Below are 72,089 nucleotides of genomic sequence, written 5' to 3'. Positions count from 1 at the left end.
CATCCATCTGCTCACTAAAAATCCAGAGTGTTGCATAATTCCTATTACAGAGAGGTTCCAGAGAAAACTTTATCCACCAGGTTTCATTAATAAACCCATGTCTGGAAATGTACAAAGTCCCTTCTACAACCCTTACACACCTGTAATAGGAATTCTGACATGCCCTTGGTACAGCAAGAGAAAACTGTAGTAATTTTACACCAGATTGCATAGTTTACATTAAATGTATGTAATACCAATGAAAATATCACAAGAGCATATGGTATTTATGACTACATAAATAAATGACCAAAATAGTGACTTTATCATTTCTTTTATCCATGTAATTCTGAAATCATGGTAGTATCTGGGAAACTGTTTGCTGAGGAGGTACTCTTTTGTGAGGAGGTACAGCAGTACCTCATATACTTTCAACAATGCTCAACCACAAAGTCCTGTCCTCATTTTCATTTCAGTCTTCTCCGAACATCTGGCACCTCCAAATTACATTTCTGTCCATCAGGAATATCCAGCCTTTTGCACAATTTAACAGAAATTGAATAATGTTCCTCCACAGCATGGTCATCACTCCATTCTGATACAAGCATTGCTAAAGGTTTCTCTAGACACATTGTGGAGATGCAAAATAGTATCACAACTACTTCCTCCAAAGGTCCCAAGTTAGAGTCTCGGTCCGGCACACAGTTTTAATTTGCCAGGAAGTTTCAGAGCCTCAAAGTGTTGACAGTTCCTGTTGGATATGGATGTGTGGCAACAGTTATGAACTACCTTACATTACAGGACATGATTTTTTTACAAAATAGGTATCTTGAACCTAGTGCATTGGAGGGATGATTGTTTCAATGCTCGTGGTGAGTTTGCCCAATTGGCATTCTGAAGCTGGACTGTATGTCCTTCTAATGGAAACATTTTATCACCCGTTATTTTGTATGTATTTAAGTATTTAGGTGTGTGTGTGTGTGTGTGTGTGTGTGTGTGTGTGTGTGTGTGTAAGAGGGAGTGAGGGAGGAAAAAAGAAAGAAAGAAAGGAAGGAAGGAAGGAAGGGAAGAAGATCCTCAAACACCGAAGTGGAGGAAGGATAGTGGAAGGGGAATGGGGAAACAAAAAAAGAACGTAAAACAATGGAGAGACTCTCCTGATATCTGCCACGAAATATGCAGAACATTTTTTCCAGAAACATCCCAGACATGTTGCCAAAGGCAGGGGAAGAAGTATGGCAAGAGGATATACATGCAGCATGTAAGGCTTGGGCCTTATGGTAGCCAAGCATGAACTCACCAAAGAGCTGCGATCCCCCTGGATTAACTCTAGGAAGTGACGGTAGTACCCATTACATTTCTATTGAATAAGCATAACGTGTGTATCCAAATGGGAGCAAATGATGTGGAGTCCATCACATCAGTGGGTCACCATCCATCACCGAAGGCATCTGGGTGAGATCCATAAATAAGAGGCCAGATTCACATTGGGAGTGGGAAGATAACACCCCCAGCAGCACTGGAGGCTTTTGTCCTGAGACTCCTCCTCCTCCTCCTCCTCCTCCTCCTCAGGATGAGGATGTCCGGGCACTGAGGTAGAGCAGCATTCTACAAGATCCATAATTGAAAGACAGTGGGAGGACTTTGAGGCACACAGACTGTGTGTCACATGGTCGTGGCGGCAGGCCTCTTGCCTGAGACACACCACAGGGGAAGGGTTCTGGGAGGGAGCCTCGTTACCAGCAGTTGCTGAAGAAGAGGGCCACTACTTCAGCTGGGTTTGGGGAGAGGAGAGAGGAGGGGATGACAAGTGGGGCTAAGGAAGAGGGAGGAGAGGAAAGGATATAACAGAGTCAAAAGTTGATGTCACTGACACAGAATGAAGGTGGTCAAATTTCTATCAAACCTCAGTGTAAGAAACAATCCAGCAACTTATACTCTTATCTCCATTTCTTTCATGTAAGGTGGGTAATTGGGTGGGCATGCAGACTGATGGTCATGATAACATGCGTAGCTGGTGGAACACAGGCTCCCCTCTTGAGGTGGGTGCCCTCAGTCACCAAATGGATTATCTGCTGTACATAGGGGGATTGCCCAGAATGCAAGCATGCAAAGGACTTGAAGGGTGGGGAATGTACGGCTTCATATCACACCAGTAACACACAACTTTGACCTGCTCTGGGAGGGTATCTCCCTCAAATGCCAGAAGAAAGGTGGTTATTGGTGTATTTGTCCTTATGACCTTCCTGCACAAAATGAACGCCCTGTCATTCCAAATTGCCTCCGAGTTCCTTATCAGTCTGAAGGATAATGTCCATATGAGAAACAACTTTCTGTACCATATTCAGAGACTGCGAAGTTGTATTGGACACTGGGGCATCACGAAGATTATCACAAGCAGGAAGAGCTGCAGACTGAGCGGCAGTAGTAGTTTTGATCTACAGGGAACTCAACTGCACTGTATTGAGAAATTTGTTTGCCGATCTTGTCTCCAGTATTTCCTCAAAAGATAATGGCTTTGTGGTGGTGGATGTATCCTTGTCCATCCTAATACAGATCAGGTAGTGGGGAAAGTGTTTCACCACAACTCAGTGAACCTGGCCCCCCTCCAGGGTGTAGCCAGGGAAGTGAATGCCACAGAGTGTTATGAAGCAGTGGTCAATGATCTTTTACCTCTTGAAGAGACAGCCACAGGAGAATGCCCAGAATTTTGGAGCTTGATGTGTTTCATATGGAAATCATCTGCCCTGATACCACCCTCTGATCAGGTGCCCTCCCCATGGGCACCAGCCAGGCACACAGTGGCCTTTGCTGGGAGTTTTGATGCTCCAGAATGACAAGCAACCACTCCTATGCATACATGTAGAGGCAAAAGCTCTGGTGCCAGAAGTATGATCCCTGTGTTGTCAGGAGGCTCAGCCAGATGTGTACATAACAGCCCTACCACACAGACTGGCTGCACATACTGGTGACCTGTGGAGCGGAGATGGGCTGTGACGAGGAAGGAAGTGGAGAAGGAAGGGTGGGGAGGAATTCAGACTATAGACTCAAGGGAGGGAGTTCTTTCCCACATGTTTCACACTACAGACAGAAAATTCAGAATTCAAGGTCGAATTCCCAAAGAGGGACCAAAAATGCCAAAAAGGAACGATGAAAATTAAGGGGCAATTGAAATAAAACAAGGAATACAAGAATCAAGGTGAACAGCCAGATCAACATAAGTAAGAACACAGAGAGAACAGGCAAAGGTGTAGGGGAAGAAGCAAGGACAGGGAGAGAGGGGCACTGTGAAGGAAATGCAGCCCAGGGAGGAGGAAGGGGTAACAACAGCCCAGGGGCCCATGGGCACCATGCACGAACCCACAGAAGAATGTGTGCTCCCTGGAGAGGAGGGAGAAAATGTTTTCATATGATCCCGGCATAAGGAATTTATTTCAGGATCAAGTCGGCTTCAGAAATTTATGATGTGATATTTTTCCATCAGCTTTGCAGATGAAGATGCTAGTTTAATATGCAATGATTCCACTTAGGCCATGACAAAATGGTTGTCTATAATTCATTTTCATCTTTAACACCGATAGTTTGACCAAAACTTCATGTCTAATATGATTAACATGCGATTTATAACATATTTGAAAAATCCATGGAGTAAACAATTTCATTATCGAAATTAACTCAGTGATGGTGCACAATCCATCATTTGTAATGTCCACTTATTGGCCTACACACTGAATTCGATGATTTTATTTGATCTGAATGCTGTAAATGTAACTGCGAAGGTCCACAATTAACTTCAAAACTACACTTACATTTTATTGAAAGTGATTGGTTACACACTTCCTGAAAAACTTTTGCCTCATAATTAATGGAGCAGGAACAAACACTGCACAGTAGTTAACTTTCACCAACATTTTCCACATGCAGGGATTTAACTTTTAAAGCTGTGTTCTCAAGACAGTCACTAAAAATTTTGGCATGTCCCCATCTCAGAAAGTTTATTTTTGAAATGGAACAGAGAATCACGGCAGCAGTTCTGTTACTACATTAAAATTATTATCACAGGAATATTTGACACTACTAACAGTAGCACACTAAATTTAAAAAAATACAAAAAAATTGGGAAGGAACTATCTGAATTTTCAGAACTCCCCCGAGTTAAATTTTACACTATCTTATGACTGTAATAGCGACGAGTTACAGGAGTAATAGATCAACCAATAGGACTACCTGCGTGCAAAAGTTCATACGGTGAGGAATGAAAACCACATCGAGTCTTCAGTAAATCATGCAGTAGACTTCTGTTTATTTATACAATACTGGGGAAATACAATCCATATACAAGGTGTACAAGAGACATATCAAACAGGACTAACAGGAAATGTGAAATGCATACAGAACAGGGTGGCACAAATTGTCACAAGGTTGACTCAAGGGAGAGAATCAAAAAGACACTGAAGAAAGGCAACTGGCAGACACTAAAACATGAACAATCCCAAGAGGGTCCACTAACAAAGTTTCTGTAAGTTACTTCAAACGATGGCTCCAGAAGTGTACTACAACCCTCTTCGTATTGCTGCCGTAGGAATTACAGGGAATGAGCATTGTTTTCGTACTACATATGTGGGTGGAATGGAGAAAAAACCCTAGTAACTGGTACAATGGGACATACCCTCTGCCGTGCAAATCACAAAGCTTTGAAGACTACGGGTGTAGATACATATTTATATATTCCAAAAAGTTAAATGAATATACACTAACACAAACTTGGAAACAAAAGTGAATAGTTTTTTTTCACTCTTTTTGGAAGAACGCAAATTAACAAGTTTGCAAATTTAAAAATATTACAAATGGTGATAATGTTAAAAAAGGCGACAAAGTGAGAAGAGTGGTAAACTTCCCTTTAATTCCAGTACACCACCGCAAGATGAAGTTCCTGAAGTACAGAATAAAGACTTAGGTGCAAACAGTTTACACACTTACTACTGTTATTGATGCTGTCAGTGTCAACATTGTAGGCACATGACACTGGCTTCGATGTCAACATCTCTGTGCTTTTTGATTTCTGCTGTTACGGACATTAGACCCAGGCACTTGTCTTAGACCACACCTAATGTATGTATAACTAAAAATCAAAGGAGAGTGTGTATTTTTCAGCATTGTTATATAATACATCGTCTTGCATTATCTATTGTGGATGGAGTCTTTCAGGTAAACCCACAGTTTACACACAACTCATCAGATTTTTTAAAATTTTTACATTGGCTGGTAAAATTTTTTTCTCAGTTTCACTTTAAAATTGATGGACTATGAAAATGTGATCAGTGGAGTTCAAGAACAAATGGTATTAATGCTGAAAGGGAGCAATTCCCTCAAAATAAGTTTTTTATGAACCACATGCATAAAAAATTAAAAATTTATCCCACTGGTCATGGAATGATTGATGTCTATCCCTATCTCTCAGCACACACAAATTAGGCTGTGTGGTAACAGCTATGTAAGGGATGACAATTTTCCAGGCACTACACCTGCCAGCCACCTTTTCACTAGCCTCTGTCATTTCTGTCCAACAAGGATCCCTTATTACAAAGCAATATTCCAGTACAGAATCGACAAGTGCAGTGTAGGCAGTGTGTTTAGTCAACCTGTTGATTCTTCTCAGTGTTCAGCCAGTGAAACACAGACTGCTTCACCTTCCCACAAAATTTCATGTGTAACAGTTCCAATTGTTAGTAATTGTAATCCCTACGTACCTTTTCTGAACTTTTTCTTATTTCCATGCTGCACACCAACACATTGATTCGATAACAAGTTATCAGAATATACAGTTTGACTGTGATAACTTCATAACCTTCTTTGATCTCCGATGGAAGCACCACTCTACCCAAGGTGAGAAAATGAGTGCATGTGGGCATTAAAGAGACATCTACTTTTCTCGTCACCCAATGGACTGCAATGACACCCTTATCAGAGAAGTGCATTTGGATTTCTGCCTCAGTCAGACCATCAAGCAACCAAGTGTAAATAACTACATGGGAGGAATTCAGTGTTCAATGGGCCTCAACACGAATAGGATAGCCATCAAGCGAAGCTGCAAGCAGTTCGTGTGCTTGAGTATCAGAAGTAGTCTCCAAAAGCAAAGTGCCACTGCATAAATGAGAGCAGCATTTCACAGCACACAACTGCATTAACACCTTTCTGAATAACAATCATATTTAACGTAGCGAAGGACTGACCATCTTCAGTACACGAATACACAAGGAACCATAGTGCAGTTGAGAGGGTCTTTGAAACGTTAGCCAACTTCCATTTATGTTTCATAGCCACTGACTGTGAAGATGATTGGCTCACTGCCAGAAAATCCCCTGCGATTGCCAGCATCTCCGATGGTGCACTCTTCCTATTGGGAGCCCCTTGAGAAGGGGTTCATACCTCAGGTCACACCTCCCAAACACCTCAAAGAGGGACAAATCAGCAATTTGGGAAGGTAGCAGCTCAGGCAGTCACCCCTCCCCAGGCTTGGCCTGTTTCAGGGTTACGTGCGAATCCTACCTGTCGACCTGGGACTGTGAATTACATGTTACCCGATCACCTGTTATGCATCAGATACATGGGCCAGCCTTCAGGAGCACACAGGGAAGAAGAAGAAGAAGAAGAAGAATAAGATCCTCAAACACCAAAGCGGGGGCCGGATAGGTGGTGGTTAACAAAGAAAAACAAAAGAACAAAAAACAGTGCAGAGTATTCTTATTATGACTGCTGAAACTGCAGAATACATTTCCAAAACAGCCCATACATGTTACCCAAGAGACAGAAATAAGAAGTGCTAGACGATTAGACATGATGCATGCAAGGTAAAAGATGCTGCAACAGCTGGGGCCCTGTGGCAGCCAAGCACGAACCCATCAACAAGCGGCCAGCCATCTGGGATGGATAAATGTAAAACGCAGTCAACAGCTCATGTTTCATTTGCTAAAATGGCTGATAACTCAGATGGAAAACATACATTAGAATTGAAGTGGTTAAAAGGAAGCGGATTCGGTTCTAAAATGGCAAACTGTCAATGGTTGATGACAATGAACACAATTTGGTGAGGGTTCTCCAATTAACAAAAAGTGATGGCTAAAAAAGGTGATAGCTAAAATGATCTCTCAGAAAGGGCCAAGAGGAGGTCAGCCAAGCCACTCGGAGAGGTTTTTTTTTTTTTGTGGTTTTAGGGCGCAAAACTTCTATGGTCATTAGCGCCCAGCCCGTGACTTAGGAAACAGTAAAAAACCGAAATTGAAAACCAGCAGCAATGGGAACAAAGTCATAAAATTGAAGAAACTAAAAGCAGAAGGAATGCTTAAAAATCTACTATGGAAAGGGGTTGGTTGTCCCCAAAAAAAGCTTCAAATGACTGACGTCATTTCCCTGTCGCTAATAAACTGGAGAACGCGGTCGGCTGAGCGCGTGTCATCTGCTAAAATCGACGAAAGACCAGGCGATAGCTGTAGACGGGAGCGTAACGGATTAAAGTAGGGGCATTCAATTAAAAGGTGTCTGACCGTCCACAGCTGAGAGCAGTGGGGACAGAGTGGGGGAGGATCGCCACTGAAAAGATGTTGATGGCTAAAAAGACAGTGCCCTATCCGGAGTCTAGCTAAAATTACCTCCTCCCGACGACACGTTCGGGAGGAAGAGGTCCAAGCGCAAGGAAGGGCTTTCACTTCCCGCAATTTATTATGGGGAAGTGTTGACCAATGCGCATGCCATAAATGAGCAACTTTGCGACATAAACCGCTCCGTAAATCGGTGAAGGGAAGCGACTGAATAGCTGGCCGAGGAAGAGAGACTGCAGCCTTGGCCGCTATATCGGCCGCCTCATTTCCACAGATACCAGCGTGTCCCGGGAGCCAGAGGAACGCCACCGAGACGCCCCCCAGGTGTAGCAAGCGCAGACAGTCCTGAATCCAGTGGACCAGAGGGTGCACAGGGTAAAGAGCTTGGAGACTGAGGAGAGAGCTGAGAGAATCTGAGCAGATTACGTACTGTATCCGCTGATGGCGGCGGATGTAGTGGACAGCCTGGAGAACAGCGTAAAGCTCCGCAGTATAAACCGAACACTGGTCGGGAAGCCCAAAGTGATTTGGGGTGTCGCCAACAATATAGGCACTCCCTACACCTAACGATGTTTTCGAGCCGTCTGTGTAAATAAATGTGGCGTCCGTCATTTGTGCACATAGAGCAGCAAATGCCCGACGATAAACAAGTGTAGGGGTACCATCCTTGTAAAATTGACAAAGGTCACGGAGCAAGCAGATCCGGGGACGGAGCCAAGGCGGCGCTGTACCCCAAGTTGTCAAGAAGGTTTTAGGAAAGCGGAAGGAAAGAGAATGGAGCAGTTGACGGAAGTGGACTCCCGGGAGTAGTAGGGAGGAGGAGCGGCCTGCATACCCTACATCAAAGGAGGCGTCGAAAAAAAGGTCATGGGCTGGATTAGCAGGCATGGAAGACAGATGGCTAGCATAACGACTCAGAAGGACTACCCGCCGATTGGACAGCGGAGGTTCAGCAGTCTCGGCATAAAGGCTTTCCACAGGGCTGGTGTAAAAAGCTCCAGATACTAAACGTAATCCATGGTGGTGGATAGAGTCGAGACGCCGAAGAATAGACGGCCGAGCAGAGGAGTAGACTATGCTTCCATAATCCAATTTCGAGCGCACTAAGGCGCGATAGAGGCGGAGAAGGACCACTCGGTCCGCTCCCCAAGAGGTACCATTCAGGACACAGAGGGTGTTAAGGGATCGCAGACAGCGAGCCGAAAGATAGGAAACGTGGGAGGACCAGCACAGTTTTCTGTCAAACATAAGACCCAAGAATTTAGCGACGTCGGAAAACGGAAGGTTGACAGGACCTAGATGTAAGGAGGGCGGAACAAACTCCTTACGTCGCCAAAAATTAACACAAACGGTATTACTGGGTGAGAAACGGAAGCCGGTTTCGATGCTCCACGAGTGGAGGCGATCGAGATATCCTTGAAGACGTCTTTCAAGAAGGCTGGTCCGTTGAGAGCTGTAGTAGATCGCAAAATCGTCCACAAAGAGGGAGCCCAAGACATCAGGAAGTAGACAATCCATAATTGGATTTATGGCGATGGCAAACAGTACAACACTCAGCACGGAGTCCTGGGGTACCTCGTTTTCTTGGGAGAAAGTACGGGAGAGAGTAGTGTTCACCCGCGCCCTAAATGTGCGCTCTGCCATAAATTCGCGAAGAAAAAGGGGCAGCCGGCCTCGAAAGCGCCAAGAGAACGGTGTGCGGAGGATGCCTGTCCTCCAACAGGTATTGTATGCTCTCTCCAGATCAAAAAATATTGCTACCGTTTGGCGTTTCCGGAGAAAATTGTTCATGATATAAGTGAAGAGAGCAACAAGATGGTCAACTGCAGAACGATGCTTTCGGAATCCGCATTGGGCTGGTGTTAAAAGACTGCGGGATTCCAGCCACCAAGCTAAACGGTAATTCACCATACGCTCCAAAACTTTACAGACACTACTTGTGAGAGAAATGGGGCGATAGCTAGAGGGGAGATGTTTATCCTTTCCAGGTTTCGGAACGGGAACGACAATACCTTCCCGCCATCGCCTGGGAAAGGTACTGTCGGTCCAAATTCGATTATAAAGGCGAAGGAGGTAACGCAGGCTATGGGTTGATAAATGCAGCAACATTTGGACATGGATACCATCCGGTCCTGGGGCGGAGGAGCGAGAAGAAGAGAGTGCATGTTGGAGTTCGCGCATGGAGAAAACAGTATTGTAGCTTTCGCGATTTTGAGAGGAGAAAGCAAGATGTCGCACTTCCGCTGCATGTTTCTTCGGGAGAAACGCTGGCGGGTAATTTGAAGAGCTCGAAATCTCAGCAAAGTGCTGACCCAATGAGTTAGAAATTGCGACGGGGTCCACTAAGGTATCATGCGCGACAGTGAGCCCAGAGACCGGGGAGAAACTAGGCGCGCCTGAGAACCGTCGAAGCCGACTCCAAACTGCCGAGGAGGGAGTGAAGGTGTTAAATGAGCTAGTAAAGAGTTTCCAGCTTGCCGTCTTGCTATCGCGGATGACGAGACGGCATCGCGCACGGAGCTGCTTATATCGGATACAGGTGGCCAAAGTTGGATGTTGACGGAAAATGCGAAGAGCACGTCGCCGCTCACGTATTGCGTCACGGCATGCCTCGTTCCACCAAGAAACTGGGGAGCGCCGGGGCAATTCGGAGGTGCGTGGTATTGAACGTTCCGCAGCTGTGAGAATAACGTCGGTAAAATGTGTGACCTCATCGTCGACGCTGGGAAAGCGACGGTCATCGAATGTCGCTAGAGACGAAAAAAGTGTCCAATCGGCTTAGGCAAACTTCCAGCGTCGCGAGCGCATATATGGCAGTTGAGGCTGCAGTCGAAGAACACATGGAAAGTGGTCACTCGAGTGTGTATCATCAAGGGCGAACCATTCGAAGCGCCGAGCTAGCGGAACAGTACCGACCGCAAGGTCCAAATGGGATAAATTTGCCGTGGAGGCAGACAAAAATGTGGGGACCCCAGTGTTGAGGCAGACTAGATCCGCTTGGTGGAAGACGTCTAGCAATAGTGAGCCACGTGGACAAGGATGTGGAGATCCCCAAAGCGGGTGGTGGGCATTGAAGTCCCCAACCAGCAAATAGGGGGGTGGAAGCTGATCAAGAAGATGAAGGAGATCAGCTCGTGCCATTGGTGTAGACGATGGAATGTATACCGTACAAAGAGAGAACGTGTATCCAGAAAGGGAAAGACGGGCGGCGACAGCTTGGAAGGAAGTGTTTAAGGGGATTGGGTGATAATGGAGAGTATCATGGAGCAGTATCATGAGTCCTCCATGGGCTGGAGTGCCTTCAACAGAGGGGAGGTCATATCGGACGGACTGAAAATGAGGGAGAATAAAGCGGTCATGGGGACGCAGCTTTGTTTCCTGAAGACAGAAGATGACCGGCGAGTAGGATCGTAAGAGGATCGACAATTCCTCCCGATTGGCGCGAAGGCCACGGATATTCCAGTGGATAAGGGACATAGGGTGAACAGAAAATGGAGGAACGTCACCAAGGGTGCTGTCAACTCAACGACTGCTCAGAGCTTGCGACCGACAGCATGGAATGGCATTCAGTCGAAGGCAGAAGATCCTGATCCATAGGTTGGTCAGGAGCAGCTCCTGCCACCAACGATCGGCCAGTTGACCGGCCACCAGCAGTGCGCCTCGGCGACACAGAAGATGGCCGAGGGCGATTTCCGCCAGGTGGTGCTGTAGTTGGGACACGCCTTGGCGGAGAAGGAGAGGAACTGTGTTTCTTCATAGCCTTCTTGGAGGTATGTTTAGATGAAGGAGGAACCGATGGTTGTGAAGTTGCAGTACGTAAAAGCTCTTCACGAGAATGCTCTTTTTTGGAAGACTTGGCGTCTGACTTTTGGGCTCGAGATTTAGCAGAACCCGACGAAGGGTGAGCCATAGAGTGGGCAGGCGAAAGAGGTGAGGTTGAACGGGCGATCTTTGCACTGGCCGATCTGACGACCGTGGTACTAAATGTGAGGTCGCAAGTCGGCGTGGCCGCCTCGTTTGTTGGCCGAGGAGAAGCAAGGACAGTGCTGTATTTTCCTTTCTGATGCACGGTGGGCTGTCGACTGGCGAGTAACTTTCGAGCAGCAAAGGTCGACACCTTTTCCTTCACTCTTACTTCCTGGATCAGCTTTTCGTCCTTAAAAACGGGGCAATCTCGAGAGGAAGCAGCGTGGTCACCCATACAGTTGATGCAGCGAGGGGATGGAGGTGGACAAGCACCTTCATGGGCATCCTTGCCACAAGTAACACATTTGGCCGGATTGGAACAGGACTGGCTGGTGTGATTGAACCGCTGACATCGATAGCAACGCGTAGGGTTTGGGACGTAAGGGCGAACGGAAATTATCTCATAGCCTGCTTTGATTTTTGATGGGAGTTGAACTTTGTCAAATGTCAAGAAGACAGTGCGGGTTGGAATGATGTTCGAGTCAACCCTTTTCATAACCCGATGAACAGCCGTGACACCCTGGTCAGACAGATAGTGCTGAATTTCTTCGTCAGACAATCCATCGAGGGAGCGTGTATAAACGACTCCACGCGAGGAATTTAAGGTACGGTGCGGTTCCACCCGGACAGGGAAGGTTTGGAGCAGAGAAGTACGCAGCAATTTTTGTGCCTGGAGGGCACTGTGTGTTTCTAACAACAGGGTGCCATTCCGTAATATGGAACAAGACTTTACAGGACCCGCAATTGCGTCGACACCTTTCTGAATAATGAAAGGGATGACCGTGGAAAAGTCGTGACCTTCGTCAGACCGAGAAACAACAAGGAACAGTGGTAACGATGGAAGAACCGTCAGTGGCTGAGACTCAGTGAACTTACGTTTGTGAGCAGACATAGTGGAAGGTGAGGAAACCATTGCGGAAGAATCCCCCATGATTACCGGCGTCTCCGATGGCGCGCTCCTCCCTTGTGGGGGCCCGCACCGAGGGCACACCCGCCTTAGGTGATTGTTCACACCTCAGGTCACACCTCCCGACAAACGGACGGAGGGACCAATCGGCACTTTCGGAAGGTATCAGCTCGGGTAATCACCCCTCCCTGGGCCTGGCCGTTACCAGGGGGTACGTACGTGTCTTACCTGTCTACCCGGGGCGGGGAATTACTCGTTACCCCGTCACCGGCTACGCATGGAAGTGCGTGGGTCGGCCTTCAGACACGCACAGGGAGGAAAAAAGAGAAATGGAAAGGAAAGAAAAGGGGGTCTCAAACGCCGCAGCGGAGAAAAGGGCAAGGAGAAGAGGGAAGGAAAAGAGAAGGACAGAGGAAGGACGAGGACTTGCAAGTGGAAAAGCAAGGAATTTGGAACAGTTTCGAGCATCCGTCTCCGGACGTAGGCACAAACCATACTCCCAGAGGGGGAGAAAGGGAAGGAAAGAGCCAGAGGTGAGGGGGGGGGGGGGCGAAGATGGGGGACGGGGAGGGATGCGGAAAGGGAAGGGAAGGTATGCAGCCCGGAAAGGAAGGAGGGCCACATTAGCTCGGGGTCCCGTGCTCGCTACACACGTGTCCACAAAAGAGGTGTGGACCCCCTGGGGGGTTTCGTGATTTTGAGAGGAGAAAGCAAGATGTCGCACTTCCGCTGCACGTTTCTTCGGGAGAAACGCTGGCGGGTAATTTGAAGAGCTCGAAATCTCAGCAAAGTGCTGACCCAATGAGTTAGAAATTGCGACGGGGTCCACTAAGGTATCATGCGCGACAGTGAGCCCAGAGACCGGGGAGAAACTAGGCGCGCCTGAGAACCGTCGAAGCCGACTCCAAACTGCCGAGGAGGGAGTGAAGGTGTTAAATGAGCTAATAAAGAATTTCCAGCTTGCCTTCTTGCTATCGAGGATGACACGACGGCATCGCGCACGGAGCTGCTTATATCGGATACAGTTGGCCAAAGTTGGATGCTGATAGAAAATGCGAAGAGCACGTCGCCACTCACGTATTGCGTCACGGCATGCCTCGTTCCACCAAGGAACTGGGGAGCGCCGGGGCAATTCGGAGGTGCGTGGTATTGAACGTTCCGCAGCTGTAAGAATAACGTCGGTAATATGTGTGACCTCATCGTCGACGCTGGGAAAGCGACGGTCATCGAATGTCGCTAGAGACGAAAAAAGTGTCCAATCGGCTTGGGCAAACTTCCAGCATTGCGAGCGCATATATGGCAGTTGAGGCTGCAGTCTAAGGACACATGGAAAGTGGTCACTCGAGTGTGTATCATCAAGGGCGAACCATTCGAAGCGCCGAGCTAGCGGAACAGTACCGATCGCAAGGTCCAAATGAGAAAAATTTGTCGTGGAGGCAGACAAAAATATGGGGACCCCAGTGTTGAGGCAGACTAGATCCGCTTGGTGGAAGACGTCTAGCAATAGTGAGCCACGTGGACAGGGATGTGGAGATCCCCAAAGCGGGTGATGGGCATTGAAGTCCCCAACCAGCAAATAGGGGGGTGGAAGCTGACCAAGAAGATGAAGGAGATCAGCTCGTGCCATTGGTGTGGACGATGGAATGTATACCGTACAAAGAGAGAACGTGTATCCAGAAAGGGAAAGACGGACGGTGACAGCTTGGAAGGAACTGTTTAAGGGGATTGGGTGATAATGGAGAGTATCATGGAGAAGAATCATGAGTCCTCCATGGGCTGGAGTGCCTTCAACAGAGGGGAGGTCATATTGAACGGACTGAAAATGAGGGAGAACAAAGTGGTCATGGGGACGCAGCTTTGTTTCCTGAAGACAGAAGATGACCGGCGAGTAGGATCGTAAGAGGATCGACAATTCATCCCGATTGGCTCGAATGCCGCGGATATTCCAGTGGATAATGGACATAGGGTGAACAGAAAATGGTGGAATGTGACCAAGGTCGCTGTCAACTCAACGACTGCTTAGAGCTTGCGACCGACAGCATGGAATGGCATTCAGTCGAAGGCAGAAGATCGTGATCCATAGGTTGGTCAGGAGCAGCTCCTGCCACCAGCGATCGGCCGGTTGTCCGGCCACCAGCAGTGCGCCTCGGCGACACAGAAGACGGCCGAGGGCGATTTCCGCCAGGTGGTGCTGCAGATGGGACACGCCTTGGCGGAGAAGGAGAGGAACTGTGTTTCTTTGTAGCCTTCTAGGAAGTATGACGTTTCGATGAAGGAGGAACCGATGGTTGTGAAGTTGCGGTACATAAAAACTCTTCACGAGTATGCTCTTTTTTCGAAGACTTGGCGTCTGACTTTTGGGCTCGAGATTTAGCAGAACCCGACGAAGGGTGAGCCATAGAGTGGGCAGGCGAAAGTGGTGAGGTTGAACGGGCGATCTTTGCGCTGGCCGATCTGACGACCGTGGTACTAAAGGTGAGGTCGCAAGTCTGCGTGGCCACCTCCTTTGTTGGCCGAGGAGAAGCAAGGACAGTGCTGTATGTTCCTTTCTGAGGCACGGTGGGCTGTCGACTGGCGAATAATTTTCGAGCAGCAAAGGTCGACACCTTTTCCTTTACTCTGATTTCCTGGATGAGCTTTTCGTCCTTAAAAACGTGACAATCTCGAGAGGAAGCAGCTTGGTCACCCATACAGTTGATGCAGCGAGGGGAAGGAGGTGGACAAGCACCCTCATGGGCATCCTTGCCACACATAACACATTTGGCCGGATTGGAACAGGACTGGCTGGTGTGATTGAACCGCTGACATCGATAGCAACGCGTAGGGTTTGGGACGTAAGGGCGAACGGAAATTATCTCTTAGCCTGCTTCGATTTTCGATGGGAGTTGAACTTTGTCAAACATCAAGAAGACACTGCGGGTTGGAATGATGTTCGTGTCAATCCTTTTCATATCCCTATGAACAGCGGTGACGCCCTGGTCAGACAGGTAGTGCTGAATTTCTTCGTCAGACAATCCATCGAGGGAGCGTGTCAAAACGACTCCACGCGAGGAATTTAAGGAACGGTGCGGTTCCACCCGGACAGGGAAGGTGTGGAGCAGAGAAGTACGCAGCAATTTTCGTGCCTGGAGGGCACTGTGTGTTTCTAACAACAGGGTGCCATTCCGTAATCTGGAACAAGACTTTACAGGACCTGCAATTGCGTCGACACCTTTCTGAATAATGAAAGGGTTGACCGTGGAGAAGTCGTGACCTTTGTCAGACCGAGAAACAACAAGGAATTGTGGCAACGATGGAATAACCGTCTGTGGCTGAGACTCAGTGAACTTACGTTTGTGAGCAGACATAGTGGAAAGTGAGGAAACCATTGCGGAAGAATCCCCCATGATTACCGGCATCTCCGATGGCGCGCTCCTCCCTTGTGGGGGCCCTCACCGAGGGCACACCCGCCTTATGTGATTGTTCACACCTCCCGACAAACGGACGGAGGGACCAATCGGCACTTTCGGAAGGTATCAGCTCGGGTAATCACCCCTCCCTGGGCCTGGCCGTTACCAGGGGGTACGTACGTGTCCTACCTGTCTACCCGGGGCGGGGAATTACGCGTTACCCCGTCACCGGCTATGCATGGAAGTGCGTGGGTCGGCCTTCAGACACGCACAGGGAAGAAAAAAGAGAAAGGGAAAGGAAAGAAGAGGGGGGTCTCAAACGCCGCAGCGGAGAAAAGGGCAAAGAGAGGAGGGAAGGAAAAGAGAAGGACAGAGGAAGGACGAGGACTTGCAAGTGTAGAAAGCAAGGAATTTGGAACAGTTTCAAGCGTCCGTCTCCGGACGTAGGCACAAACCATACTCCCAGAGGGGGAGAAAGGGAAGGAAAGAGCCAGAGGTGAGGGGGGGGGGGGGGGGCGAAGATGGGGGACGGGAAGGATGCGGAAAGGGAAGGGAAGGTAAGGTATGCAGCCCGGAAAGGAAGGAGGGCCACATTAGCTCGGGGTCCCGTGCTCGCTACGCACGTGTCCACAAAAGAGTTGTGGACCCCCTGGGGGGACTGGGAGAGGTTGTTTTCCCTGGACCTTGTTGCCATAATGGGAAGATGAGAGGTGGTGCCAAAGTGACACCACCTGCTGACAGACGGCATCATGGAGATCGTCAGTTTGAAAGAACTAGTGGGCCAAGGTAGGCGTACTGCAGCCTCAACAGCAGCATCAGGAGCCTCGTTTCCAGTCAGATGACGTGACTGAGGATCTACTAATTGTCAGAGTGGCTCCCTTGAGACTGAGGAACTGGAATCTTTCTTGGACCAGTTGCGCTAAAGGCTGAACTGTGTACAACACACACAGACTTGGAAGGGCACAGAGAGAATCTGAACAGATGACAATTGAAAAGCCTGTGTCGCCAGATGTACAGTGTGTCCCAATACAGTGCAAAGAGCTCTGGTGTAAACACTAAGCAGTGCTCTGGAAGTCAATACCAAAAATCTTCAGTGACAATGATGAAGGCACACCTAAACCACAGTCAGACTGAGTGCCATTGTGTACACAAATGTACTCTCACAAAGTTCCCAGTGATGTTCGAGAAACTTACATCAATAGACAGAATTTGGATTAGGTTCTTTAGGAAGCCAATGAGGTCCAAGGTGAACATGGGCTGCCATACGAAGTGAAGGTGGTGAATGGTTCACACCAATGAGGAAAGTGGGGGGTAGCATGAAGTTAAGCTGCCAGAGCAATAGCTGAAAGTTAATTACAGGAGGTAACAGAAGAGAGACACTCCCCAAACTGCCAGTCAAAGGAGTCATTGAAGAAAGCATAGGAAGAGCGGCCGAGCATGGCAGACAAATGGCATGTGTATCTGCTGACTAGAAGATCATGCCAGTATGACAGCAGTAGTTTGGCAGCTTCTGCATAGGTACTTTCAACCAGGCTAGTTTAAAACTTGCCAGCTACTAAACGGATTCCGTGATGGTGGATTATATTTCGATGGTGTAAGGTCACAAGTCTGAATGACCATGTCATTTGTGGTACAAGACATGGCAAGAATGGCACTGTAAGTGCCATATGATAAATCACAGGGCTTTTGACCAGCCAACAACCTGAGAGCAACATGGTAAGGTACTTTTTCCTTCATGTGGATTTCCTGGACAGTCTGCTCATCAAGAGGCGCAGGACATTCTCGTGATGAGGTGTCATGGTCTCCATTACAATTGATACAGTGAGTAACACATTTTACAGTGTTTTTACAGGACATTAGAGTGTGTTTTTAATGTTGACACTAGTAGCAAAGCATCACATTTAAAATGTATGGTCAGACTGTAATAACTTCATAACCTGCTTTGATCTTTGATGGAAGCACAACTTGATCAAAAGTGTATAGGAGTAAGGTGGCATTAACCATTTACATTACTTGATGCACTACAGTGATGACCTGATCAGATAGGTATTATGGATTTCTCCCTCGGTCAGACAATCAAGCATCCAAGTGTAACTAACAACACAAGAAGAATTTTGTGTTTGATGGTCCTCAACATGAACAGTATAGCTATGGTGGGGAAAAGGTTTATGTAGTTGTTGGGCTTTAAAATAATTATTGGTTTCAAAAAACAAAATATCATTATGTAGACAAAATCAAGATTTCACTCGGTCAGCAATTACATCAACACCTTTCTGAATAAGGAGTGGATTAACTGTAGCAAAAGAATGACCATATGTAGTACATGATATCATGAGATACCAAATTGCAACTCTGAGTGCCTGATTCTTCAGCCTCATACCTTTTGCGTTTCGTTGAATGAGACTGAGATGAAGGTAAGTGGCCCATTGTGAAAGAATTGCCAATGACTGCCAGGGTCTCTAATGGCAAGCTCCTTCCAACCAAGTAGAACAAGCCTGTTTGGTTCTGTGCCTGATTTCCACTTTCATGGAAGTTGCAACTAATTAATCTCGTCATTCAGATCTATTTTGCAGCCAGTCTCCTTGTTTGACAAATTTTCTAATAAATTCTGGCCATAGACTGGAAGGCAGTATAGGTAAATTGAGATAAGGGAGTATATGACTCAAATTTAGTCAGAAATGACTCAGTCTGTGCATCCAGTATTAAAAACATTTTAAATGAGCTGTCAGCAAGAGGCAGCTAAGACTCTTAGGAATTTTGATAGTTACCTTAGGCTCTGATTTTGCCTACTTGTGTTCCTACTTCCTTCACACATTATTAAACAGCCCTTAATATTTTCTGAGCCCAGACTCTCACCATTTTATTTTCCATTCACCAAATAGTGCAAAACATCTGTGGGAAAACAGATGTGATTGTAATATTGTTGAAATCAACAAGGCGGGACAGAATGGTTTTAAATAAACCATTTAAAGCTCTTACACGTTAGTACAACCCATCTAAGTCAGCCAGCACTATATGTAAGCCTCATATCCCAAAGTCTATAAATGCACGACCCTCTGGATTACCCTAGACTTTGAGCTCTTTAACTCTCTTGGAAATGCCATCAGGGCCATCCACAGACACCTAACAACTCGTCTTTCCACTTTTACCTTAGACTAGCAGTCACCTGTCTCAAATCCAACATTCTTTCACTGCACTTCTTTGTCCCAAAAAACCCTGAAGTGAGGCAGCTGCTCTGAATCTGGCCCAACACTAATCCAAAAATGTACAAATATATCAAACTCAGTCACTACCATGTCACAGGCGGCAACAGTATCCTACAGTTGTTTGGTTAAAAATGGCTCAGTCTGAACACAATACTGTAATTTACTTTTGGCTTAAAGCTGCATTTCAGAGGCAATGTTACTCTCTGGGAACACAATTGGTAAGAGATAAACAAGCTGCCAATGTTCCAAGAAGACAGGTGGTTCACAGCAGCTAGACACAAATGTATCTCTGCCTCTATCACAGCACCCTTTACACATAATGTAGCATCGTTGGCCATTGGCCAAAGGTTTGTGCAGTAGGTGCTTGATGTGATTGCCTCAGGGTAGGATCTACATAGTTACTAGGACACACCACAACTGTATGATACACTCCCTGCCTGCACAACAGCAGACAAATTAGAAATACTACTTTCCTTTACTAAAATTAGTAATTTCTCACTATCTGCAATTCTTTCTTTCATTTCTTATAGGCCACTTCCATCCCATCCCCTCATTTAGATCTCCCCTTGACAGGGTCTAAAACAGGCAATAAAATTTTCCATATGTGTTTGTAATTGAAAGCGGTTTATTATGCCTAAGACAGCATAACTGAATCATAGCTAACACTTGGTTCAGGAATCACAAAAGAAGGTTACTTACATGGAAGAAACCTGAAGATACTGATAGGTTTCAGATAGATTATATAATGGTAAGACAAATATTTAGGAACCAGGTTTTAAATTGTAAGACATTTCCAGGGGCAGATGTGGACTCTGACCACAATCTGTTGGTTATGAATGGTAGATTAAAATTAAAGAAACTGCAAAAAGGTGGGAATATAAGGAGATGGGACCTGGATAAACTGACTAAACCAGAGGTTGTACAGATTTTCAGGGAGAGCATAAGGGATCAATGGACAGGAATGGGGGAAAGAAATACAGTAGAAGAAGAATGGGTAGCTTTGAGGCATGAAGTAGTGAAGGCAGCAGAGAATGAAGTAGGTAAAAGACAAGGGCTAGTAGAAATCCTTGAGTAACAGAAGAAATATTGAATTTCATCGATGAAAGGAGAAAATATAAAAATGCAGTAAATGAAGCAGGCAAAAAGGAATACAAACGTCTCAAAAATGAGATCAACAGGAAGTGCAAAATGGTTAAGCAGGGATGGCTAGAAGGCAAATTTAAGGATGTAGAGTCTTATCTCAATAGAGGTAAGAGAGATACTGCCTACAGGAAAATTAAAGAGACCTTTGGAGAAAAGAGAACCACTTGTATGAATATCAAGAGCTCAGATGGAAACCCATTTCTGAGCAAAGAAGGGAAAGCAGATAGGTGGAAGGAGTATATAGAGGGTCTATACAAGGGTGATGTACTTGAGTTCAATGTTACAGAAATGGAAGAGGATGTATATGAAGATGAAATGCAAGATATGATACTGTGTGAAGAGTTTGACAGACCATTGAAAGACTTAAGTCGAAACAAAGACCCGGGAGTAGACAACATTCCATTAAAACTACTGACAGCCTTAGGAGAGCCAGTCCTGAAAAAACTCTACCATCTGGTGAGCAAAATGTATGGGACAGGCGAAATACCATCAGACTTCAAGAAGAATATAATAATTCCAATCCCAAAGAAAGCAGGTGTTGACAGATGTGAAAATTACCAAACAATCAGTTTAATAAGTCATGGTTGCAAAATACTAACACAATTTCTTTACAGAAGAATGAAAAAACTGGTAGAAGTTGACCTCAGGGAAGATCAGTTTGGACTCTGTAGAAATATTGGAACACGTGAGGCAAAACTAACCCTACAACTTATCTTAGAAGCTACATTAAGAAAAGGCAAACCTATGTTTCTAGCACTTGTAGACTTGGAGAAAGTTTTTGACAATGTTGACTGGAATACACTTTCAAATTTTGACGGTGGTAGGGGTAAAATACAGGGAGCAAAAGGCTATTTACAATTTGTACAGAAAGCAGATGGCAGTTATAAGAGTTGAGGGGCATGAAAGGGAAGCAGTGGTTGGGAAGGGAGTGAGACAGGATTGCAGCCTCTCCCCGATGTTATTCAATCTGTATATTGAGCAAGGAGTGAAGGAAACAAAAGAAAAATTCGGAGTAGGTATTAAAATCCAGGGAGAAGACATAAAAACTTTGAGGTTCACCGATGACATTGTAATTCTGCCAGAGACAGTGAAGGACCTGTAAGAGCAGCTGAACGGAATGGACAGTGTCTTGAAAGGAGGATATAAGATGAACATCAACAAAAGCAAAACGAGGATAATGGAATGTAGTGGAATTAAATCGGGTGATGCTGAGAGAATTAGATTAGGTAATGAGTCACTTAAAGTACTTAAGTAGTTTTGCAATTTGAGGAGCAAAATAACTGATGATGGTCGAAGTAGAGAAGATATAAAATGTAGACTGGCAATGGCAAGGAAAGTGTTTCTGAAGAAGAGAAATTTGTTAACATCGAGTATAGATTTAAGTGTCAGGGAGTCGTTTCTGAAAGTATTTGTATGGAGTGTAGCCATGTATGAAAGTGAAACATGGGTGATAAATAGTTTGGACAAGAAGAGAATAGAAGCCTTCGTAATGTGGTGCTACGGAATAATGCTGAAGATTAGATGGGTATATCACATAACTAATGAGGCGGTATTGAATAGAATTGGTTGCATTACGTACAAGGCAGATTAGTGTCATACAGTACCAATCTGCAGTGTACGATATGATGCAAATATGTTATTCAGTTAGCAAGAGCATGCCGCTATTTCGAGGCAGCATGACTATTACGAGCCAAAGCAGTTCTACATATACCCTGAAAATAATGTATGTTGTCGAAATAACTAAATACACAAGGTCCTATGTTTTAACACCCCCTTGTATTCAGTGTGTGTACGTCGCAAATTCTCGCAAGTGTACCATATACTGTCGGTCATTCACCGTCTTCCATAGAGCCCACAAAGCAAACATGGGTTATCGGGAACGTCCGACTCCACCCGTCTTGTTTGACCAATAACGTCACCAATATGGCGGAAACGACCATTCACAACTCCCATATCGCGACTATGACGTCGTTACGAAAACATGACAACAAACATAAAAATAGATCGAAAAACAGTCAGACACCATATTACTCCAAAAATATAGTGAAACTAACGGGACAAGCGGGGGAAATTGGGGGTTTTTGGGTGGAGACAAACTAAAAATAAACACACGCCACTAAACCAGACGACAAAAACGATAAAATAAAACGACAACCACCTTCCCGAAATCAACTAAAAACAATATCCACTGGAACATTTCCCTCGAGTTATATAGGTCAACAGAAACTACCGATACCACACTATAAATCTCCGAACTTTCGCCACCACCACACTAATTACTACCATAAAAAAAGAATCAAAATGGAATCGAACACTTCCCTCGACAAGGTATTCTTAAGACATCACCACATATAGCCGTTCCTGGTCCGAGATCCTGGAACATTAGTAAGCCTCATTTCTTCACGACTTCTTCCACAAATCCGAATAGTTTAAGGAACTTTGTTAGAGACAATGCAGTGTCCCCCATCATCGCCAACAACCGAAAACTATTGACGTTGTCAGTCATATCCACATCTATCAAAGACATGAACAATGCAATTTACCAAAATTCACACACGACGAACAGAAAGAAACTACAATAACGTCGACATAACAAAACCAAAACCGTTAACCCGCTGAAAAATATTCCGCTGAAAGCACAGGCACTATCGACACCACACACGTGCAATGATACCGCGCAAATGAACCCCATACGCCACATAACACGCTACCCATAAACACACCACCAGAGAGAACCACCGACCGCAACAACACGCTACCTATAAACACGCCATACAAGCAAACTAAACCAAATACATCACCTGTCACACAACACATAAACACACCACCAGAGAGCACCATAGACCACATCAAAACGACACCTATAAGCACGCCATTCTCACAAACTAAATTCCGCGCCTTCGTGACGTCACACACCACATAAGCCGACGGGTGGAATCGGACGCTTCCGTTGACCCACTTCGTTAACGAAAGCAATCTTTCTAGTCGGCCTATCAATTGCAGAGGTCGTCTTACAAGTCGCGACTTACTGAACCGCCACGGAAACAAGAATAATTCGATTTATGTAAGAGATATCGTAAGAAACGTATACAACACGTAACTGTTACGTCATAGGGAGGTTTACCTTTCTCTGGAAGTCTAAACAGCAACCCGGCTGGATAAATTGGAAGTGAGGAACCCGGAATTGTGCAGATTAGAAGTTTCGAACCGCAATCGCTGGATACAACCCGCTAACTGAGGCGCCACGAACCCGTGGTTCGGGGATGTGACGTCACAAGAGCTGGCCAGCCAATACGGCCGCAGCTCGCAACTTTTCAAAGCGCTCTACACACGTACCAACTGGCCGAGCGACAAACTGGATGCGTTTGGCGTTTAGACGGACCGAGTGATGAATTTCCTTGTCGGGATGTCGTGCAGGTAGGAGTAACCGACGCACGCCCGCCTCCTCCTCCTCCTCCTACCACCCATTCTCTGGAAAAGTGCAAAACATCCCCACCAACACCTGAGGTTTTGTGGACCTCCTACCACGCCGTGCGTCAGCGCCGGCACGGAGACCTGCCTCTGAACTAACAGAGCGCTCCATTGATTCGGGCTGAAACACGCCTCCTCTCTCTAGGACAGGTGCAGGACCCACCCGGGGCAGGCGATGAGTCGCACGGAGGTGAAGGTGTGGATGTTTTACCAAATAGGCGCGTCTCCACTGACGGAACAGTTTCTGTCAACCTGCAGATTATGGGGCCCCTCATCATACAAGATATTTCCAGTCAGCGTTTGGTGTGAGAAAGTCTTCGACACCTAGTATATATGCTAACAGCTCATGTCTAAAACTACATTTGAAAACATTTCTTACATCTTTTTCATAATTTCTTGTAAGACAAAGGAAACGTTAACATTATTTTAATAAGCCATTTTTGCACCAAACTGAAGAAAGTTACTGATTGAATTCTATATATTTTAAGAAAAGTGAGTTGGTTATATTTAGAGCCGGTCTGGACAAATGGCGCTGAGGGGCGAGCGGTGGAGAACAGGAAATGAAAAGCGAGTCAGCAGCCGGACGCCGCTAGAGAGAGCCAGTCGCCTTGTCACATTTTTCCGACAACACCGACTGTGCTAAATTAGATTTACGTTCTGAATGAGGAACATCACTGCGTCTACGCACTTGAAAGAAAAAGTGGAGAAGTCACATCATTCAGTGCTAAATGGAAATTGCTCTTTGAACGCCATGCAAATTGCTTATACACCATCGCACTATCATGAGCTGTGAAAAACGTTCATTGGAACGTCGTTACACCACCAGGCACAAAGACGACTTCATTAGGCAAAGAAGAGTTAAAAGAAAAATAGGGGAGTGACAAAATCTTTTATGGTCGACGTCACCAGTTATTTGATTTCATCAAGTCTCTTAATCCAAGGGGAGGATGATTTACATATATGGCCGACTATATTGATGCTATAAAACAAAAGTTAATCCTGTGGAAAAATCAGCTTCTAGTTCATGACATAGAACATTTCTCACAGCTCAAGGCAGTCATTTCTCGACCAGACATGATTACCTTCGTTTCAGTAATTGAAAAATTTCGTCACCAGTTCTCAGACAAAAGTCAAGACTTTGCACGTCGAAAACTGATTTCGATTTATTTGTCAGTCCGTTCATGGTTGTGACTGCTAATGTACCTCCTCATTACTTCCCACTTGAGCTGATATGACCTCTAATATAGTCCACTACAGGAATTTACAAGAATCTTATACAATATTACCCCAAGAGCCATATCCTCGACTGCACAGACAATTCGGTAAAGTTAGTTCAACGTTTCGATCAACGCAAGTGTGCGAACGGTATTTATTCTGTTGTAAAATTGAGGAAATCCCCTCAACGTTTGGGTTTAGCAGATTTTAATCTCTGCGACCCCACGTGTTTGTGTCACGAACCGTAGTTCCATCTATATCACATACTAGCTTAGCACCCGATACTTTTCACGCGTAGTCTGTATCCTCTGCACAGATTTTTTTTTGTTTTTCTTTAATCAAATTTTTATATTGTTCACAAATTGCAACACCTTCTAAACGTTTCACGCTAATGGAGGCCATATATGCATGATCTTTTCCGAATGTAATTCTGACCAAAAAGCAATTCCAGGAGCTGTAATTCAAGGATTCTGTTACTCTTGCCGTTTGCATTCTTGTGATCATATTTCCATTGAAACACATACTTCTTTATAGCTAACCTAGAAGTGAAATACTCGTACCCATTTCGTAGGCTAAGCTTTACAATTTTTTTAATATAACGAAGTATTTTCCTAACAATTTTACGCCCTAAAGGTTTGAATTTCTGTAAAGAGTAAACAAATACATATTTTTTTAATTTCTAACAGAGAATTCAAATACTAATTTCCAAAGATTTAGCTTTGAAAACGTTTCTATAATGAAATAATTTTATAAAACCTTTTATCCCCTCTTTCACTCCCTTAAGGCACTGAATTTCCAAAAAAGTGAAACTTTTTTTAATTAACATCCATTTTCATAGATTTAGCTTTAAAATAGATTACTTGTTCTGTAATAATGAATATTGTGCAACCTACGACTGTTTTTAAATAGTGATAATGAATTATTTCCAGAAAACGTTCACTATTTTCCCCACTTAGTGGTTGAATTTCCAAAATTGCTGAAACGTGTATTTTTTTACTTCTAACCGAGAAACCAAATACTAATTTTAGTAGTTCTAGCTTCAGAACTGCCTTAATTGCGACATATTTTGAGAAAGCCTTCCGTCCCCTATTTCACCCTCTTTTTTGTCTTCAATTTCGAATGATCCCTACTTAAACGATATCTACAGTATAAGATTCACACCCTCTCCAAATTTCAAGTTTCTATCCATAGCGGTTTCGGCTGGGCGATGATGAGTCAGTGAAACAGTCTGGCCCTGAACCTTCCTGGCAGATTAAAACTCTGTGCCGGACCGAGATTCGATCTCGGCATCTTTGCTTTCGCGGGCAAGTGCTCTACCAACTGAGCTATCCAAGCACGACACACGATCCGTCCCGACAGCCTTAATTCCGCCAATACCTCGTCTCCTTCATTCCGAACTTCACAGAAGCTCTCCTGCGAACCTTGCAGAACTTGTGGAGCACTTGCCCGCGAAAGGTAACGGATTCGAGTATCGGTCCAGCACACAGTTTTAATCTCCCAGGATGTTTCATAGCAGCACACACTCCGCTGCAGAGTGAAAATCTCAGCCTGGCCTTATTTGACCCCCTTAGGGGTTGGTTTTCCAGAAACAGTGAAACACGTTTTTTCTTTCATTTCCAAACAAGACGCCACTTACCAATTTTCATAGATTTAGCTTTAAAAATGCTTTCACAATGAAATATGTGCATAAAACACTTCACCGCCTATTTCACCCAACCTGCTTCCCTTGCAGAACGAGTGGTGAAGTGGGAGAGTCTGCATGAGTGGTAAAAGGCAGTTACTTAGTTGTGTTCATACTTACGCGCGGCGTAAAAGTGCAAACGATGCTTTTAGTGCTCCGTTTGACCCTATTCGTGGTTGTTTTAAAGTTATCAGTAACCCCCCCCCCCCCAAAATCAAACTTCAGATTCGCCACAGGATCGAACTCCCTTATGTATAAGAGCTTGAAACGTCTGATTGCTTTACAAATCAGTTAATATGTTAAGCTAGTTTTTCACCCATCTCAATGTATATGACGTCATACGTCATATCATTTGAACTATGCGTCGTACAACGATATGCTGTTGCAGGTCCGTGTAGTGGTATATGTGTGGATACTGCCTGCAAAATATGTTGCGAATTGAGTCAGTAGTAAATAAATAATGAATTAAAATGTCATAACTGATCATGGCTACAAAATACTAACAGGAATTTTCACAGAAAAATGAAAATCCTGGTAGAAGACCACCTCGGGAAAGATCAGTATCGATTTCAAAGAAATGTAGGTACACATGGGGCAATACTGACCCTATGACGTATTTTAGAATATAATTCAAGGAAAGACAAACCTACATTTATAGCAACTATATACTTAGGGAAAGCTTTTGACAATGACGACTGGAATATTCTCTTCGAAATTCTGAAAGTAGCAGGGATAAAATACAGTCAGTGGAGGGCTATTTACAACTTGTATAGAAACCAGACTGCAGTTTTAATAGTTGAGGGGCATGAAAGGGAAGAGTGGTTGAGAAGGGAGTGAGACAAGATTGTAGCCTTTTGTATGTTCATCCTTTTAGCAGGAGGTCTCTGGGACGACGGCCGTTTACTATCGTGACAAAAAAAAAAAAAACACACACCTACAGCTGTTCTTATGATTTTAACTTATTTTGTACCGCATCAAAGACAGCCTGAAGATGACGCAATGAAGCGTTGAAACTGGTAGCGACAAAATAAATTAAAATCACGAAGACAGCTGTAAACGTTTTTATTTTTTGTCACGAAGATTGTAGCCTGTCCCATATGTTACTCAATCTGTACATTGAGCAAGCAGTGAATGAAACCAAAGAAAAATATGGAGATGGTGTTAAAGTCCAGGGAGACGAAATAAAAACTTCAAGGTTTTCCGATGACATTGTAATTCTGTCAGAGACAGAAAAGGGTTGGAAGATCAGTTGAATCGAATGGATAGTATCTTGAAAGGAAGATATAAGATGAACATTAACGAAAACCAAAAAGAAGGATAATGGAATTTAAATGAAAGGAAAATGGAAATGCCGTGTGAGTAGGACCTCCCGTCGGGTAGACCGTTCGCCTGGTGGAAGTCTTTCGAGGTGACGCCAACTCAGCGACTTACGTGTCGATGGGGATGAAATGATGATGGTAAGGGCAACACAACACCCACTCCATGAGCGGAGAAAAATCTCCGGCCCAGCCGGGAATCGAACCCGGGCCGTTAGGTATGACATTCCGTCGCTCTGACCACTTCTTTTATTTATTTTTGTTTTGTTTTTAATCTAATTTAGTTCGTTTTCGTTCGTTGTATCCGTTCTGGGCGGACGTCGAAAGACACCCGTTTGAGTTCGTTGTTGTTTAATTAACTCAGTTTTTTTTATTACAGAGGGCAACGGGCGGACACTTAGAGGAATTAAATGAGGTGATACTGATGGAATTAGATTAGGAAAACGAGACTGAAAGTAGTGGATCAGTTTTGTTATCTAGACAGCAAAATAACTGATTATGGTCGAAGTAGAGAAGATATAAAATGTATACTGGCAATGGCAAAAAAGCATTAGTGAAGCAGAGAAATTTGCTAACATCGAATATAGACTTAAGTGTTAGGAAGTGTTTCCTGAAGTTATTTGTCTGGAGTGTAACAAAGTATGGATGTGAAACACGGATTATAAACAGTTTAAACAAGAAGAGAATAAAAGCTTTTGAAATGTGGTGCTACGGAAGGATGCTGAAGATTAGATGGGTAGATCACGTAGCTAAAGAGAAGATACCGAACAGAATTGGGGAGAAAAGAAATTTGTGGCATAATTTGACTAAAAGAAGGGATCCATTGATAAGACACTTTCTGGGACATCAAGGGATCACCAATTTAGTACTGGAAGCGAACAGTGGAGGGTAGAAATCGTAGAGGGAGACCAACAGATGAATAAACTAAGCAGATTCAGAAAGATGTAGGTTGCAGTAGTTACTCGGAGATGAAGAAGCTCGCATAGAGGAGAGTAGCATGGAGAGCTGTACCAAACCTGTCTTCGGACAGAAGACTGCAACAACAAAAAACCGGATCCTAAAACTTTAATACATGAGAAACTTTTTTTCCTACTTTATGAAGAGCCATAGTGGGAATAAGTTTAACGTCCGTTTGAAATTATAAGTTTTTTGTTCCCATGTCTGCTACACAAGCTACAACCTTATACGAATTACTGTCTAAGGCGACAATAATTTCATTCAAGAGGGCAGCTGTCATGCGAACATCAAAATCAAAATAAACAGGTTGTTTCGAACTTGCAAATAGTCCACGCACCATAACAACTAAAACATTACTGTGGGGTCCTGACACTCTGTCCTCTTGTTGATCATAGTAAATCCTACTGTCGATGTTCATTTCGTCGAAGGACGAAACACAAACACGTTGCCTGTCAGTGAATGTTTTAGCCTGCATTTTTATCATAATCAAAACATCTTTCAAAATGCCACGACTGCAACTAAAACAGCGGTTTATCCAGGCCCTCAACGTCGACACAGCTGGTAGAGGATACCCGATTTTTTTCCTCGGAAAATTATAACACTTCCGAGATATAGCACGGAGAGTAATTGATTTACAAATGTCTTCGTTACTCCATCTAACCCTTTTTGAGTCACTTAATAAACTTTTTATTTGATTGAGTGAAAATATTTTTCCCAGCACACGTGTAATTTCCTTAGACACAAGAACCTCCTTATTAATTTCTTCCTCGCGCGTAAGTCGTCGCGTTCTAGACAGCTGATTCCGAAGGTATTTATTTCTTGATCGAAGTTGCACACACTTGTCTGTAAGAACAGCATTCCTTCTTTCTAATGCCGCTATAGTATTCATCAAAGTAACTTTATCTGTGTCTGAAAAAAAAACTGTCATCTGTACATGTGTTCTTATTATGATGTTTCTTATTTGGTGACAGCTTTTCCCGAGTTTCCAGAGATCTCTTATGTAGTTCTCGTTTCTTATACCGTTTGGTTCTGTCTTCTGTTGCGGGTGACACATTGACAGTCGCACTACTGCACGGCAAATTGCACGAAGGAACTGCATCTGGCTTGAGCATTCTTTTTCGGTGCAAATTAAGTAATTCAGACTGTAAATGCCTTAAGTAATCTGTTTCTGCGAAATGGTGAGAGCATATTCGTGTATGCGCAACATTTACACTGTCTTTCCTACAACATTTCGACAACCATAGTTTTTGTAATGTTTCATTACGCGGGAACTGTGATACATTACGTCAGTTCCCTATGTGTTCCGGTTGTACGAAAAACAGCCCGTAACAGCACAGCCTGGCTTTGTAAAAATTAATTTTCTCACTCTCTTGTAGATTCTCCAATAAGAATTTCACAGGACGAACAATAAACTACAGAGCTGGCGAACACAATGTTGATCCCGCTGTCCATTATTGCTAACTATTTCAGTTCCGAATGAAATATCAACTAGAGCAAAAACCGTAACACTCCCGAATGTTTCCGCTATTGACTTGAGTACCTCAGAAGGAAGAACTCAATCAACATACACCTTCAAACACAACACAATTCGAACTGTGTACTGTTTAGCACAGCTGCTTCCCCCGTGACGTCATGCGCTCTTCTGAGAAAACATATTGCTTTCTGTGCATCGCTTACTCCTGCTATTTAAAACACATCTCTGCGATATCTAGTTACAAATTATTAGTTACATAGTACAGGCTGTTCTTATTAATCCGCTACACACGTCGTTTCAACTGCGAGTAGAGAACCACTATGTGGTGCACTAACCAAACTGGCTTTCTCCTATGAGTTGAAACGTAAGTTCCTCACAAATCATGTACCTTTAATCACTGTCTTCATAGGCTCAGCAGGGGGAGTTCTTACCCCCTCCTAGAATGTAATGTAGACTTTTTATTATTTTCAGAATTCTCATGAATTTCTAGAAATGACTGTCACTGATTGTAGCGTTGCTGAATCCAAGAGGAAGTAATCTGGCTGGTGCCCGTGCGGTTCTAGGCGCTTCAGTGTGGAACTGCGCGACCGCTACGGTCGCAGGTTTGAATCCTGCCTCGGGCATGGATGTGTGTGATGTCCTTAGGTTAGTTAGGTTTAAGTAGTTCTAAGTTCTAGGGGACTGATGACCACAGATCTTAAGTCCCATAGTGCTCAGAGCCATTTTACTCTGGCTGTAGCAAATCACCGCAGCGTTTGGTTATCACTTTGTTAATGGGAAATTATTCTGTTTTTCGTGCCGTAGATTTATTTTGCAATCTTGGGGCACGTGAAACTCTGCGGAACATTGCCAAAAAACAAAGGACGTACGGATCAGGAAGCGTTGTGAGTGTTATGTAGCTGTTTCGTTTCAGTAACTCGTGGAGGTAAGGTAGATGTGAGGCATCACAATTCTACCAAGAATCATACAAATAGATTCGACATCAAGGTATATGTCTACATTCATGATTAAAGAAGATACCCAGGAAGAATTTCTCGTTGCTGCTGCAGAACTAAAAAACGGCTTATAACGTTGTCAAGCATCAATCCTTCAGCTCTCTCGACTGTACCGCAAAACTGATTTCCGCAATGTATCTTGACTCCAAAGTCGCCGCATAAACAAAACAACAACAAAAAAAAGGTTCAAATGGCTCTGAGCACTATGGGACTTAACTTCTGAGGTCATCAGTCCCCTAGAACTTAGAACTACTTAAACCTAACCAACCTAAGGACATCACACACACCCATGCCCGAGGCAGGATTCTAACCTCCGAACGTAGCGGTCGCGTAATTCCAGACTGTAGCGCCTAGAACCGCTCGGTCAACCCGGCCGGCAGCAGTCTACAGACAGGACCAAAGCTACAGCGATTGTTAACATCCTCTCACCGCACTCTGTGTCCGAATGCATAAAACAACTGAAATAAGTTTCATTCTACGACGCAGGCAGTGACGCATTGAGCCACAACGTTGAAAAGATGTTTCTTCTTTTTCCTTTACTTGTTCAATATTTTACTGAAACTGGTGGAATCCAACAGAAGTTACTGAAGTTTGATTCGCTGAATACGAAACATCGGAGACAAGTGCAAAGTTTTATCCTGACCTTTAAAGACAAATGCCAATTCCATTAGACAAATTAATCCCTATTTGTGGAAGCAGTATCAATACCAACTTCGGAGCGCTTCATTAACATGGTCACCGGAATTCGTTCCTGAAAATTAAGGAACTAGGAAAAAAACAAGGAATTGGATGCTCTGCCCATGTTCTCGACATTACTACTCAGAAGAGCCAAAAATCGGATACACCTACCTAATCTAGTGTAGGATCCCCGCGAGCACGCAGAAGTGTAGGGACATAGCGTGGCATGGACCCGAATAATGTCTGAAGTAGTGCTGGAGGGAACCGACATCGTGAATCCTGCCGGGCTGCCCATAAATCTGTAAGAGTAGGATGGGTTGGAGATCTTTTCTGTACAGCACGTTGTAAGGCATCCCGATATGCTCAATAATATTCAGGTCTGGGGAGTTTAGTGATCAGCGGAAGTGTTTAAACTCATAAGAGTGTTTCTGGAGCCATTCTGTAGGAATTCTGGACGTGTGGGGTGTCACATTGTCCTGCTGGAATTGTCCAAGTCCGTCGGAATTCACAATGAACATATATGGACGTAGGTGATCATACAGGATGCTTAGGTATATGTTACCTGTCAGAGTAGTATCTAGACGTATCAGGGGTCCCATATCATTCCAACTGCACACGTCCCACACCATTACTGAGCCTCCACCAGCTTGAACAGTCCTCTGCTAACATGCAGGGTCCATGGATTCATGAGGTTGTATCCACATCCGTATACATCCATCCGCTCGATACAATTCAAGACGAGACTAATTCGACCAGGCAACATGTTTCCCGTCATCAACAGTCCAATGTCGGTACTGACAGACCCAAGCGAGGCGTAAAGCTTTGTGTCGTGCAGTCATCAAGGGTATACGAGTGGAGCTTTGGCTCCGAAAGCTCATATAGATGATGTTTCGTTGAATGGTTCGCACGATGACACTTGTTGATGGCCCAGCATTGAAATCTTCAGCTGCGGAAGGTTTGCACTTTCGTCACGTTGAACGACTCTCTCCAGTCGTCGTTGGTCCCGTTCTTGCACAATCTTTTTCCGGCGGCAGCGGTGTCGGAAGTTTGATGTTTTACCGGATTCCTGATATTCACGACACATTCGTGAAATGGTCATACGGGAAAATCTCCACTTCATCCCTACCTCGGAGATGCTGTGTCCCATCGCTCGTGCACCGACTATAACACCACGTTCAAACTCACTTAAATCTTTATAACCTGCCATTGTAGCAGCAGTAACCGATCTAACAATTGCGCCAGACACATGTCTTATATAGGCAGCGCAGTATTCTGGCTGTTTACATATCTCTGTATCTGAACACGCATGCCTATGCCAGTTTCTTTCGCGCTTCAGTGTATATCAAGTGTTGCTGCAGACTTAACTGACGGAAATAATCGTCATGAAAATATTTCATAACTTTTCAATATTCACGATTAGGACAGAGAAGTAGAAAGAGTTCTGCTTACACGATGGTGTCAATCATCAGGTTCCTCTGTCTCACTCAAAAGCAAGATGGCTGTCGTTAATGCCCACAACTGAGAGATTCTTAAGCCGTGGATTCCATTAATACAGATTTTGACGGTGAAGACAGGTCACCTATAATAATTTCAAATTTTTTGAGTAGTCCGATCGGTGAAATTAACTTCATGTTTCTGCAGTCAAACTCGGCTCTTTGAAAAAAATATAAAAATCGTGGAGAATGATAAAGCCTCGATAACTGAAATAAGAAATACAATCATTAATCGACACACAAAGATGTCTGAATGAAAGGAAGACTGGAAATGTTATTGGCATGCAAAATCAAGATGACTTAGAACAAATTAAAGAATGGGAACCATAATCAAGAAATAATTAATTTTATTTCGAAGTTTGACGTAGACACAATGGTTCTCTATACCATAGCATTTGATTAGTGTGAGAGATTGGCTTTCTGTTTTAATAAATATCAAGTTTTTGATTGGGCCTGAAACCCCAGATCGGGTGAAGATTGAAAACATTATTATATACCTGACTAAAAATGTGAATACTTCAGGCGACAATTATTTTCAGGAATATGTGTACATGAAGGGCTTTTTAGAAACTAAGCGTGACTGGAAGAAAAGTGTAAATATTTTCTTAAGCAAATCGAAAACCATGAACGCAAATGCCAACGGCTAAAATCATGCGAGTATTTGTTTTCTATTCCCACATTCAACGCCACTGTGGAAAGAGTACTTTCGCTGATGTCGGCCCAGTGGATTGATGAAAGAAACTGACTGCTGCCAAAGACTGTGGAATCAATCCTACACTGCCATTTAACTGCAAACTAACTTGCACGGATTTTTATAAATACTTAAAAGGGAAAAAAAGACTTGCAGGAAAAGGTGAAATCTTCTGGACATTATTGTGTACCAACTACTTCGGTCGCAACAAATTCCACGTATTTCGTTTCTAAATAAAAAGTGATTATATTAAATGAAATTTTTACTTCATTTCTACACCCCCATCTCAGAGCGCCCCGACGAGGCCCCAGATAGATATGACAATCCTAGGCATGAATCAAGTATTTAAGTGTTTAGGTATATACCCATTGTTTCATTACCACATGCTACTAGTGTACATCGTAGAAAACTATCGCAGCATCGGAGTCGAGGGAACCAAGGTCTATGATAAGGATTAGGATGGAAAAAACTGACCGGTTAAAACTGATACCGGTATTTTAGTTCTTCATAACCGGTATTTTTTGGCCTAGGTAATAACAGGTGTTTTTATTTGTCACTAATAGCTGGGAAAAGTACTGAAGTATTAGTTAGCCATAGCAGCAGTGCAAAATTTTTGTTTTTTAATAAAGACGCGTTTATTTTCAGACAGGCACAATTAAAAGCTAGCTCTCGGCCACAGCCTTCATCAGCAAAAACGAAACACACACCACTCACACACACAAGCAAGCACACCTCATGCAAACACGACCGCCAACTCCAGCATCTGCGGTCAGAATGCCTGTCTGCAACTTAACATGTCTTCTTGACGGGAAGTAGCAACCTATCTTTCCTGCATTGTTGGTGTTCCTACTTGGAATTTCCCATGGTTTGTTTTTAAATAGATTTTTTCTTTTTTTTGGAAAAACTGATGTGTCGGCAGCTGGGCCAACACCTTGTAGTTCGAGATGGCTGAAAATGCACGCTAGACTAACGCAGACGGGCGTGAAGTACTGGAACAGGCTACGTAATTAATGCTGTGAAGAAAAATACGTAGCTGGATTAATACTTATCTTTAATCAATCATTGTGGTACATCGCTCTTGACTATACACAGGAGACTTTAATTACAATCACTGTAAGGCTAGTGGCGTCTTGCTAGTTCGTAGCCATTAACTAAGCTGAAGGCTATTCTGTCTCTCGGCTAATGAGAGAGAAAGGCTTCGTACATCTAGTCGCTAGCTAGGTCGTCCGTACAACTGGGCCGAGTGCTTGTTCGTGTCACGAGACCTGCCTTGTGGTGGTGCTAGGTCTGCAATCACACAGTGGCGACACGCGGGTCCGACATGTACTAAATGGACCGCGGCCGATTTAAGCTACCACCTAGCAAGTGTGGTGTCTGGCGGTGACACCACATTCCTCCCCCGCAAATCGGCGAACGGTCGTGAGATAAGGCTTCCGCCCGCCGCGGGGAGGACCCCATGTTGACGTATGCGATGAGGTGGGGAGCCTAACAACAGGCGAGGCTGTGCCACCCGCACCCGGCCATTCGGTCCGAGGGGATCTAGGAAACGCCTGAAAACCCAGTCCAGGGTGCACGTCAACATGCGGTGTATGCGCCCGTAATGAAACAGGAGGGGCCGAAGGGTCGACCTCCATTGCGTCGGGGTACCCGACGCGCGATGACGTCATGTGGTCCGGAGCGGGCAAGAGTTCCATGGCGGAGGACAGCTGGTCACGGGAAGCGATCGGCGGCGCGTGACCCAGGGAGGCGCTTGGCGGCTGCAGCGAAGCGTCGAATGCGGGCGGCGCCGGCCGGAGTACCGGCGGCTGCGGCGGCGGCGGCGGCGGCGGCGGCTGCTGCGGCGGCGCGTCGCCATGGGGCAAAATGGAAGGCATCGTCGGTAACACCTGGGGATGAGGCGAGCCAGTAGATGGGTCCCCAGGGCGCTGACCGGACGGCACCGTCGCTGAAAGCAGACGGGGAGCGGCAGAACCCGTGCGACGACAGAGGCGCAGCTGATTGAGATGCCGACGCACCTCACCAGAGGCCCCCAAAACCAAATACATCGCGCGGCCGAGGCAGCGAAGAATGCGCCCTGCGAGCCAACGCCGTGAACCGCGATAGTTGCAATAGAATACAACGTCGCCTGGAGCAAAAGCAGGAGTCTGCCGCTGCACAGGAACCTGATGCGGCGGATGCAGCAAAGACATCAAGGTGCGATGAGGACGACCATGGAGCAACTCATCCGGCGAGCGACCATCTCGGGGCTGAGAGCGATACGAAGACAAAAAGAGCAACAACGCGTCCTCCCGAGAATGCGACTCTTTCAATTTCAACATCTGTGCCTTGAAAGTCCGGACCAATCGTTCAGCGGCACCGTTTGACTGTGGCGAAAACGGCGCGGATGTCACATGTTGAATACCATTGGCCTGGCAGAATGACTGAAATTCTACGGACATGAATTGTGGGCCATTGTCGGAAACAATAGTCTGCGGAAGACCTTCAATACAAAAGATAGCAGACAATGATTGGATGGTGGCGGAGGACGTCGTGGAAGACATCCGGACAACAAAAGGAAAATTACTGAAGGCGTCGACCAGAACCAACCATCGAGCATTCCAGAATAGACCAGCAAAATCAATGTGCAAGCGTTGCCAAGGGGAAGTGGCTTTTGGCCAGGCAAAGACTTTCCGCGGCGGTGCGGATTGTTGTTCGGCACACGCAATGCAAGAAGAACACATATTCGTAATCGCAGCATCGATTCCGAACCAAGTGCAGTGCTGACGAGCAAGTTGTTTCGTTCGCACTATACCCCAATGTCCTTGGTGAAGAAGCCGTAAAACAGAGGACTGTAACGAACGTGGGACCACGACTCGGGACTGATCATTATCAGAACGCAACAACAAAACACCACGTCGAACAAAAAGTCTCTCCCTGTGAGCAAAAAATCGGCGAACCAACGGATCCGCAATCCGAGACTTTGACAAAGGCCATTGCGTAGCAACAAAACGCAAAACAGTAGCAAGGACAGGGTCAGCAGCTGTGGCTGTAGCTACACGACGAAAATCAATCGGAAACGATTCGACCACTTCATCGGTTTCCGAATCAATGAACATGCAAGCAAGTTCGGAAGAATCGAATGCTTTATCCGCAACAACCGGCAAACGGGACAACGCATCGGCGTTTCCGTGCTTAGCAGTGGACCGATACAAGATATCGTAGCGGTACTGCGAGAGGAAAAGAGACCAGCGAATGAATTTCTGCGCTGCACGCGGAGGGACAGGCTTGTTCGGATGAAAAAGCGATGTCAAAGGTTTGTGGTCTGTGATGATGGTGAAGTGACGACCATACAAGAAATCATGGAAATTAGTAACACCAAACACGAGAGCCAAAGCTTCTTTCTCTATCTGGGAATAATTTCTTTGCGCCGATGAGAGCAATTTCGACGCAAAGGCAATAGGGCCATCATGCGATCCAACTTTGTGCGCAAGCACAGCACCGATCCCGAAATCCGATGCATCTACCATCAACAAAAGGGGTTTCTGGGGATCGAAAGGCGTGAGGCAGGTATTAGAAAGCAACGCCGATTTCAACTGGCGAAAGGCGCGTTCACATTCCGTCGTCCAGACGAACGGAACACCTTTACGGCGTAAGCGATGATGCGGAGCTGAAATGGAAGAGGCATTGCGCATATATTTGTTATAATAGTTAATTTTACCCAACACACTCTGTAGCTGTTTCACATTGCGAGGGGAAGGTAAATCTTGTATGGCACGGAGGTGCTCTGGACTCGGATGTATGCCTTGGGCATTGATGACATGGCCCAGGTATGGTAAGTCACGAGCAAAAAACACACATTTGTCCTTCCTCAAGCGAAGACCATTGTGTCGCAAGACCTGAAATAACGTTCGTAGGTTCGCAAGATGATCTTCTTCAGTCTGTCCGGAGATCACTATATCGTCCAGATAGTTTGCTGCAGTAGGGACCGACGCACAAATAGTTTGTAAATACTGCTGAAACAATGCAGGGGCGGATGCACAACCGAACGGCAGTCTTTTGAACCTGTACAATCCAAGATGCGTGTTAACCACCAATACGCGCTGGGATTCGTCGTCCACAGGTATTTGCAAATACGCATCGGCTAGATCCAACTTCGAAAAATATTTTCCCGGGCACAGTTTAGCAAAAAGATCTTCCGGGCGGGGCAAAGGAAAAGTAGCAGTCACTAGTTGTGGATTCACTGTGGCCTTGAAGTCCACGCAAAGTCTCAATTTGCCGTAAGGTTTTGGCAAAATTACTAAGGGTGAGGCCCAGAGAGAAGCTTGCACACGTTCAATTACACCCTGTGATTCTAGATCGTTTAATGTTCTTGCGACCTCATCACGCAATGCGTGGGGAACATTGCGGGCTCTGAAAAATTTCGGTTGCGCGTTGACCTTCAGTTCGAAATGTGCTGCATAGTTTTTAGCGCAACCTAAGCCCGGTGCAAAAATGTCTGCAAATTCGTCACATAAGCGAGAAACACTGTCTGAAGGCACAGTTTGATTCACTGATAGGACCTGATTTACTATAGACATGTTAAACAACTGAAATAAATCTAAACCAAACAAGTTCACTGCAGTAGAAGAACGAAGAACGTAAAATGACACAAGTTTTGTTTGTCCCTTATATGTGGCAAGAAGAGTGCACTGTCCTAACACAGGAATTGTCTGTCCAGAATAACTTTTTAACTGAACATTTGCGGCACGCAACGGAGGTGCGCCCAGTTGTTTGTACGTGTCGTGATTGAGCAATGAAACTGCAGCTCCGGTATCGAGCTGGAATGGTATCACTTTGCCTTCAAAGTCTAAGTCCACAAAAAGTTTATTGTTCTGCTAACGACAAGAGCGACTGTTTTGTGCAATTTGAACAGACACTGGTACAGAATCACTTGCTAATTGACGTGATTTCCGGCGACGTCGACGCACAGTTTTTGTGGGACGAACACAGTCACTGTTAGAAAGAGTGGCACTGGACGGGGTGGAAGTAACGACATGAATGTCCATGGGCAAAGGTCCACGAGCCTGAGTGTCCCTGGTTTGATTCCGGCGCGAAGCAAAGTGCCTGGAATGATTGTGATTGTCTGATCTGAGCTTTTTCTGGCAAACACTTTGAACATGTCCTTTCTTATTGCAGAAAAAGCAAATAGCTTGGCGTGACAGGCAATGTTCACGCGAATGTCTAGTAGCACAACGCGGGCATGATTTCACTACATTTGTGTGCTGGCGCGGCACACCTGGTTTAGCGCGCGGCGGCAGCTGCGTTTGTTTGCGCGAGGGCAGTTGACCGGGCCGCGCAGCTCGAGCGCGCCCGGCGGGCCGGCTAATGTTACACACAGCTGGCGAAGTTTCAAAAGATTCCTGAGCACAGTCAAGTGTGTCTTGTCTATCCAATATGTCTATCACTTGTTGAAGGGAGGGATTAACTAGTTTCAAAATTTGCTCCCGTATGCGAACATCAGAAACGTTCTGTGCAATTGCATCACGCACCATTGTATCTGAATAAGAAAGACCACAGTCACATTCAAAGGCACAGTCCCTAGTAAGTCCTTGCAATGTTGCTACCCACTCCCTATTAGTTTGACCGGCCGCACGTTTTGTACGAAAAAACGTATACCGTTTGGCAACTACATTAACTGTTTCTTTGAAATAGGCATCTAAAGCAGACAAAATTTCCTCGTAGGACAGAGTTGCTACGTCGCGTCGGGGAAACAATTTCACTATCACACGGTAGGTGGACACACCGACACAAGAAAGCAAAATCGGCTGCCGCTCATTACCTTGAATTCTGTAGGCGGCGAGGTGGAAGGCAAACTGGCGGGACCATTCCTGCCAAGTCTCGTGGTTCGGGTCGTAGTGCCTAAAAGGCGGTGCAACGGCAGGTTGTGGCTGCGGTACCGGTGAAGCGGCGGCGGCCGCATCGGTTTGAATGGCACGTTGACCCTGGACAAGCTGTCCAAGGGCATCCCATCCTCGTCGCCATGTGATGTGTCGGCAGCTGGGCCAACACCTTGTAGTTCGAGATGGCTGAAAATGCATGCTAGACTAACGCAGACGGGCGTGAAGTACTGGAACAGGCTACGTAATTAATGCTGTGAAGAAAAGTACGTAGCTGGATTAATACTATCTTTAATCAATCATTGTGGTACATCGCTCTTGACTATACACAGGAGACTTTAATTACAATCACTGTAAGGCTAATGGCGCCTTGCTAGTTCGTAGCCATTAACTAAGCTGAAGGCTATTCTGTCTCTCGGCTAATGAGAGAGAAAGGCTTCGTACATCTAGTCGCTAGCTAGGTCGTCCGTACAACTGGGCCGAGTGCTTGTTCGTATCACGAGACCTGCCTTGTGGTGGCGCTAGGTCTGCAATCACACAGTGGCGACACGCGGGTCCGACATGTACTAAATGGACCGCGGCCGATTTAAGCTACCACCTAGCAAGTGTGGTGTCTGGCGGTGACACCACAAAAACATCAGTTTTATTCAGACATTTTCCATTGTTTTGAAAGACTGCATTATTGTAGAAAAAGAGAAAAGTGATCAGCGCAATTTTAATAATACTGCCGACAGAAACGACCAACAAATACATGGCATAAGAAATGGTACAACATTGCTGTGACAGTTATGTCCCTGTTGCCATGTGTCGTGGCTTTACGTAAACGTGTGTGCGTGCAGTGTAGAAGACTTACCCCCACCTGGTCCATATGGTAGTTTCTCCCTGTCGTCACCGGACATCAATCCCATTGCAGAATGGCACCAATCCTAGAGTCCCATCCACGAGCGATGGCGGTTCGCGCAGGCAAGGACGGGGATTGCATTGTTGCCGGTTACAGGTGGCAGTTGCCGTACTCGCATACACCAGATGAAAGCGTGTATCCTGCAGATTATATCTCTCGCTTGCTAGTGCAGAATTAGTCTCCTACCACCACCATCAACCATGACAACTCGAAACAAATGGAATAAAAATTCGACAAAGAACTCGCTACGATCGCGTATGATGGTCGCATTGCGCTAACAGTCACAGCACAGCTCTCAGAACACTGCTGAAGACTCATTGGCTACCGAAGAACGCGCGACGTAGGTGCACAGAACGAGCCTAAATTCGAAAGCCATTGTTCGTGATTACATCTATAGTCTGGAAACACATTCCATTAGAAGTACTGATAGCCTTGGGAGAGCCAGCGCTGGCAAACCTCTACCATCTGGTGCGCAAGATGTATGAGACAGGTGAAATACCCTCAGACTTCAAGAAGAATTACAATAATTCCAAACCCAAAGAAAGCAGGGGTGGACAGATGTGAAAATTACCGAACTATAAGCCACGGTGCAAAATACTAACACGAATTATTTACAGACGAATGGAAAAACTGGTAGAAGCCAACCTCAGGGAAGACCAGTTTGGATTCCGTAGAAATGTTGGAACACGTGAGGCAATACTGACCCTACGACTTATCTTAGAGAATAGATTAAGGAAAGGCAAACCTACATTTCTAGCATTTGCAGACTTAGAGAAAGATTTTGACAACGTTGACAGGATTAATCTCTTTCAAATTCTGAAGGTGGCAGGGATAAAATACCCTGAAGCGAAAGGCTATTTGCAGTTTGTACAGAAACCAGATGGCAGTTATAAGAGTCGAGGGGCATGAAAGGGAACCAGTGGTTGGGAAGGAAGTGAGACAGGGTTGTAGCATCTCCCCGATGTTATTCAATCTGTATATTGAGCAAGCAGTAAAGGAAGCAAAAGAAATGATCGGAGTAGGAATTAAAATCCATAGAGAAGAAATTAAAACTTTGATGTTCAAATGGTTCAAATGGCTCTGAGCACTATGGGACTCAACTGCTGAGGTCATTAGTCCCCTAGAACTTAGAACTAGTTAAACCTAACTAACCTAAGGACATCACACACATCCATGCCCGAGGCAGGATTCGAACCTGCGACCGTAGCGGTCTCGCGGTTCCAGACTGCAGCGCCAGAACCGCGCGGCCACTTCGGCCGGCAAACTTTGATGTTCGCCGATGATATTGTAATTCTGTCAGAGACAGCAAAGGACCTGGAAGAGCAGCTGAACGGAATGGACACTGTCTTGAAAGGAGGATGTAAGATGAACATCAACAAAAGCAAAACGAAGATAATGTAATGCAGTCGTATTAAATCGGGTGATGCTGTGGGAAGTAGATTAGGAAATGAAACGCTTAAAGTAGTAAATGAGTTTTGCCATTTGGGGAGCAAAATAACTGATGATGGTCGATGTAGAGAGGATATAAAATGTAGACTGTCAATGGCAAGGAAAGCGTTTCTGAAGAAGAGAAATTTGTTAACATCGAGTAAAGATTTAAGTGTCAGGAAGTCTTTTCTGGAGTGTAGCCATGTATGGAAGTGAAACGTGGACAATAAATAGTTTAGACAAAAAGAGAATGGAAGCTTTCGAAATGTGGTGCTACAGAAAAATGCTGGATATTAGACGGGTAGACCACATAACTGATGAGGAGGTATTGAATAGAGCTGGGGAGAAGAGAAATTTGTGGCACAACTTGACTGGAAGAAGAGATCGGTTGATAGGACATATTCTGAGGCGTCAAGGGATCACCAGTTTAGTATTGGAGAGCAGCGCGGATGGTAAAAATCGAAGAGGGAGACCAAGAGATGGATACACTAAACAGATTCAGAAGGCTGTAGGTTGCAGTACGTACTGGGAAATGAAGAAACTTGCACAGGATAGGGTAGCATGGAGAGCTGCATCAAACCAGTCTGCAGACTGAAGACCACAACAACAACATTATGGTAACCGTAATAAATCTTAAGCTTAACAATAATTTGTTCATTGTATACAATAAGAATAGAAAGTAGCTCACCTGCTATCTGTGTCTACATAATATGCGTTTATCCGCTTGTAGCCCTTGAAAAAGGACAAACCACCACGCAAAATACGAGCTCTTCAACCTCAGTTTTCATCCTTTAGCGCTGGCTTTTTATAATGCCCAAATAATGGTGTGATACTCGATTACAACATGATTTTTGAGCTGAGTTTCATAAAATTAGAATCAATAGGATAATACTAGTAATTTTTCGTAGTATTCAACCACTTAACACTTGTCGAGAAAATGAGTGAACAATGGTCGGACTAAGTTTTCTTTTATTGCCTATTCATAATTTTGATTCTATTTATCTTGAAACTGAGGAAGTCAACTTTTTTCTACATTTATTACACGAAATAACAGAAATAAAAACTTAAATCGGTTATTTCAAAATTTGAGCGGTCAGGTGTCCGTGGCACTGACGTTGTAATAAACCGATATAACGGAAAACCAGTTGTTTCAACGATAACCACCATGCGGCAGCAGTGTCTTCTGTTAACATCTGCCCATCCGTAATTTAAGAGAAACGTTATTCATTGTCTCTTAGCTCTTCTCTTTCTCTGCACTCTTGCAGCTCACTTCTGTGGCTAACAATTAAGCATTATTTTCATCGGTATCTCACAAAATAATTTGTTAGTTGTCATGAGTTTAAATGTACGTTTCCAGTTCAAACCGTTTCTTGTGCTGTATGTGCGTTCTGTGTTACGATATAGTGTTCCTCCCGTGTGCTAAAAAATAAAAAATAAAATAAAATAAAAAAGAATAAGGTTATACAATAAAAAGCTTCATCACGAACAATTTTCAACTGCAAAAAGAAAGACGCTTTCGAAAAGGTTCTACGACAAGCATCTTATCTTCACACATTAAAACCAATTTATGCTCAAATGGTGATGTCATTAACACTACCCTCTCATAATGTGGTGCTTTATAAAAAACTGAAAATGTATTGTTATGTGAACCAACTGGTATCCCACATTCAGCTAGGTCTACTGATAGCGACCGTGAAATAATCACAAATCCAGACCCAGGCACTTGACCTAATACGTTAACATCCTCCATGATAAATGAAATTGTACAGAAAGGCTCGATTAAAATTGTATATTTTTATTATTTTTAATACGAGAGGGGAGGAAAATTTTCAATTCATTTTTACGTACCAACTTTACCCAATGGAGAAAAAAGAGATCGAAAATGGATTGTGTATTCGAAATGCACCAAAAACGTTCTTTGTTACTGTTGTAAAATTTTTCGATCTCCTACAAACAAGCTGTCAAGTGACAGACTCTGTGACTGGGTTCATTTAGGAGATCGGCTTACAGGCCATGAACAATTAGTTGCCCACATACACTCTGCAAAAAGATGCATACAGTGTGAGACAGTTGAAACAAAAAAGTGGTAGCTATGGAAGTGAACTACTAGAAAGAGAAAAGGAACACTTGTTTTCGGCTCTAAACAGAATTATACGCGCCACCAGGTATCTGGCTGAGCATAATATGGCCTTCATAGGAGCCAGCTAAAAGGTCTGTCAATATAATTATGGCAATTTTCTTGGTTTAATCGAAATAATTGCAGAATTTGACCCTGTTTTGCAGAAAATTTTAATCGCGGTTAAAAACTTAAGAAATTCTTGACCGTTCTTGTGTACAAAAACATTCAACATTAACTCATAAATTTGCTTGCACTCAAAGTACAAAACGTTAATTTTCTAGAAGAAAGTACATATTTTTCAGTCATCCCTCGTTGTACTCCTGATACAACCAACAATGAACAAATGACATTGCTTGTTAAGTTTGTAAACCTATAAGAACACACAATGACTGTAGACTTTATGGATGTCTCTTCAACAACAGGAGAAAGTTTGCCTAAAACCCGTGCATCGAAAGTAGACCAACTAGGTCTCAATATTCGTGGCTGCGGAGGCCAAAGTCACGAAAATGGTACAAATATAGAAGGTAATTGAAGTGGTGTTCAAACCAGAATCCCGATGTAATCCAAGAACATTTTATTTGACATGTGCTAGCTGGAATATTAATCTTGTGCTATCAGATGCGGCAAAACCTACAGCAAAAGCAGTCACATTTTTTCGTGTAATTCAAAGACTATACTTTGTTTTCGGTGCATCCTCCCAGAGAGCGGAAATCATATTGAACAGAGTACCAAAATTAACAGTGAAGAAGCTTTCAGAACCTCGGTGGGAAAGCTGGGTGGAGAGTGTCGAAACTATGACGTACCAATCAAGAGAAGTCACAGATGCCCTTCTTGGGGTGAGCAATAGCATTGATGAATTGAAAACAAAAAGCGAAGAACACTTACTTGCTGTGAACGAATTAGATAACTTCTAGTTTATTGACGGTGTTGTCATACGGTATGAGCTTCTCTTTGCCCTTATAGCAGCAAGTAAGGCCCTCCAGGCAGAAAACATGAATTTGAAATTAACAACCAAATCGCTCGAAAGTTAAATAAAATTTAAGTGAGAATTTCCGTGAGGAAGATTTTTTTTCACTACGAAAATGATAGCTGAAACTTTACAGATTGGGCAAAATTTGAACAAAAGAGAACTGGCACCAAAAGAAACCAATTTGGTTGTAAAAATGACGATGTGCTTTGCAGAGCACAGCTTCCAGAGGAGAAGACGAAACTGATTTTTTCTACCCTGTCGTTGACACAGTATTAATAAGTTTGCAACAAAAGTTTGGGCAGCTGACTAAGTATTCCGAAATATTCAGTTTTTTTCATCAAAAAACTTGAGACACTTATAGGATAAAGAACTGAAAACGCTATGAAATAAACGTGTCAGAGAGCTAAGTATAAAAGGTAAATGGTGAATAATGAAAAGACATTGTTGCGTCAGAACTTTTGACAGAAATCAAAGTGTTCAGAGAAAAAGTGAACAAGAATATGAGAACTTCAGTGCTAATATTGAAATACTTAAATGAAATTGGAAATCCATGACCCAACAATTACTGCTAACCATGCAAGTGACTGTCGCTTCCAGTGGGAGAAGCTTTTCACATTCGAAGCTGATCAAGAATTACGAGGGGCGTTCAGAAAGAAATGCAAAAACATTTTTCTCTGAAAGGAGGTTGGTTTTATTTTGGGTTTCAGTACACCATATTATACTCCACACTTCTGGCTGCAAGAGACTGATTTAACTGTAGGATCTTGGAGAAACATTTCGTATTGTGTTGATTAAACGGGATTCTTTTTGCCTTGCTTCGTGAAACTTTATTAGGACCTTAAGCCCATTTTCGAATACAGAACTATTTCCGAAGATGGAAACCACGTGCAGGTAAATGCATGTCAACTTCTTAATCTACGAAATCTCGCCTTAAACTATAAATGTTGCCTATTTTGACGTTTATATTTGCATCGAACAACTTTATGACATTTAATAGGACAGTGTTTACTCCAGCTACGAATAAGCGGACTGGTGTAGATCTGTGTGCAGAGGAATGAGTATTTCTGTGATTACTTATTTATGTACGATAGCACAAAGGTTCCCCTTCTAGTTGCAACATTTTCTAAAATCAGTGAATAACTGAAGTAAGTCGAATGCTGGGAAAAAGTGAATTCCAACTGAATGACCGCGAACGATACGTTGTGAAGATTGGCGAAGCGCCGCAACTGACCTCGTACACCCTCCCTGCCTCCCACTGCACGGCCCGTACAATTGTTGGCCAGTTGGTACTCCTGCATTCCTTGTTGAGTATGTTGCAACTGAGACATGCGGAAAAACTTTAGACACACAATAAAAATGTAATAAATCATTACTGGAATCACTGGATAAGATACCTGCTATAAAATAACGACATGAGTAAAAGTCTGTTTGATCTTCTGCACTCCACGATTTTGGAAGGAAAAATACGTCTTCTGACTTCACACTCAGAGTTGTTCCCCTCATTTCCTGGGCCTTCCCGAATCTCTTCTTGGTTATGGCTTATTAGCCCAATGCGTTTTGGCAATCTGTCTTCATTTATCCGGTTAATACCTTCTTTCGATCTTCTTCTGTTACCGTCCACTCTCTAATATTCTAAACGTTAAGATCTGATCTTCCGTGTTCATTACGTATTGGGTCTAATATTTTGTACACCCTCTAACATTTCTTGAAGTCCTCATTTCCGACCTTTCGGTGTTACTGACGTACGTCTGTCTCACTCCCATTCATTAAACCTGGTGATGCCTTTATTTACTTTTATTCTCATGCCCTTTCCTGTCTTGTTACTCACCGTCACCACAAATGTGTTCAAAAACGTTGAAACGTAGTTTCAGTATATCAGCCTTTATTGTCACTTATTTCAGCAGCCAGATAGGAGAAATAAGGGATTTGTTCTGTAGCTTTTGAGTTGATAATAGTCTTTGAACAGAATGGGAATATTCCCTGAAATGCCATTACGCTAGTTTTAGGTAGGGAGAGTGTTGTACCTAGCGGATAGTGTAGCTAGGAACACGTGTTTACTTTTGGTCGTTACTTCAGTCACATGACAAATCTTAGACTCACATGAAGAAATTCTCGTTGGAGACCGCCATAAGCAGTTTACGCCATTTTCTTTAGTTTTTAGCACTGATAGAAGGTTATGTTTCGTGAAGCATTCTTAAATATTTCGCATTGTACACATTTCAATTGGTGTATAATATACAAGGTGACTCAGCTGCCCCTACGGATCTTGTTTTATGCAGCCCGCCGTGTTATAACTGGCCTTCAAAGACCATGCGAGAGATTTTCATTCTCTCGTTCGCCACGCGCAAACTACAAATCCTTGAGAAACAATTAACAGGACATTTTTGTAGGAATAATTTTACACTGGGGTCCGTTTTCGCTAGAGGCCGTAGTTTTCGAGTTACTCAAGAAAAACGTACAAAAGTGACCTTCAAATGCATCCTTACTCCCACACTCAGCCCCTACCAGTCGGGATTTCTAGTACGTTGTTCACGGCACTCGCTCCTACTATTCGACAAAGATTTGTGAGTGCACGAATTATTTCCCACTTTCCTTCACGTGGTTTCCATCTTGGGAAACAGTTCTGTACTCGAAAATGGGCTTACAAGCCTAATAAAGTTTATTCCTATATTCCACCACTGGATTAGTTGAGCACTTAGGAACTGTGTAAATTTTACCTAACAATTTAGTGAATTCTAACAGTACAAAATAAACAAAACTGTTACATCGTTGAATTCGTGTGGCTTTCAGACTACGAATGTACTCTGCTTGCGAGGGTTAAGTTTAAGCGTAACATCTACAAAAGTCGTTTTTCTTTCATTACCCTCGCGGACAGGGTAGTAATGTTAAGGGTATAACCGACTATGCTGGTGGCGTGATACCCCAATCAACGCAGGAAAAGAAAGGTCGAAAATAATTTTCCCAGTGAATTTTTTGCATATTCTATATCTGAATGTGTTCAATAGCATCGTTCATTATCTCCAGGGGCATTCACCACACATTGTGTTCCATAAAGGTCTCGTTTCATGCGTTTTGTCCATCACTTGCAATAATGCTGTTTTATTTTTCGTGTATTCGATTTAGACCTATTACTGTTAATTTTACACCCCATGCAGTCTTCCCGCCTGTCACTGACTTAACAAGTAATTCTTGAACATCTCGGTTAAACTACGGTGTTTCGTGTGTAGCACCGCCTCCCATTACACTTGCTGTTTTCGTACCTAAAGCTTCTCGTGCTGTATCTTGTATACGAAAAAATTGTATTGAGATCTCTACACATTATGTTGAGCTCATCGAATCAGAATGTGAAAGCTTTATCGAAAGACGAGGATGCGAGACAATTCCTCGTTTCCAGACGCGTCTTCGGCCTGCAATCTGACTGACTGGAGTAGCTATCCTGGGCTTACATTGTTATACACAGCGACAACAGCGCCTCAAGCGGTGGAGAAGCTACGCTGCTGAATACGGTATTCATTAAATGTAAACAGTATCGTTTAAATTCATTTTTAAGATGTTTTTTACGAAAGGCAGTGTATGTAGTGCAAGAAATTGCAATAATAATAGGAAGAAGACACCAAATTTGTCATTCTTCAGGTTTCCTAAGGACCCTGAGAGGTATGAAACATCATATTAGAGCGCTCTTTATTTACGATTTTTTTCTAAACTTTATTGAATTACTGAATTTGTTTTTCTTTTTTAGGAGCAAGAAATGGTTAATAAACAGTAGAAGACAGGACCTGCTGCAAAAAGATGCCCTTTATTTGCACAATAACGTGAAGTTTTGTGCGTTACATTTCGAGTCAAACCAGTTCATGAGCACGGAAAAGAAGACATCGATATGCAATGCTGTTCCTACGTTATTTGTCGTGCCGAATAAGCCACAACTAGTGACGATGAAGAGAAAATTGCCATACAAACGTGAAAGTGTTACTGCAAAAACAATAAAACTGTCTCCTGACACAGAAGAAACAACTACCACAAGTGTTACTACACGAGAGACATATAAAATCACTAACAACGGAATCTGCAACACAGACATCTTTTGAAGATGAAATGCTTAGATTACGTGAAATTATTCGCGTGTTGGAAAATCGTGTGAAATGTAAAAACGTGCAGATCATTAGACTTAGTACAAAATTACTACGTGACAATGAAAGTGCCCATTGTAAGAATAAACTGCAACCACGTCACAGGACACAAGTACAAAAGGATAAGCTCATTTTAAAAAGTGTTGGTTCCAAGTACTTGAAAAAAGATGCTCTCGATTTATTGATAAGCCAAATCAGTATACCACTGAATGGAAAACGTGGTGCGAGATGGGAAGATGAAACTAAGTAATTTGCACTTAATTTGTTGTATTGTAGTACTCAGGCATACAGTTTTTTATCACGCTGTTTTAGCCTTCCATCAGTACATACCTTACAAAGGTTGTAAGTAGGCTGTTTATGTTTTCTTATTGGCAACGTTACTTAGCGCTCTGTATGAAAATCGGCAGCTGGATGTGAACAGCGCGTAGCGTTGCGCAGTTGGTGGATGTGGGGAGAGAGATGGCGGAGGTTTGAAATTTGTTAGACTGGATGTCATGAACTGCTATATATATTATGACTATTAAGGTAAATACATTGTTTGTTCTCTACAAAAATCTTACATTTGCTAACTATGCCTATCAGTAGTTAGTGCCTTCCGTAGTTTGAATCTTTTATTTAGCTGGCAGTAGTGGCGCTCGCTATATTGCAGTAGTTCGAGTAATGAAGATTTTTGTGAGGTAAGTGATTTGTGAAACGTATAGGTTAATGTTAGTCAGGGCCATTCTTTTGTAGGGATTTTTGAAAGTCAGATTGCGTTGCGCTAAAAATATTGTGTGTCAGTTTAAGCACAGTCTTGTATAGATTTTTCTAAGGGGACGTTTCAAGGTATGTGGAAGATATACAGTTAAATTGTGGGATAAATAATAACATATTTCATATTTTAAAGCAGAAAGTGCAGCAGTTACCATAAACTGATATAATTGTTAATTTGTCTATGGATGAGATGTCACTAATGGAAAATTTGATATATGACAGCTCTAGGGATCGTGTTATTGGATTTGAAGACATGGGTTTCATACGTACATCTGTGGTTGCCAATACTGCATTAGTTATAATGATTAACGGCATCTTCTCAAATTTTAAACAGCCATTAGTATATTATTTCTCCAAAGGACCAATAGGAGCCACCCATTTGACGCGCATATTTTTTGAAGTTGTCAGAAAACTCACAGAGATTGGTTTGGTTGTAAAAACATGTGTGACAGACCAAGGCTCGAATTTTGTGGAGTGGAGGCACAGACTGGGTATCACACCAGTTAATCCATGCTTAGTACACGAAGGGAGTAAGATTTTTTTTATGACACCTCACACTTGATAAAAAGCATACGTAATAATTTATTCAGGTATAACATTATCCACACAACAGATGAAGGAGGGATTGGCACTGCTTCAAGGAAGGACATTTGTCATTTATACTCAAGTGATTATGAAAGGAAGTACAAGTTGGCCCCCAAGCTCACTAAAAGAGCTGTCCAACTGCTAGCATTTTCAAAAATGAAGGTAAACACTGCAGTTCGTGTGTTGAGTCATACAGTAGCAGCACGCATTGAGACACTTGTTACTTGTGGCACCAATCATCATCTGCTATTGCTACTGCAGATTTTTGCCAAAAAGTAAACGATATTTTTGACATATTTAATGCATATAGTGTCAAAGGGCCTGTATCCTTAAGGAACTGCATTACAAGTGCCTCAAGACATTTGGAAATTTTAAATACACTGAAGCCATAGATGTTGTTGTTGTTTGTTGTTGTGGTCTTCAGTCCCGAGACTGGTTTGATGCAGCTCTCCATGCTACTCTATCCTGTGCAAGCTTCTTCATCTCCCAGTACCTACTGCAACCTACATCCTTCTGAATCTGCTTAGTTTATTCATCTCTTGGTCTCCCCCTACGATTTTTACCCTCCACGCTGCCCTCCAATACTAAATTGGTGATCCCTTGATGCCTCAGAACATGTCCTACCAAACGATCCCTTCTTCTGGTCAAGTTGTGCCACAAACTCCTCTTCTCCCCAATCCTATTCAGTACCTCCTCATTAGTTATGCAATCTACCCATCTAATCTTCAGCATTCTTCTGTAGCACCACATTTCGAAAGCTTCTATTCTCTTCTTGTCCAAACTATTTATCGTGTATGTTTCACTTCCATACATGGCTACACACCATACAAATACTTTCAGAAATGACTTCCTGACACTTAAATCTATACTCGATGTTAACAAATTTCTCTTCTTCAGAAACGCTTTCCTTGCCATTGCCAGTCTACATTTTATATCCTCTCTACTTCGACCATCATCAGTTATTTTGCTCCCCAAATAGCAAAACTCCTTTACTACTTTAAGTGTCTCATTTCCTAATCTAATACCCTCAACATCACCCGACTTATTTCGACTACATTCCATTATCCTCGTTTTGCTTTTGTTGATGTTCATCTTATATCCTCCTTTCAAGACACCATCCATTCCGTTCAACTGCTCTTCCAAGTCCTTTGCTGTCTCTGACAGAATTACAATGTCATCGGCGAACCTCAAAGTTTTTATTTCTTCTCCATGGATTTTAATACCTGCTCCGAATTTTTCTTTTGTTTCCTTTACTGCTTGCTCAATATACAGATCGAATAACATCAGGGAGAGGCTACAACCCTGTCTTACTCCCTTCCCAACCACTGCTTCCCTTTCATCTCCCTCGACACTTATAAGTGCCATCTGCTTTCTGTACAAATTGTAAATAGCCTTTCGGTCCCTGTATTTTACCCCTGCCACCTTCAGAATTTGAAAGAGAGTATTCCAGTCAACATTGGCAAAAGCTTTCTCTAAGTCTACAAATGCTAGAAACGTAGGTTTGCCTTTCCTTAATCTTTCTTCTAAGATAAGTCGTAAGGTCAGTATTGCCTCACGTGTTCCAGTATTTCTACGGAATCCAAACTGATCTTCCCCGAGGTCGGCTTCTACTAGTCTTTCCATTCGTCTGTAAAGAATTCGTGTTAGTATTTTGCAGCTGTGGCTTATTAAACTGATTGTTCGGTAATTTTCGCATCTGTCAACACCTGCTTTCTTTGGGATTGGAATTATTATATTCTTCTTGAAGTCTGAGGGTATTTCGCCTGTTTCATACATCTTGCTAACCAGATGGTAGAGTTTTGTCAGGACTGGCTCTCCCAAGGCCGTCAGTAGTTCCAATGGAATGTTGTCTACTCCAGGGGCCTTGTTTCGACTCAGGTCTTTCAGTGCTCTGTCAAACTCTTCACGCAGTATCGTATCTCCCATTTCATCTTCATCTACATCCTCTTCCATTTCCATAATATTGTCCTCAAGTACATCGCCCTTGTATAGACTCTCTATATACTCCTTCCACCTTTCTGCTTTCCCTTCGTTGTTTAGAACTGGGTTTACATCTGAGCTCTTGATATTCATACAAGTGGTTCTCTTATCTCTAAAGGTCTCTTTAATTTTCCTGTAGGCAGTATCTATCTTACCCCTAGTGAGATGAGCCTCTACATCCTTACATTTGTCCTCTAGCCATCCCTGCTTAGCCATTTTGCACTTCCTGTTGATCTCATTTTTGAGACGTTTGTATTCCTTTTTGCCTGCTTCATTTACTGAATTTTTATATTTTCTCCTTTCATCAATTAAATTCAATATTTCTTCTGATACCAAAGGATTTCTACTAGCCCTCGTCTTTTTACCTACTTGATCCTCTGCTGCCTTCAATACTTCATCCCTCAAAGCTACCCATTCCTCTTCTACTGTATTTCTTTCCCCCATTCCTGTCAATTGTTCCCCTATGCTCTCCCTGAAACTCTGTACAACCTCTGGTTCTTTCAGTTTATCCATGTCCCATCTCCTTAAATTCCCACCTTTTTGCAGTTTCTTCAGTTTTAATCTACAGGTCATAACCAATAGATTGTGGTCGGAGTCCACATCTGCCCCTGGAAATGTCTTACAATTTAAAACCTGGTTCCTAAATCTCTGTCTTACCATTATATAATCTATGTGATACCTTTTAGTATCTCCAGGGTTCTTCCATGTATACAACCTTCTATCATGATTCTTAAACCAAGTGTTAGCTATGATTAAGTTGTGCTCTGTGCAAAATTCTACCAGGCGGCTTCCTCTTTCATTTCTTAGCCCCAATCCATATTCACCTACTACGTTTCCTTCTCTCCCTTTTCCTACACTCGAATTCCAGTCACCCATGACTATTAAATTTTCGTCTCCCTTCACTATCTGAATAATTTCTTTTATTTCATCATATATTTCTTCAATTTCTTTGTCATCTGCAGATCTAGTTGGCATATAAACTTGTACTACTGTAGTAGGTGTGGGCTTCATATCTATCTTGGCCACAATAATGCGTTCACTATGCTGTTTGTAGTAGCTTACCCGCATTCCTATTTTCCTATTCATTATTAAACCTACTCCTGCATTACCCCTATTTGACTTTGTGTTTATAACCCTGTAGTCACCTGACCAGAAGTCTTGTTCCTCCTGCCACCGAACTTCACTAATTCCCACTATATCTAATTTTAAGCTATCCATTTCCCTTTTCAAATTTTCTAACCTACCTGCCCGATTAAGGGATCTGACATTCCACGCTCCGATCCGTAGAACGCCAGTTTTCTTTCTCCTGATAACGACATCCTCTTGAGTAGTCCCCGCCCGGAGATCCGAATGGGGGACTATTTTACCTCCGGAATATTTTACCCAAGAGGACGCCATCATCATTTAATCATACAGTAAAGCTGCATGCCCTCGGGAAAAATTACGGCCGTAGTTTCCCCTTGCTTTCAGCCGTTCGCAGTACCAGCACAGCAAGGCCGTTTTGGTTATTATTACACAGCCAGATCAGTCAATCATCCAGACTGTTGCCCTTGCACTACTGAAAAGGCTGCTGCCCCTCTTCAGGAACCACACGTTTGTCTGGCCTCTCAACAGATACCCCTCCGTTGTGGTTGTACCTACGGTACAGCTATCTGTATCGCTGAGGCACGCAAGCCTCCCCACCAACGGCAAGGTCCATGGTTCATGGGGGGGGGGGGGAAGCCATAGATACAGTCACGGAAATTTGTAGATGCTGATGGGGAAATCTTTTCACCTAGGATTAAGTGTGTTAAAGGACTTCTGGGTAACATAAGCGCTTTGAACATGTTTTTTGATGATGTTGTGGATGGAACCAAGTTATATTTATTAACACGCAAAATTAATCAAGATCCACTGGAAAACTTTTTCTCAGTGATAAGGCATAAAGGCGGTTTTTGTAGTAACCCATCACCACGACAGTTTTGTGCTGCATTCAGTAATTGTGCTTTAAGCAAATTAATGAACACACACAGTGTAGCTACCTCCAACTGTGAGGCGATCAACTGGGTTCAGACAATAGTGGATATGAAAGCAGCGCCCAAATTACTTGTTTCACCACTGTTGGACATCAGTGACACGAGTTCAGTGATCAGACTACCAAATGTGGAAGTTCAAACAGACCTCGGAGAGGTAAACAGCATGAGATACGTGTTTGGTTATGTATTAAAGAAACTGCTTACAATTCATGACTGTTATAAATGTAGGACAGTACTTGTACATGGCAGCCAAGACTTAGACGCAAATGACAAAGTTTATTGTCATTTTAAAAGCTATGAAGGCAACTTTGGAAGCCTATTGATTTGTGCAGAAGATGTCAAAGAATTTGCAACTCATTGTGAGACTAAGATGACTTCTACTTTTGATGAATATGCTCACATAAGTAATTGTGGTGCTTCCTTTGTGAACACCCACCTGGGTGCTGTGCTGAACCAAGCTGGTGTTAATAAGACTGTTTGTGAAAGTGAGGCTCTTTTACATTATTAAATTCATGAATCAAGAACTAGTATGTAGGAGCAAGAAAAGAAATAAAAAAGTGATGAAGCTGGCTCATTTGGGTTGCTAAAGTGTTAGGACTGATTCATTCATTTAATTTTATTTTCGTGAAATGTATCAATGGGATATAATAAAGTTGTAAAATAGTCATGGTTTTTATTGAGATAACGTGATACCATAAAGAATAAGATGGAAATTGTATTTTTGGAACCATGCTTCCTGCGAAGCAGAACGTAATGAAAGGTGATGTGTCGCAACTGCCGTGAGATAACGTGATACCTCTGCCAGGCACTGAAGGTAATTTGCAGAGTATCAATGTTGATGTAGATGTGTTACATACATAGGAAAATCCCAGAATGTATTATCAGTGCTAACATGAAAGAAAAAACAAACAAAAGAGGAAAAATTTAGCGCACAGGAGGGCCTACTTCCTTCAGCCCTTACGCTACACTATAGTTATGTAATTTCGGCCTTTTGTCTTGGGTATCACAGGGACCCGGCAGGTTAGCCGAGAGCACTAATGCGCTGCTTCCTGGACTCGGGTAGGCGCATAGTCCCAGGATCGAATCCGCCCGGCGGATTAACGACGAGGGCCGGTTGCTACTTTCGCGTTCTCGTCAGTACGGAACCAGAACGTTTAAGTTCTACCACCGTAGAGACGGAAGATCCGCGATTCGGAATGTCAGAACTGTGTAGTAAGTAGCGGCCGGAGCACCACCACAAAATTACCCAGCAGTAACACTCCAAACTATCCACTCTCGGATAGAGATTTTAAACGTGTTCAACCCAGTGGTAACGTATCGAACTATTTTTCTCCGAATCATTCAGTTTGGGGGAAAAGCAGTGAGAATAATTACTTTTGGAAACCTTTTATCAGTCAAAGCCTGTTATAACATTAAACTGTTTCGCTTAATAAAACGGCCACCAGCCCAAATCGGGAACAGTGTCCACACAAAAAGATGAAGTCAATTTTCGACACTGAATAAATAACTACTTTCACTTACTACGGTCACTTGGCAGTAAGTACTATTAATCCCACTTTCTGTACGACTAAATTTCATTTCTTTAGGACTATTAATGTTTTACTAACACCAATATTTATCTGGCTTTCTTTGACATGGAGAAGCAACACGAACAATTACTGTTAAGACTGTTGCAGTTAAACATGTATGTTACTTTACTTTGAGAAATACTGTTGAAAACTTATCCTCATGGTCACGCAAAGCGGTGGCTCTTAAACTGATACGTGCAAACTTTAGTATTTAATAATGAGATTCAGAATTCGCTACCAAAACAGTACTATTGCCAGTAATTTACTATTATTCAAGTTTCAATAAGCATCAGGATATTCGGAATAAATTCGTTTAGGTAAGGACCCTACTGAGGTAAATGAAATAGGAAAATTACGGTTAAACACAAAGGTACATTGAACACTTATATTCCACTGATTGAAGAAGGATGGTTCATACTGTGATACACTTCTAAATAAAGTACTTTGCCTGTTACTGATGTCGAAGGTGGCTTGAGGCGGTGCTGCGTAGTAACATTGCGCAGGTACGGCTCTTGATTTACTTATCTCTGTCTTCCTCTTGGTGGCGACGATGAAATTGCAAATTTTTGAGCTATTAATTTATTGCCGTGCTGCGCCAATCATGTAGAACATGTCAGAGGCCAAAACCCAGTCTTGCAGGTAAATTAGGGGCCTCTAGTGCTTGACCAACGTGTTCACCACTTGCATTGCAGCTACCGACTCTATGCTACTCGCGCGCCAATTCTCACTCGCGCGCCCCACCAGGTTTTCCATTCCACCACAGAACGGAGTTCCGTTCTACCTACGATCCCTACACTTCTGCTTACAAAAAACCTACGTATGAACCATCTACAATTCCATGACAGCATATACATACAAAATTAACATAATTAATTACAGTTGTACTTGAAATATTACATAATTATATACAAAATATGTTTTAATACATTTATTCCACCTACGTCAAAGACGTTATTTTAAACAGATAAACTACACTTAACAAGAGCTTACTCTCGTTACAGTATTTTATTCATTTTGCAAAATTATTATGGAACAAAAAAATTTTAAAATATACAGATTAATGGCAGTATTATATTTACATTAGCATTACACGGTGTGCTGGTCAGCCTGGATGTGGCTTTTAGGCCGTTTTCCACATCCCACTAGTTGAATACCGAGCTGGTCCCGCCTCAGTTACACGACCCACAGACATTTGAAACACATTCGCACTATTTCATGATTTACACTAGATGCAGACAGCTGGGGTACACTGATTCTTTCGCCTGTGGTACAGGGTGAGGTCAGCAACCCCTTCAAATTAGCCAGGCCACATCAGATTGTAACCATGCCGACCCTGAGGAAACTGCGGGATGAGACACAAGCGAAAGAAAGACAGAAAGAAGTCTTGGGTATCACAGTGTCTCTTGAAGGCTTATATTGCTGATGACAGGGGTGACGTGTTTGTGACAAATCTTCAATGTGCCGTTACTGTAAGTTGCAGTATAAAACAGATAAGTGTGCCAAAGAAATATGGCGTCTGCCACGTCGAGTCATTTACGTCTGGAGCGAATGCATGTTGAACGTTTAACGTCTTCGCCTTCAAATGACTGTGTGGAACTAAAAGTGGAGTTTCGCGTCACAAATTTATGCAGTTTCCGTACGACACAAGCTCCGTACGGACTTTCAGATTCAAATGGCCGTTATGGCCGCCCTTCCCCTACCATTGTTAGTTACTTTTTTCCTCAGTTATCTGTCTTCTGGCTGGTTTGATGCGGCCCACCATGAATTCCTCTTCGGCGCCAAACTCCTCATATCAGGGTAGCACTTGCTAGCTACGTCGCCAGTCACTTGATGTATTCCAGTCTGCATCTTCCCCTTTAACTTTACCCTTTATATCGAGTGCAATGGACGATAATCCCTTATGTCTTAACACGTGTCCCGCCATCCTGTTCCTTCTTCTTGCTATGTTTTCCACGTATTTCTTTGGTCGCAGATTTCATGCTCTCTACTGGATGTAAAATTAGAGCCTCTTGATAACTTCATTAACTGATTGTATAGACAGTGTGGACTCCTACCGTCTGTTCTGTCTCTTGGTAATTGATTGAGGGAACAAGGAGAACCCAGGATAGCGGGAGAGTTTTCCGTTCCATGAGTCCTGCGTCATCCTACTTGACAGCCCGAGAGAATTACTCAAACGAACCGTACATCTTATCGACATAAATGCTAGGAGTTAACAGAACCTCCACATTACTCGCAGTGCAGCCTTTTTGTGCTGAGGTTATGTTGCCTCGTATCAGATAAATTTTTATAAGCCCACGACAAATTTCTTTCCACCGTATCCAAAGGAAGGCGTCTCTCGACTTCTCCAATACTTCAAACGAAAAGTGTTAAAAATGGCGTATCCGATGTCGGTGCAACGTTAGAGCCTTCACTTGGTACAGAAGGCGCTGCGTTGTACAAGCTTCTCTCCATCGAGCTGACTCTGTACTTGTCGATGCTATCTCCTGTGAACTCTGTCGATTCATAGAAACCTTATGGCTCCATTCTACCTTCGCTCAGGTCACATCATCGACCAACTGGCAGAATACAGGAGAGAAATATGCAGCTCTTATAGCTGTAGATGCTGTTACTTTTCTCCGTAAAGTAGTATTTGAAACAATATCTATCATTATAGCAAAACTGCAATTGTAGCACGTCGTATGTATAGATGCAAATGTGTGATGAAACACAATACATAGCCCCGAATGAAATTTTCACTCTGCAGAGGAATGTGAGCTGATATGAAACTTCCTGGCAGATTAACACTGTGTGCAGGATCGACACTCGAACTGCGGACCTTTGCCGTTTCCGGGCAAGTGCGTCTCCCATTTTTTTTGTTCTGTTTTTCTCTCGTTTCTTTTTCCCACAACAGTTGGTCAGGGCGTATGTCACATTACAGCTGTCCAAGTTGATTGCTGAACACTTCATTTTTTATTACCGCGTGTAGCCTCTGGCGCAACACGCTGAGCTCCCGTGCAGGCAAACCGAGTGAGCTGCCCAAGCACGACTCTCGACTGGTCCTCACAGCTGTACTTACAGCAGTACCTCATATCCTACCTATGAAACTTTTTAATCTACTACGAAGTATCACAATATAGCGTGTTTCAAAAATGATTTCACAAAATCAGGGGACAGGTTCCTCACAGGAAAGCAAGCAAAAAAGATTATATAAATGTGTTTCTGAAAAGCCTTCGTTTTCGAGTTATTAATAAAACCTTACAACAGGCTGTATTCCTATGTTAAAAATATGGTTCGCGTTGTTGTTATTCGGAGTTGTTATAACATTCAAGTCGCATTTACAGTCAATATTCCCACAAAACATCTCTTTTTTATGTAATCAAAGCTTAAAAATAATTAAATATCAAGATTCCGTCACGTGATCGAAAACACACTGTTATTGGCTGACGCTCTAGTGACGTCACGGACCAGAACTAAGACGAAGCTATGGGTGTGTTACAGGAATGTTAGCCGTAGTTGCCCGCTTTTTGCGTACTTTTTCTGCAAATAATTTAGCTATCAAGTGAAGTAAAATGCATTTACAAATTTTAAGTAACAATAGAACGAAATTTCGTGAACGCTGATAGTGCAAAGCTTATGAAAGTTGACGTGTTTATGTTCTACTCGTTTAGAGCGGCGATATGTGCAAGACGGACATTCTTTTGCCTGCTCCCTGCAACGTCATTAAAAATGTTCAAAGCTAAAGAACTGCCGAAATTTTGCTAATGGATCCGTATATTACAAATAGGCTGCGACTATCTGTCATGGAATACGACTCCAAGCACAGTAAAATAATTATTGGCAAATCTTAGTGCTCATTTCCGCTTTGCAAGATACTCAGCAGAGGTATGACAACAAGCATGGGCTCTGTGGCCCAGCGGGTAGCGCATGTAACTCGGGCTAAGAACAACGCAGGTTCCAGTTCAGTTCTCGGAGGGGCATATATTTTTACATCTTCCACTAAGTCTTAGAGGCTGTTCTGGATGAAGTCCCCATAACACCTGTAAGACTTGCTCGGAGAATGTATGATCTATCGGATGGTCACCTACAATTCCAGCTCACATATGAAATTAAACTGATAGTGATGCCTAATCTGTACTGTATCCTCGGTATTGTGAAGGGCCATATGTGTTGGTTGTGTGAAGTTTTTATTGCTTCTCTTCCAAGTGCTGCCTCGTCTTTAATCAAAACTGAAGAGAAATACGACGCATTGGCACTTTGTCCAACAAACTATCGGCACAAGTTCTGTAGCGGATGACCAGAAGGTGTAAGGCTCTGTACACATTGAAGATGATACAGATACACGAGTTCGTGTTCAAGTATCCACCATGCTAAACTTGGAGATGTCACAACATGCCTGGGAGACTTGTCTTGCGCTGGTAGTTCGCTCTTGTTCGACAGCCCGTGGCATGTGCTCTTCTTGGAGTCGCATACGAGCAACATCTGGGTTTCATCGAGTAATGGTCTGCGCTGCTGCGGATCCTCTCTGCACATCGCGACGATCCACAACACAGAGGTTGGATGACTGGGCTGTTCTCGGTCTGCAAACTCCATCTGCTACAGCCGTGCAGTCTCATGTGCACCCCTGCGAAGACAACGCTTTCTAGGATGATGTTGCAATCTTCAGGCCGAAAATTGGTTTGACGCGGCTCCCCGTGCTACTCTATCCCTTGCAAACCTCTTCATCTCTGGTGTAACCTACATACCTCTGAATCTGACTACTGTGTTCATCTCTTGGTAACCCTCTACGATTTTTACCCTGCACGCTTCCCTCCAACACAAAATTGATGCTCCCCTCATATTTCAGAATGTGTCCTCTCACCCGATCCCTTCTTCTAGCTAGGTTTGCCACAAATTTCTTTCGTTCCCAAGTTCTCTTCAGCACTTTCTCATTAGTTACATGATCTGTCCATCCATTCTTCAGCATTATTCAGTAGCAGCACATTTAAAAAGCCTCTATTCTCTTCTTGTGTAAACTATCGTCCATGTTTCACTTCCATGCATGCCTGCACTAAATACAAATACTTTCAGAAAAGACTTCCTAACAGTAAAGATACATTCTTTGTTAATAAATTTCTCTTCTTCAGAAAAGATTTCCTTCCCACTGCCAGTCTACGTTTTATATACTTTCTACTTCAGCGATCATCTGTTATTTTGCCACCCAAGTAACAAAACTCATGTAGTGTCTCGTTTCTTAATGTAATTCCCTCAGTATCACCTCACTTAATTTGTCATTCCATTACACTTGTTTTGCTTTTGTTGATATGCATCTTATATGTTTCTATCAGGACACTGTCAATTCCGTTCAGCTGTTCTTCCAAGTCCTTAGCTGTCTCTGGCAGAATGAAGATCTCATTTGCAAATCTCAAGGTTTTTATTTCTTCCTCCTGAACTTTCATTACTACTCCAAATGTTTCTCTGGTTTCTTTTACTACTGGCTCTATCCATAGGTTGAATAACATCGAGGACAGGCTACAACCCTGTCTCACTCCCTTCTCAACCATTGCTTCCCCTTCATGCCCATTACAACTTGCGTCTGGTTTCTGCACCAGTTGTAAATAGCTTTTCGCTCTCCGTATTTTAGCCTCCTATCTGCAGCATCTATTGATTATGATCTGTAGAATAAAAAAATGCTTCAAATGGCTCTGAGCACTATGGGACTTAACATCTGAACACATCCATGCCCGAGGCAGGATTCGAACCTGCAACCGTAGCAATCGCGTGGTTCCGGACTGTAGCGCCGAGAACCGCTCAACTACCGCGGCCGGCTCTGTAGATTAAAATTGAAGAAACTGCAAAAAGGTGGGAATTTGAGGAGATGGGACCTGAGTAAACTGAAAGAACCAGAGGTTGCAGAGAGCATCAGGGAGAGCATTAGGGAACGATTGACAAGAATGGGGGAAAGAAATACAGTAGAAGAAGAATGGATAGTTTTGAGAGATGAAATAGTGAAGACAGCAGAGGATCACGTAGGTAAAAAGAAGAGGGCTAATAGAAATCCTTGGGTAACAGAAGAGATATTGAATTTAATTGACGAAAGGAGAAAATACAAAAATGCAGTAAATGAAGCAGGCAAAAAGGAATACAAACCTGTCAAAAATGAGATCGACAGGAAGAGCAAAATGGCTAAGCAGGGATGGCTAGAGGACAAATGTTAGGATGTAGAGGCGCTCAGTTCTAAGCAAAGAAGGGAAGGCAGAAAGGTGGAAGGAGTATATAGAGGGTTTATACAAGGGCGATGTAGTTGAGGACAATATTATGGAAATGGAAGAGAATGTAGATGAAAATGAAATAGGAGATATTATACTGCCGGGAGAGTTTGACAGAGCACTGAAAGACCTAAGTCGAAGCAAGGCCCCGGGAGTAGACAACATTCCATTAGAGCTACTGACAACCTTGGGAGAGCCAGGCCTAACAAAACTCTACCATCTGGTGAGCAAGATGTATGAGACAGGCGAAATATCCTAAGACTTCAAGAAGAATATAATAATTCCAATCCCAAAGAAAGCAGGTGTTGACAGACGTGAAAATTAACCGAACTATCATTTTAATAAGCCACGGCTGCGAAATACTAACATGAATTCTTTACAGACGAATGGAAAGACTGGTAAAAGCCGACCTCGGGGAAGATCTGTTTGGATTCCGTAGAAATGTTGGAACACGTGAGGCAATACTGACCCTACGACTTATTTCAGAGAATAGATTAAGGAATGGTAAACCTACGTTTCTAGCATTTGTAGACTTAGAGAAAGCTTTTGACAACTTTGACTGGATCACTCTCTTTCAATTTCTGAAGGTGGCTGGGGTAAAATACAGGGAGAGAAAGGCTATTTACAATTTGTACAGAAATCAGATGGCAGTTATAACAGTCGAGAAGCAATGGTTGGGAAGAGAGTGCGACAGGGTTGTAGACATTCCCCGATGTTATTCAACCTGAAAAATGTCAAAGCTGTTCATGTTTTTAATTAAAGGAGATAATTGCTTTTAAAATCAATCATTAGTTTATGGCAAAATATGAAGTGTGATGGTGGTGAATTATTGTGTCATTAAGCATCGGTAAAGAGCTATGATTCTTCTCTTTGCAAACTTGGTGTACTTTGTGCATGAAAGGAATTCTTGAAGATTTGCTTAAAGAAAACGAACAAAACACCACGAATGACCTACACCCGGTAGTAAGGATAGCGATTGGAAAAGTAACTTTGCAAGGAATCATAGATAGCGGAAGCCAGCTTTCGGCTATTTCAAGGCAGCCTTCGAAGGGTGCAAGGGTGATCAAACATGGCCTACCCTTAAAATGAGCCGGCTAGTGTGGCCGAGCGGCTCTAGGCGCTTCAGTCTGGAGCCGCGCGACCGCTACGGACGCAGGTTCGAATCCTGCCTCGGGCATGGATGTGTGTCATGTCCTTAGGTTAGTTAGGTTTAAGTAGTTCTAAGTTCTAGGGGACTGATGACCTCAGCAGTTAACTTCCTTAGTGCTCAGACAATTTGAACCTTTAAAAACAAAAAAGATTAAAATACGGGGGGCAATCGCGGGAAAATGCATGGAAGTAGGGCAACAGGTACGACTGGAATTTACCTGTCAGAGCTACCAGTTCGAAGGCAATTTCATTGTGGTCCCAAAGTTGGCGATCAAATTGTAATAGGCATGGACTTCTTGTACGAGAACCAGGCCGTAATTGATATAGGTAGCGGCACGGTAACCTTCCAGAAGGGCAAGATAAGGCAGGTCAGATTTGAAGAACAGGCTATTCCGGCGCAGCTCCCTACTAACTGTCTGCGACTACATATTGTAGAGCAAGGAGGCAGAAATGGTGAGGAAGAAGAACACGAATAACGCGTTCTGAGGTGGCTAGAAGAGGCAGTTCATGTAAAGGATGAACTAGCACAGGTGATAGACGGCAACGTCGACGCATGCGGGAATATAGCGATAAAGGAACGAGAAGATTCAAAAATGGTTCAAATGGATCTGAGCACTATGGGACTTAACATCTGAGGTCATGAGTCCCCTGGAACTTGGAACTACTTAAACCTAACTAACCTAAGGTCATCACACACATCCATGCCCGAGGCAGGATTCGAACCTGCGACCGTAGCGGTCTTGCGGTTCCAGACTGTAGCGACTAGAACCGTTCGGCCACTCCAGCCGGCTGAACGAGAAGATCTGAGGAACATTCTAAAGGACAACTTAGAAGTTTTTTGGCCGAAACCAGGGGCTATACGAAACCTCCAGTACGAGTTCCGAGTGAAGGTGAAAGGGTACAGTACCGCCCGACATTGAAAATAGGTACAACATACTTCATTATTTTTGTCAGAACAACACATTTTTTTTGTAAAATAATCTCAATTAATACAGCGAAGCCGGATACCAGTGTGGGAAAGAATGACAATTTATTTATTTAATTGATCACATGTGCACTCCCACAAAGTAAATCACTACATCCAGTTTGGTGAGATCTGTGAAATGAATGAATGTAAGGTCGTCTGCTAACTGCAGATAGTGAATGTGAATATATGATCATCTTTGAGACGATCCTTTGGCCACCTTTGGTGGGAACAAAGAGATGAAATTTACCTGAGCTTTGAGCGCCTGAAATGTGGCTGACCAATGCGGTAGCAAGGTGCTCCCCCCACTTCGACAAAGGTGTGAGAGGACCTAGAGAACGGCCATGTTTCAGCACTCTGCCGCTGGATCTTGTGCTGTTAAGACCTGTTTTAGTTGTGCTCCGTAATGACGAAAGAGTGGAGACATGGTATGCATGTGGAATATTTAAGAGTAGTTTGAAATAATAATTTCTCTATTTCAGGAACTTTTGTGGGGAGAATTAAATGTCAGGCAGGTAATATTAATGGGATCGTAGTAATCTTCGGAAGTGACCAACGGTCACAACGAAACCACGTGTACCAATAAGTTGAAATACTTCCGTGTGCTTAAGTTAAGCTGAATTATTAGCGTGTGTACAATAAGTTGAAATATTTAAGGAATAGCGTGTGTTCCATAAGATGAAATATTTAAGAAAGTGCGTGTGCAGGACTTGAAATTAGAGACGAGTACTTCCACGTGGTGAGTACTGTGTGAGTCTCAATCTGTTTATGAGACAAAGGATAAAGAGAAGTACTCGTCCATGGTATCAGTTGAGGACTCGCGTGTGTGATGAATATGTTCTTAATATTACTTTGCGTGATACGATTCCGTGTGATGCTAGATTCAAACTCTGAGGGAGAAGCAAGGTGAGTCGGCCGTCTATCTAGCAACGCCACTTGGCTTGCACTGCACAGGAAGACGTGCATATATCTCCAGAGTTCATAGTAGGAAAGTAGAATTGCGAAGTGGGGCAGTGTCATGTGGAACTGGGATAAATATTAATTGAAGTGGGAAAGCTGAAAGTGATAGTGTTGTGACTATTTAGTGTTTTGTATTTCTTATTGCAGTGTGATGTATGTCATGTAATTTGGGTATGTGTGGTTTGCATGGGAGAGTAGCGAGGTAGTTTCAAAAGATTAGTGGGTTATGCTTGTTCCTTCTGTATCGCTCGATCTGGAGGAAAGTTTCGTGATGATGATTGTGAGAGTCGAAGTGTGAGATATAATAAAAGATCCACCATCCTATCCAGAAAGTGCACTGTAGCGTTAAATAATTACGAGACCATAATATAGAGATTCACCAATGTAAAGCCATGCTCACTGGGCGGAATTTCTCATGTGTTATTGTTGTAGGTTATAGAATTTGTGTGTTTAGGTTAGAGATTTTATCGGAATAAATAAGATAGTGAAAAGAAAAAGATTGGTGGACTTTTAATTCGAATTGTATGTTGTCATAATGTCCCGAATAATGTGTGAGCCATTCATATTCAGTGCGGTGGCCACGTGTTGACAAAAGCCCTTGAATAAAAGACAAAAAGAAAATGTGGTGCGTAGTGTACAGTCAGAGTTCTGTAAATTACTGATAGTCAGATGCGTTTTTCCGTTGCGTATTAATCATATAGGAGGATAAGTTGTAGCTTAAGTGTGAGTACTAGAGTTCATGTTACTCGATAAATAAGAATGAATCCACTCGCTTTGCAGACCACTCCTCTTGCAGGCCTGATTGCTTGGTGCCACAGTATGAGAAGGCATGTGGGTGCCTCTCAAAGGAACATCGAAAGTTTAGAGTTACTCCAAACCCCATTCCATTGGCGATGAAACAAAAGGTCACTCGTGAGCTGCAAACTATGTTAGACAACGATGTAATCGAGCACGCGACCGTAGCGGTCGTGCGGCTCCAGACTGTAGCGCTACATCGTCATACTCTAGCCCCATACATATAGTGACAAAGAGGGACGGTTGGATTCAGTTGGTTCTGGATACACGCCAGATCAACACGATCATAGAACCCGAAACCGATAGGCCAGAAAAATCAGAAGAATTATTAGAGAAATTTTATGGCGTCACCGTATTCTCTTCGATCGAGCTGCGTAGTAGTTTTTGGCAGCACGAACTAAAACCTTCCTGTCGGCAATACACAGCGTTCCTGGCCTTCGGACGTAGCTAGCAATACAAAAGACTGCCGTTCGGGTTGAATGTATCCTCGGCTGCATTCATCAGAAGCCTAGATACGATCCTGCATTACACCCTAAAGGATAGGATCACGACATACGTGGATGACATCATTATCGCCGAAGCCTCGTGGGAGAAACTTAATGAAGAACTGGGGAACCTATTGAGTACTTTCAAAGCATACGGTGTCACGGTAAATTTAGAAAAATCATGCTTTGGAAGGTCTCAGGTAAAGTTTTTAGGCCACATAATCTCGGCCGAAGGGATCTATCCCGACCCGGGGAAATTAGAGGCATTTCAACAGTTCCTCACCCCCACCACCAGAAAGCAATTTAGAGGCTTTCTAGGTTTATGCAATTTTTACAAAAAATTCATAAACTTAGACTGTCTGGCTACCCCTCGTCTCTGTGCCCTTACGGGAAAGAAAACACCTTGGGTGTGGGAAGAGACAGCTGATACTGAGTTCCAAAAGCTAAAGGCTGCCTTAGTAGAAGCTCCCATACTATCGCATCCGGACCTCAGCAGAGACTTCTGTATAGCTACAGACTCGGCGAAAACAGGATTGGGTGTAGTAATGTTCCAGGAGTTCGAGTCCGAGGGGGGCATCGAAAGACGGAAAATCGGTTTCGCCAGCAGAACCCTGTCGAAATGCGAAAGGAACTACTGGGTAACAGAACTAGGGGCATTGGCTGTTGTGTGGGCGGTTGAGAAGTTCAGGTATTTCCTGTTTGGGAGAAAATCTCGCGTCTACACTGACCATAAAGCGCTATAATTCCTGCTAACAGCCAAATCACACCACGGGAGATTAGGAAGATGGGTACTTTATGTGCAACAATACGAATTCTCGATCGTACACATTCCGGGTTCGACTAATATTATCGCCGACGCACTGTCCAGATCCCCTATCGGATTAACCGCCGCTGTACAAGATCATCTCGAGGAAAGTAATTTTAGAATCTTCTACATGAGGAAGGTTGCGTTCGAGAATTTCGTAACGGCCTCCATGCAAGATATTGCAAGAAACAGGATAAGGACCCAGTCTTGCGAAAGATTAAGGAACAATGGAGGGATAAAGAACAGGTCAGAATTCGGCAATTTTATATCGTAAGAAAAAACATCCTTTTCTACCGTAGGGAAATCGAGGATGCGCCTTGGGTTTTGTGCATCCCCGAAGAGACGATCAATAAAATAATATGGTACACGCACCAGAGCTATGCACATTTCGGCCCCAGGAAGTGCTATCTAAAATTAAAAACGCTGTGCCATTTTAGGAATATGGAGAGGCGCATCAGGAAGGTACTCTCCGTCTGCTAGTTGTGCCAAAAGTCCAAGCACAACAACCAGAATTCCCGAGCTCCCTTGTATCCGATGATCCCACAAAGACTGAAACAGTTAGGGGCCGCGGATCTTCTCGGTCCATTACCAGGGACCAGTCGTGGTTATTGCTATGTGCTCGTTGCGGTCGAGATTATGTCAAAATACGTAACGTTTGTGGTGTCACCGCCAGACACCACACTTGCTTGGTGGTAGCCTTTAAATCGGCCGCGGTCCGTTAGTATACGTCGGACCCGCGTGTCGCCACTATCAGTGATTGCAGACCGAGCGCCGCCGCACGGCAGGTCTAGAGAGATTTCCTAGCACTCGCCCCAGTTGTAAAACCGACTTTGCTAGCGATGGTTCACTGACAAAATACGCTCTCATTTGCCGAGACGATAGTTAGCATAGCCTTCAGCTACGTCATTTGCTACGACCTAGCAAGGCGCCATTACCAGTTACTATTGATACTGAATCATGTACCGTCAAGAGCGACGTTCACCATTAATGGATTAAATTTAAGTATTCCACCAGCTACGTCCGTTTTTTCTAAATTCTAATTTTTTGGCCTGTTCCAGACCTCACGCCAGCCTGCGTGAGCTAAAACGCGTGCCTTTCGGCTTCCTCTCATACCGGTGTTGGCTCTCCTGCCAACCCACAGCAACGTTCGCCCCATTACGTAAGGCAACAGCAGCGACGGTATCAAAGGCAATCTGCAGGGACTTCTTATCGCAAGTAGGTAAAGTTGAGAGCATCATTACCGACAGTGGGCCGCAATTCAGGGCGAGGAAATGGGTTGAAACACTGGGACGACGCGGTATAAAGCCCATTTTCATTTCAGCATTCCACCGTCTTCGAATCCGTCCGAGCGCGTGATTAAGGATTTAAGAAACCTTGGCCGAGGGTACTGCGCTAAGCAGCACGCCAACTGCGAGGTTTAATTATCTGATTTTCAACAGGTTATGAATGAGCCTCAAGGGACAACGAAGTTTCGGCCGATTACGGTATTAAGAAACAGACACCCGACACACCGAATCAGGGAGCTGGTTGACTTCCCTTCTCGAGAGCGGACGCAGCACAGAGCTGTAGTAAACATGGCACTGGAAAATATACAGGCGGCGGCAGAAAAACGCAAAAGGTTCACAGACAGAGGGGCGAAGGTCAGACACTTTGAGGTCGGACAGAAAGTCCTATTGAAACCGCACCGACTGTCATGCAAGCAAAAGGGGCTCTGCCAGAAATTTTTTTCTGTTTATGATGCACCATTCATAGTAAGAAGGGCGGCCCACCCGAACTCGTACGAGTTAGAGTACATTAAGAGTCAACTATCATTAGGGTTACATCGTATAACGCATATGAAACCTTTTATTGGTTAGAAATGGTAATTTGTTTGCCTTTGTGTTTCTTGTGTTGCGTTAGTGTGGTGTGCGTACTGTAAGACCTTCGGTACACACACCATCAGATTATTTGACTTGTCGCTCTAACGAAGTAGGCCAGTGTCAGCAATATGTCTCGTGGTCTTATCGTGGCGTGTTTATCTTCTGCCGTTAGGTCAGACGATAGAAACGCCACTTGCACGCTTAGAGTAACAGATTGACCGTGACCAACTTTAAACAGAACTTCATTAATTTTCACACACATTTATTAAAATAATAACAATCATAAACCTTACTTAACTTGATTCCGGATGCTATTTACAATTGACAATCTGAACTTCCTTTGGTCTTGGTACGTTAATCTTATTCTCACATATCTCTGACACTTGACAAAGTGTCTATACATTTCTCATCATGGCTATGTACAGGAATATGATAATCTTATTAGGCGCAGACTGAAACTTGACTATAGACTAATGCAGACTAATGCAGACTGATTGATTGGAGGTCTGTACACTCGTTATAATACCTCGCGCGTTCATGTATCACTGCGCGAGTGTGATCCGCGATGAGAAAAGGTTCTACGTTAGCAGCAATCCCATTGGCTGCGTTACATATTAATACGCGGATCGGCGGAAGCAGAATTTGGTCCGTCTTTATGGCAGCGACATCTCGTAGTGCGGAGACGGACGAGCGCTGCGCCTGCGCTGTTGTGCTTAGCGGGGCGCGCCCTAGTGGGGAAGTTGTGTACGCGCCGACTACGCGGAACTATGTACACAACAGTTAGTAATAAGTTCTTGAAATGACTAGGATTTAGAGTGTATCAGGTACATCATGTTTTGTGAAGTGTCTTATTTTTGTGTCTTGTATTCGGTGTGGGGAGAAATGGATTGTAGGGCAAGCCTTCAACATGGCGAACAAAAAATTCTAGGAAATGTAACAACATCCGAGTTACGCGACGGAAAATCAAACGATGCGAGATTAAAGTAGTTAGCTGTAATAATTAAACATTCTGTTTTTTTATGTGTAGGATAGGGAACGAAAGAAGGAAAACTGAACGTCAAAGTATCAAAGGAAGACAGAATCGGACCAAAAGGTACGCAAGGAAGGACTGACAAAGAAAGCCTAAATCCAGTGAAAAGGGTAACATAAACTGCAGAGCGTAAACACAAGGATGTAAGTAAAAAGACGCATAGAGACACTAACCATTGAATGTATTCTAATGTTATAGACGGGAGACAAAGAAGACCACGTAACAGACTCACACGAGTACTGCAGCCAAACAACAGTGCCAATTGTTGTAATTGTCTTTTAATAACTGTTCCAGATGGCCATCCTTAAATTCCTCAGCACATCCACATGTCCCAAACATAAAAGTACGATAGAAAAGAACGTAAAACGAGATTCCAGCTGGAATATTATTGTTAAAAACTATTAGTAAACAGATAGAAAGAAGAGTGTAAATGTATATTTTCATAGAAATGATATTTCTTTATGTAATCCAAAGGCCTAGATAATTAGATTGGTATAGGTTATATTGGTTCAAATTGCTCTGAGCACTAACAGCTGTGGTCATCAGTCTCCTAGAACTTAGAACTACTTAAACCTAACTAACCTAAGGACATCATACACACCCATGCCCGAGGCAGAATTCGAACCTGCGACCGTAGCAGTCGCGAGGTTCCGGACTGAGCGCCTAGAATCGGTAGACCACTGCGGGTATAAGTTATATTGTTTTGTTTATTATTGCAATAAAATTGCGTGATGAATGGGTGTTGTGTGATGTCCTTAGGTTAGTTAGGTTTAAGTAGTTCTAAGTTCTAGGGGACTGATGACCATAGATGTTAAGTTCCATAGTGCTCAGAGCCATTTGAACCATTTAATAAAAGTGGATGTATCTTTTATAACTGAATTGAGTAAAATAACTCAGTCCTTTTAAATGAAAATAACGATCGAACGATTGAGAAGTTCTGCAGTAAATTGTGATGTATGGAAAGGTCACGGGAGGTGGCCAGCAACAAGGGCTTTACTATAATAACATCTAAATGAATGCAAGTAGGGGAGATTTGTATTTGTTTCTAAAATGTACTTTAAAGTTCTGTACACAGAAACGACAAGGAACTTTGGGAGGCTGAACATAGAGAGAGAAAGGGGAGCCTACCGGTCACAAGGGACCAGGCTTCGCAGCCCCTGGGCAGAACGGTCGAGCGGCTGCAAGGAAACACCTTGTAACCTGTGCAGAACGGCCGAGCGGCTGCAAGGAAACACCTTGTAATCTGGTTACCGCCGACAGCGACAGCGTAGCACAATTGGCGACGTCGAAGTGCAGCCAGTTCAACGCTCCAGACATAAACACAGCTGACGCACGTCACTGTTCAAGGGATTCTTGGC

Source organism: Schistocerca serialis, chromosome 4 (assembly GCF_023864345.2).
Source record: "Schistocerca serialis cubense isolate TAMUIC-IGC-003099 chromosome 4, iqSchSeri2.2, whole genome shotgun sequence".
NCBI lineage: Eukaryota > Metazoa > Arthropoda > Insecta > Orthoptera > Acrididae > Schistocerca > Schistocerca serialis.
The sequence above is the reverse complement of the archived record's forward strand: the minus strand, read 5'-3'. Positions refer to the sequence as shown.